General features: G+C 42.6%; 1 long non-coding RNA gene and 3 pseudogenes across 1 annotated transcript; 2 read left to right on the top strand and 2 right to left on the bottom strand.

The window, feature by feature from the left end:
* Positions 1-4,099: 4,099 nt before the first annotated feature.
* On the bottom strand, positions 4,100-5,381 carry LOC139014752 (nicotinamide phosphoribosyltransferase pseudogene; annotated as a pseudogene).
* An 18,785-nt stretch (positions 5,382-24,166) lies between these two features.
* LOC139014637 (5-azacytidine-induced protein 2 pseudogene) lies at positions 24,167-25,330 on the bottom strand (annotated as a pseudogene).
* A 28-nt stretch (positions 25,331-25,358) lies between these two features.
* LOC139005761 (uncharacterized) lies at positions 25,359-68,446 on the top strand. Its single transcript, XR_011470699.1, has 3 exons — positions 25,359-25,462; positions 26,167-26,203; positions 68,372-68,446. It is a non-coding gene; the product is annotated as an uncharacterized lncRNA (long non-coding RNA).
* Positions 51,069-65,376, top strand: LOC138998814 (SWI/SNF complex subunit SMARCC1-like; annotated as a pseudogene).
* Positions 68,447-72,089: the final 3,643 nt, after the last annotated feature.

The following is a 72,089-nucleotide window of genomic DNA, read 5'->3' as shown; positions in this document are numbered from 1 at the left end:
CTCCTGCACACCCCCTACTGGGGATTGAGCCTGCAACCCGGGCATGTGCCCTTGGCCAGAATCAAACCTGGGACCCTTCAGTCTGCAGGCTGATGCTCTATCCATTGAGCCAAACTGGCCAGGGCTAGACTTAAGTAATTTTAAATGCTGATTCCAAAATCTTTCCTCATGGGGGAAATAAAGTTTGCCCAAGGCTTTTCTACCTTTCCACTTACTGATTGATTTTTTTTTAGAAAGAGTCTTAAAATTACAGAAAGGTCCAAGTACAAAGAACTCTGTTGCCCTGAACTATTTGAAAGTAAATTGTTGACACTGTGCCACCAAGCCTTATTCCTTTAGAACATTCCATTTGCCTACCATACCACCTTCACAATCAGAAAATTCACCCTAATATATTCCATAATTTCATCCTCGCATCTTTTTCAATTTTTGCCACTGGTCGGTAGTATCTGTTAGAGCATAAAGACCCTGTTCAGATCCATGGGTTACGGTGAGGGCTGGTGTCTATTCTTCTCCTTCAGTCTGGAACAGGTCCTTAGTCTTTTCTTCACTTTCATGACCTTGAATCTTTTGAAGAGGAAGTTCCACCAAAGTATGTAGAATGTACTTAAATGTGGATTTTTCTGATGTTTCCTTATGATAATATTTAGATCAGACATTTTTAGCAAGAGCATCACAGAGGTAGTCCCATACTCTTCTCATTGCATCCTGTGATGTGACCTACAGTTTTGATTTGCCATTCCTGGGGCTGTTAATGTTGATCAGTGAAGGCAGTATCTACTTGGCTTCTCTGTACTATTTCCTTTTTCACTTCACAAGTATTGCTTTACAGGGAAGGTTTATGGAGCCAGTGTAAATATCTCTTCTTCATTAAACTTTTGATCCATTTATCAATACAAACTCAATGTTTATTTCATTTAATGGGTTATAATTTGTTAAAATAATTTTTAGAATTTTTCTTTTAGAAATATTCTGTATTGCAAGTTTCAGTCTTATAGAAGAGTTACAAGAATAGTACAAAGAATTCCTGGAAACCATTCCCCAAAGGTTAACATTTTACTACGATTACTTTATCCTTTCTCACTTCTTGTCTATTACCTAAATAAATGTAAATGTAGGTTGGTTAGATATAATATATGAACCATTTGTAAGTTACAGACACGACACCTCTTTACTCCTAAATCCTTTAGTGTGAATTTCCTAAGAAAGGGGAATTATCTTACATAATTGTAGTATAATTATCAAAGTCAGGGAATTAAAATTGGGTCAGTATTAATATTTAATCTTGGATCTTACTCAGATACTTGCTATTGTCTCAATAATATCCTTTATATTCCAGGTAAATCCAAGATGATGTGTTATGTCCAATGTCGTGTTTCTTTAGTCTCTTTTAATCTGGGACAGTTCTGTAGGCTTCCTTTGCTTTTCATGACATTTATAGTTTGAAGAGTACAGGCCAGTTATTTGCAGACTGTCTGCTTAGGTTTGTTTGAAGTTTCCTCATGTAGCTTCAAGTTATGCCATGTGGGCAGGAATCTCACAACAGATGCTGACTTCCTCCCATGCAGCAAATCTGCAGGCATGTGCTCAGCTCCATTACTGCCAGTATTGACTATGATCATATGGTTAACAAGTGTCTGCTATGTTTGTCCAGAGTAAAGGTACTATTTACCTTTTGTATGTCACAAACATCTTGTGTGGAGGTACTCTGTCTATAAATAGTTTGTTACGCCTCAAAATTTCACCTACTATTTTTAGCATCCAGTGAAGATCCTTACATGAATCAATAATAATTATGTTGTTTGCCAAATGATATTATGTTGTTTGCCTTGCTACAAAAATAAATGCGATAGAATAATACTAAGAATGCCATAAAAACAATAAGGTTGATTTAGCTGGAGGAAGAACAGATTCCCTCATGAGAAAGGCAAAGAGTTTGAAGGTCAGACTCCACAAAGTGAAGGGGCATTGAGCTCTGTAAGGTCAGGATAGACACATGTGGATGATGCGCCTGCTCCTAAACAGGGTTTCAGGAAATGGGTTGTGTTTTCATTGTTACTAGATCAGAAAGAGTGCCTGGGCCCCATCAAATTGAGTGAGGAAGAGAGGCAGGTTCCCAGCTGCCTGGACTGATCCCTACAGGGTGTGTCTGAAAACTGCAGAAAGACCCCCTAGTGAAAACAAGGAGGGCCTCCAGTCACTTGGTGGGACAAAGATACGAATTGGCTACAGAATCTCAGGCCAGGTTTGAGAGGGGAAATCAGGATAGATCCGTGTAAACACTCAAAAGTGAGTGACTTTTAAGGACACCACTCACTGTATGCTGTAACCTGGGGAAAATGGTCAAGAAATTATGGTGAAGATTGGAGGGAAGGCACAGAAAAGATGAGCAATATGGAAGGAAGGGAAAGGGAAAGACTATCCTATTCATTGAGCTATTGTTTTTGTTATGGATGTTGGTCTGCTGGAATGATCTCTTCTGGAGGGATTATCTACGCCAGGTCTGACCTATTTTTTTTAATATTCAATTTAATTTTTAGAAAACTTAATAAAATATAACAATAAAAAAATTTAAAGTATACTCACTACCCATTCCAGTAAGTCATATCAACTATAGAATAGGAAAAATAAATTCAGAAGTGTAATTACTTTAAAATACACTACCTCCACTTTTGTCAATATTCTACATTTATATATAGATTCTATAGGGGACGCAGAAATTCTTTCTAAAAACATTATCTCCTTAAAATCTTGATTATAGCCACAGGCAATATTTGACATATAAAACTGTTGTACAGGCCTTTCAAATTTGGCATTTCATTGGTACAATACAATGACCAACAGGTATAATCACTGTAGAGTGCCTAGACATTCCAGTAAGAGCCATTATTTTTTTTAATGTAGAATGATTAATATATATTCTACAAGGGGCAGTGAGGTGAGTAATTCTATAGGGTGTGTCCCGACATAATTTTAAAATTGTATAATAATACAAACAACTTTGTTAAGGCCATGTTTTATTTGCTGATTAATGGACAAAAGGCAATGTAATTTATCTTCAAGTATTATCTTGAAAGTCTGTGCTCATAGAAATCCTGAAAAGTTGGAAAGACTATTAAATCACTGAAACTTTAAATATATCATACACAATCTTGTTTGTACAAAAATACAAGTTAAACATAAAGCCATCATGACAATTTTATGCAAATCTGCTTTATTTGATCTTTAGTTATTTATAAAAGTTTCTCAGTTCTGTAGAGAAAATATCAGTACCAGATTAAATTACTATATATTGGAAAAGGGCCCTAAAAAGCTTATTTTAGCATTAAACTTTTATGTGATCAAGTGCATTGCCTAATTGAGATCACCTAAACACGGGGGGGGGGGGGGGGGGGGAGGACAGTATGTCTAAAAACCATCAAATAATTTGGCTGTAATGTATCATAAAGAAACCCCACACATCTGTACAATGAACAGTATGTATCATACACACACACACACACACACCGGTGTATACCAGCGTGCATGTACACGCACACGTAGAGGCAAGGACACACGCCCAGTCATAAAGCCTAATGAGGTGCTCCTCCAGTTCACTATTCAGCTTTGCATTTTTTCTTACTTCATCAAATCAATATCTTTTTGTCACGTTCCTTTCTTGAAGACAGTATGGAGAAGATCATGACCACATTCCTCAAGGTCTCCTTTTCCTTCCTCAAGTGTAACAAAATCTCCCTCTGGTGTTTTATGTAAAGACTAGAGGCCCAAGGCATGAAATCCATGCAAGGGTAGATCTTTGAAGCCCTGGCTGCCACATCAGCTGCCTCAGCCCTCACAGCCCTGGCTTCATCTGGCAGGTTATCTGGAAAGTTGTCTGGACAGATGTTCTGCTGTTTGGCCGTTTGGTCAATTTTCATGTTACACTTTTATTATTATAAAGACTAGAAGCCTGGTGCACAAATTTGTGCATGAGTGGGGTCTGGCAGGCCTGCCCTGATCAGCGGGGTTGGCCAGGGGGAGGGGCCACAGGTGGTTGGCCGGCCAGCCACCCCCTAGTTGAGGAGACAATGTGCATATTAGCCTTTTGCTATAAGGATAATCAACCTTTTTTGGACATTTTGTTGGGATAAGCAACTGGGTCCTTGAAGACATTAACCCCAAGGCCATTGGTTACAACATAACTATGCTTAAAGGAACAATTCAAGAGATCTCTTGTTAATTTTTGTAGCAAAGCTCCCCAGAACCAAAGGCAATATTTTCAATACTCCATTTGTTTTGCTTCATGCCTTCTACAATCTCTTGTAAGGTACTAATATCTACTCCATCCCCTTGAATAACTTGAAGTTACGGTGGCAGCAACTTGTAGCCCTTTGAGTTCTTAGTAATAGGGGATTTCTTGCCTAAAGTATCCAAAACCTTTAATACAGTGTCCAGAGGATTTCCAGAATCAGGTCTGATTATTAGTGGTGCCTCTAAACTTCTTGATACTATTAAATGTGTTGATCTTCACCCCATATTTTCTCACAAGCATTATAAATGTCATAATTATTGCTGACCACAGATGCAGGCACTGAAGAAAAGTGTGTTATTATATGTTCAAAAGCATCTTTTTCATGGTCTTTCCCCAGGCTGTTATGCTACTGTGTTCTCCTGCTGGAAGAGAACAGCCTGGAACTTGATCTTTCATTCACAGCATTTTTTTAAAGCAATTCCTGCTACCGTATCCATTCTTCTGAACTTAACCAAATAAGCAGACGCTCCCATGCCAGCAGTCTCTTGGGAAGAGACTCCTCTATAGCCAAAATACATGCAACTTGTATTCCAGACCAACTAAGTTACCAGATGTTTCTAACAAATACTTGGCCAATATTTTCTTCAGCTCTCTAGAATTTGTGGCCACAGTGATTGGATACCAGGAGTGAACAGGAATCGTCTCAACCCACTGTATAAGCCATTTACACTCTTGATCTGTGTTTTTTCCACTGTGAAGAGCATATTTCCTCTGTGAATGACAGAGCCCTCAGGGACAGCTTTTACTTCTACTGGAAGATGCCCAGGGTATTTCTCCAGAATGTAGTTCCGCCCCTTTTCGTTAAATACATCATCTTGGAAATGCTCTATGTACGCCTCTTTGGCTTCCTGGATCTTCTCCTTGGTCACTACTTTACCTTTTAAGTACTTATTAAGAATGTACTGCAACCCAGAAAATACTGTTTCCTCATAGTTCATCTTCCTTATTTTGGAGTTTTCTGTCTTCTTTCCATGGCATTCCAAGTAGGAATAAACTTTGCTTGTGTTGGGTGGGTATTGCTTATAGTGAGTAGCCTTGTAGGAGTTGGTGTCCAGGACATGTTGAACTCAGCTTCTGCCTCAGCATTCATCTCGGGCCAGAGTGGGAACACGTAAGGGGGACTGCCTGGCACTACTGTGAGAAGGAAGAAAAAATGGGCTTCACCTTGCTCTGTCCCTTATGTCACCGCTGGTCAGAGGAGGAGTTGAGAGGGAAACAGAGTGTAGAGGCGAGGCCTGAGGAGGGCGGGCCAGTAGCTGGAAGTGGCAGGGGTAGCAGGGGCTAGGGCATGTGCACCTGGGAGTAGGATGGCCTCACCTGGGCTCCATCACCTAATTTTTTAGTGACCAAATGCATTGATGACAAACATCTTGCATGACTAAAACATTCAACGTGAAAGAGACCAGTGGATTTTGATGTAAGAGTTGGAGACATTCATAACATTGTTTCAGGTTTCTCATGGCCACTAACCTTTAAAAAACTACTTGTTATGCTTTGGTGTGGTATCGAACAATATCCACAATTATCTGAAAAGGCTATTAAAATACTCTTCTGTTTTTCAACTATGCATATGTGGGATGTGGCCAAATTTTCTTTATCTACTCACCCACAACAGCAAATGACAAAAGATTGAGTATAGAAGCAGATGTGAGAATCCACTATCTTCTATTAAGGCAGACATGACAGAGATTTGTAGGAAAACTTTCACCTTTTTCAATGTGGTACGTGTTAGGGTTTTTGGCAGGTGAAGCAGGCTATGAAGGAATTCACAACTAAAAGAAGAGGTAGTTTTTATTTTCCCCAAAGGGAAAGGGCCCTTGTATTGCTAATCAATACATAAGCAAAGAACAAAAACTTCCCTCCCTCCCTCCACCCCCTTTTAAAGCCTTGGCTGCTGTTGCTAGGTGTCAAGGAAGGGAGGGGTTTTGGGGGGCACTGAAACTGAGCATTCATTAGGGGCATTGTCCATTAGTCCTTCAGGAGACAGTCCACACAGATGTCTTAGGGAGGTGTCTTATCGGTATTTTCCCCAAGCCTGTAAAACATGCTTAGAGTAAAAGTTATAAAGCGTTCAAAAGAGGCTTGTTTGAAGGGGAGGGGAAAGGGAAGTTTTTAGTAATTATCCCTGAGTTGTAAACCAGCAGGGAGGAGGTGTATGCAAGAATGTAGCCTTGAGAGTAACTTGTCTTGTTGTTTGAATCAGAAGAGCTACAATCTTGGGTATTCATGACAAGGTGCTTCTCATAAATTGTGGAAGGTTACAGCAAAATAAAAGAAAGGCCTTTTTTCCTGTCCTTACAGTACCTATTCAATATTATTTCCTGTTCTTACAGTACATATACAATATTATAGCTGAATATTACTGAGCCATAAGAAAAGATGAAATACTGCCATTTTCAACAACATGGATGGATCTTGACAACATCATGCTAAGTGAAATAAGTCAGATGGGAAACGTCAATAACCATGTGATTTCACTTACATGTTGGATATAAACTGAAAACAATAAACAAAGAAGACAAACAAAAACTCATAGACACAGACAACAGTATGGTGGTTACCAGAGGGAAAGGGGAGTTGGGGAAGTAGAAACAGGTAGAGGGGGTCAAATGTGTGGTGACAGAAGGAGATAACTTGGGTGGTGAACACAATGCAGAATAAAGATGACCTACCATAGAATTGTACACTTGAAACATACATTTATTAACCAATGTCAACGCAATAAATGTAATAAAAATCTTTAAGTACCATCATTTTCAATGTTTTTCTTTTTCAAATATAATTATTTTTTCATTAAAATCTTTATCATGTTAACATAATAGTTTTATAATAGATTTAAATGAATTACTGAAATAATTAAAACGTTTTCATTTTAGCTTTTAGTATGCTAATGTCAGTAGAATGATTGATGTAAAAAATGCCTATTAGAGATTCTGAATAATTCTTAAAAGAGTAAAGAGATTGTGATAATGATGGTCTCTAGACTAAGGAATCCAAATACAATTTAGGAAGTGAGCCTAGTTTTATAATCCAAACTGTACAAGTTTTGGCTTAGAGTGGCATTTTGATTTGAAGTGTTTTTCAAATGGTAGTGTTAAAGTAGGTTATGTGGTTATCAGACTTTGTATTATTTTAAGTAATCTTATTTTGGAACATTTCTAAACCTTCATTTTTATGTTATGTCTTTAAAATACAACAGAGGAAGTGTAAAATAAAACAATATTTGCAAAGCTGTAGAGTTGTTTTTTTTGTGTGGAACACTAGTGTGTGTGTGTTGTTTGTTTTGTTTTTGATTAACGATGACTAGTTTCCTGAACTAGCTAAATAAGATATAAGAATGCTGAAAAAGATGTATGAGAAACTGGAATATTCCTGGTATCTTACATATACAGAATGACCTAAATGGAGAAAATTTTACAGTATTTAAAGAATGTACAGGCCATTGCCATTTCAGAATGTACGTGGGTGTTAATTCACCGCAATGAGAGCCCTTGCCTATTAGTGGTCACTGCTATGTAGCATCTGTGGCCACATGGTTACTGAGTTGAGGTTTCTGGTGTCTTTTCTCCCTCCAAGCGGGCGGTCACCATCAAGTCCCTCCCAGCAGCAGGTCTGGTCAGGGCAGGCGCTGCTCAGGTCACCTCTGTGCCTGGTCACCGCCTTGGTTTGGAGCCTCACTCCCTGCGGCTGCGCTCACCCGCCGCCCGCCTTCGCCGCCCCTGCTCCTCCCCAGCGACGCCCAAGGGTCCTCCAGCTGCACGGAGACTGGAGACCGAGGCAGAGGGAGGACGGAGGACACAGCGCCCGCCGCTGCCGCCGGGCTCCGCACCCTCGGGAGGAACGTGAGTGCCCGCCTTCCTCCCGCAGCGCCCACTTTTCTCTTTCCCGGGGCGTGTTGCGGGAGTGGGGGGGGGGGGGGGGGGAGGCTCTTCTCCCCAAGTTGCCGGGTTTCTCCCATCTCCGGTGGGAGAAGCGGCTCTTCCTCCGGGGGCAGCAGGCGCACTCAGAGGACACGCGGGGCCGCGAGGGCGGGTGCTCCCACCGCGGGCCGCCCCCTCGCCTCGCCCCCATCCCCTTCCTCCTGCCCGGCCGGCGCGGACGCCGCGGAAACCGGCCCGGGGCTCCGGCCCCCGGGGCTCCGGCCTCTGCTCCCCGCCGTGCTCCCCGCCGCCCACCGCCTTTCCCCGCGTCTGCGGGGCTGCGAGCGCGGGTGGGACCGGGAGCAAGACCCCTCTGCCTGACTTCCCGGCAGCGCCTTTCCCAGGGGGGCCGCTCCTTCGGGCTGGAGGTGGGAGCCAGTCTGTGCAGGCGGCTCCACCCCCTGCAGGAAATTATTGTCTCTGGGGGAGAGCAGGGCGGCCTTGCAGGTTGAAGGATGGCTTGTCAGAGGCCCAGGAAGGCGAGGGAGGAGGGACAGAGCCTCTAGCTGCCACTTGGTGCTGGGTCGCTGCTCTGTGCCAACAGCCCTGGGCTCAGCGCACTTAAGGGTTTCTTCCCTGTCCACTGTAGCAGGAGGCTGCACCGCGTAGCACAATACCGAACTCACATTATTCATTCCCAGCTTCTCCTGCTAAATCTATGATCTGATTTTAGTTCCGTTGTATTTACAGTTAATCTCAAGAGACTGGTTTTAATGAAATATGTAAATGCAACTATGTTTGGTAAAACTACATATAATTTATCCTAAACACTTTTCCTAATTTGTTGTTTAACTGTTCAGTAATTATAAAATATGTGATGAATTCTGTAATGTAATTAAAAGCTGGAAGCTTTTTTTTGTTTTGTTTTTTAAATAGTAGCAATGTGGAATACCATACTTCTTTCTACATGTTCCCCAGTTTGTTTTCATGCCTGTCTTTTTTTTTTTTTTGGCTTTTTTATTTTTTATTTTAATATTTTTATTCTTTAAAGTATTACAAAGTAGTAAATATGTCTCCTTTTCCCCTCTCTGCTCCCCCTCCCCATGTCTGTGTTTATTGGTTATCATAATTTCCTCTTTTTCAAACGTACTCCATTGGCGGTGTTGGGAAAATTGGACAGATACATGCCCCCCAAAATGAAACTACACCACCAACTTACACCATACACAAAAATAAACTCAATATGGATAAAAAGACTTAATAAGTAGTGAAACCATAAATATCCTAGAAGAAACCATAGGCAGCAAAATCTCAGACATTTCACATAGCAATATGTTTATTGATACATCTCCTATGAAAAGAGGAACTAAGGAGAAAACAAACAAATGGGACACATCAGAAAAAAAAGCTTCTGCACAGCAAAAGAAACCATCAACAAAACAAAAAGAGAGACCACTGTATAGGAGAACATATTTGGCAATCATACATCTGATAAGGGGTTAATATCCAAAATATATAAGGAACTCATACAACTTAAAGGGAAGAAAAAAGATCCAATTAAAAAATGGCCAAAGGACCTAAATAGACACTTATTGAAAGAGGACATACAGTTGACCAAGAGATATGAAAAAATGCTCAAAGTCATGAATTATCTGAGAGATGCAAATCAAAACGACAATGAGGTACCATCTCACACATGTCAAAATGGCTACCATCAACAAGTCAACAAATGACAAGTGTTAGTGAAGCTGTGGAGAGAAAGGAACCCTAGCACACTGCTGGTGGGAATGCAGGCTGGTGCAACCATTACAGAAAACAGTGTGGAGTTTCCTCAAAAAATTAAACATGGATTTGCCATTTGACCCAGTGATCCCACTTCTAGGAATGTATCCTAAGAAATGCGAAGCACCAATCAGAAAGAATGTATGCACCCCTATGTTCATAGCAGCACAATTTACAACAGCTAAGATCTGGAAACAGCCCAAGTGCCCATCAGTTCATGAGTGGATAAAAAAGCTGTGGTACATTTACACCATGGAATACTATGCAGCAGTAAAAAGGAAGAATATCTTACCCCTTGAGACAGCATGTAGGGACCTGGAAAGTATGCTATGTGAAATAAGTCAGTCAGAGAAAAGCAAATATCACATGATCACACTCATATATTGAATCTAAGTAACAAAATAAACTGATTAACAAAATGGACCCAGAGACATGGAAGCATGGAACAGAGTTAAGAATCTCAGAGAGAAGGTGGGAGAGGATGAGTGGGGAGGGAGGTAATCAACCAAAGACCTTGAATAGATAATCCATGGATACAAACAATAGGGTGCTGAAGGCCTGAGGCGGGAAGGGGAGGGACGAGAGCGGGCTGAAGGTGTCAAAGGGGAAGAAAGGGGGACATAAGTAATACTTTCAACAATAAATAATTACTTAAATAAATAAATAAATGTACTCCATTGGCATCTGTCAACTGGGACTTTCCCACCCATTCTATGCAAGTTATTATTATTTATTTATTTATTTTTAATTAAATCTTTATTGTTCAGATTATTACAGTTGTTCCTCTTTCCCCCCCCATAGCTCTCCTCCACTCAGTTCCCACCCCATCCTCTGCCCTTACCCCTCCCACTTTCCTCATCCATATGTGTACAATTTTTGCCCAGTCTCTTCCTGCACCCCCACACCCCTTCCCCCCCAAGAATTGTCAGTCCACTCCTTTTCTATGCCCCTGGTTCTATTATATTCACTAGTTTACTCTGTTCATCAGATTTTTTATTCACTTGATTTTTAGATTCACTTGTTGATTTGTATTTGCTCTTCATAATTTTTACCATTACCTTTTTCTTCTTCCTCTTCTTAAAGAATACCTTTCAGCATTTCATATAATACTGATTTGGTGGTGATGAACTCCTTTAGATTTTTCTTATCTGTGAAGCTCTTTATCTGACCTTCAATTCTGAATGATAGCTTCGCTGGGTAAAGTAATCTTGGTTGTAGGTTCTTGCTATTGATCACTTTGAATATTTCTTGCCACTCCCTTTTGGCCTGCATAGTTTCTGTTGAGAAATAAGCTGACAGTCATATGGGTATTCCCTTGTAGGTGACTGACTGTTTTTCTCTTACTGCTTTTAAGATTCTCTCTTTGTCTTTTGCCCTTGGCATTTTAATTATCATGTGTCTTGATGTGGTCCTCTTTGGATTCCTTTTGTTTGGTATTCTCTGTGCATCCTGGACTTGTAAGTCTATTTCTTTCATCATGTAAGGGAAGTTTTCTGTCATTATTTCTTCAAATAGGTTTTCAATATCTTGCTCTCTCTCTTCTTCTGGCACCCCTATAATTCGGATGTTGGTGCGCTTGAAGTTGTCCCAGAGGCTCCTTACAGTATCTTCATATTTTTGGATTCTTTTTTCTTTTTGCTTTTCTGGTTGGGTATTTTTTGCTTCTTTGTATTTCAAATCTTTGACTTGATTCTTGCGATCCTCTTGTCTGCTGTTGGATCTCTGTATATTATTCTTTATTTCAGTCAGTGTATGCTTAATTTCTAGTTGGTCTTTTTTCATATCCTCCAGGGTCTTACTAAATTTATCTGCGGTTTCTAGAAAATTCTTGAAAAACCTTATAACCGTGGTTTTTACTCTATATCCAGTCATTTGTTTTTCTCCATTTCTGTCATTTATGACCTCTTTTTTTGTCTCCGCATTTTTTATGCTTCCCTGTGTTGGTAGAGTGGCTTTGTGTGGTAGGTGTCCTATAGGGCCCAGTGGCTCAGCCTCTCCAATTACCTTAGGTGGACACTCTTGGTGCACCCCTTTGTGGGCTTTGTGCACAGTCTTAATGTAGTTAAGCCATGATTGCTGTAGGTATCACTGGGAGGAATTGACCTCCAGGCCAATTGGCTGTGAGAATCAGCTGTGTCTATGGTGGGAGAACTTCTGTGCTAAAGACACCCTTCTGTGGCAAGACTTGCTTCAGTGGGGCTTTGGTACTCACTGAGTCTGCTCCCTGAGTGTGTCTCTTATGGATCTCAGGAGTTGTAATCTGGATGGTCCCACTTTGACCACTGGGTACACTGGCTCTTGGATCTCAGGAGGTGCTAATTTAGCCTCTTCCTGAGGCTACCTAGCAGGAGTTACGAAGAGATCTGCAGATTTCCCTTCATTGTTTGGGGTTTTGAGGTGCCCAGATGAGGCCCAGCTGTGAAGCAATGCAAGCTGCTGTGGGGCCTTGGGCTTTCTCTTGGAAGTTCTGAGTCTGTCTGGCCTAGCTGCAATTTGTTAGGTAATTTTCAGATTGCAAAGGGCCACAGCATTCATATGCCAAAGCCTCTGCAGCTTGGGTGGGGCAGGGTCTCAGGAAATCAACAGGGCGAATCAAGCAGCTATGGCTAATCCTCAGCCCTGCCGTAAAAGGCCAGGCGACTCAGCATCTGGTAATCACTGCAAGCCCCGCTGAGAGAAAGCAGCCCTCGGGTTCCAAGTTCGGCCCACTGCCAGACAGTCTAGCCCAGCCGTGGGCAAACTACACCCCACGGGCCAGATCTGGCCCATTTGAAATGAATAAAACTAAAAAAAAAAAAAAAAAGACTGTATCTTTTTATGTAATGATGTTTACTTTGAATTTATATTAGTTCACACAAACACTCCATCCATGCTTTTGTTCCAGCCCTCCGGTCCAGTTTAAGAACCTATGTGGCCCTCGAGTCAAAAAGTTTGCCCACCCCTGGTCTAGCCTCTCCCCGTATGAGTCTGGGTCCCCAGAGACTTTCCCGGAACTTAAGTTCAGAGCAGTCAGGAGCTTGTGACTCCCTCCTGATTCAAAAAGACAGCCTGGTCCTCAGTTGCCAGCCCTTGCTGCGTGCGCCTCCGTACCTCTGCACTTCATTTCCGCACCCACCTCCTCTGAGTCTCAGTGTACTTTTCTCTTTCCTTATAGTTGTAGAATTTCCACTCAGCCAGCCTTCCTATAGTTCTGGATGATGTCTGCTTTGTCTTTTAGTTGTATTTTTGAAGTTGTTGTGAGAGGCAGCAATTTCAGGTGTTTACCTATGCCGCCATCTTGGTTCTCCCTCTATGCAAGTTATTTAAAGCTGAAATGAGTGTGGTCCTTTCATCTGCTCTACGGTTTCAGCATATCCAGCATTAGTTCCCAGCAGCTCAGAATCTTTAAGGAAGTATCTAAATCTAGAAATGGTGTCCATGGAGCTTACTTTGAAAGCAATGTCTGATTCAAACTTTGGCCATATATCTGGAAGAAGCCAGTGCTGCAGGAGGAGGTGGTATGAATGCAAAATGAATCCAGGGCCCTGAATTATATTTTCAGTGCAGTATTTTCCCTTTTGATATACTATAGCTATGCTGAAGTTTCTGTAAAAATATGGGGGCCCATTTACATGTGTCTAGCCTTTCTTTCAGACTATAATTTTAAGAAAATATTAATATAGGTTATTGGGTACATTGTATCCTTTCTCTTAAACATACTAAGCTGATGTGGCTCAGTTGGTTGGCATTGTCCAGTGCACTGAGGAGTTTCCAGTTTGATTCTAGGTCAGGGCACATGCCTGGGTTGCAGGCTTAATCCCAGGTAGGGGCATGCAAGGGGCAGCCTTTCAATGTGTTCTCCCATCAGTGTTTCTCTCTCCCTCTCTAAAAGTCAATGAAAATGTTTAAAAAATAAAATAAAGAACATGGTGGCCACTGTTTGGGGGAAAATATTTAATGGCCTGAACTTGGCTCAGGTAATGCAAATAGAATGTTGTAAGTAAAGAACAGTATTTATTTGGCAACTAATTGAATATGGAATTGAGAAATGAGTCACACATTATCACCTTGGCAGTAATGAGAATGTGTAATCTAATAATATATATTTAATCCATTAGAAGAGGAAACATGAATAGTCCATTTTAGAACTTTGGAGTTGGACGTTCTGGCCTGCCATTTAGATTATCTACTCCTTGATGACAGAGACTTTCATACTAAGTTGTTTTTATTTTTTAATTGAGCTTCATTTTTTTTATTGTTGATACTATTACAGATAATCCTATTCTTCCTCCTATGCCCACCTTCACCAATCACCCCCTCTTCCCTCTGGCCATCATCATACTGCTGCCTGTGTCCTTGGGTTATGCATGTACGTTCTTTGCTATTCCCTTCACCTTCATTCATCTAGTCCACCCTTCCTACTGCCCCTCTGACAGCTGTCAGACTGTTTCATGTATCCATGCCTCTGTTTCTATTTTGCTGGTCAGTTTATTCTGTGCATTAGACTCCACATATAAGTGAGATCATATGGTATTTGTCTTTCTCTGACTGGCTTATTTCACTTAGCATAATAATTTCTAGGTCCATCCATGCTGTCTCAAAAGGTAAGAATTCCTTCTTTTTTTACAGCCACTTAGTGTTCAATTATGTAAAGGTACCACAGCTTTTTTATCCACTCATCTACTGATAGGCTATTTCCAGATATTGGCTATTGTAAATAATGCTGCTACGAACATAAGGGTGCATATATACTTTTGAATTGGTATTTCAGGTTCTTCGGATATACTCCCAGAAGTGGAGTCGCTGACTCAAAAGGCAGTTCCATTTTTATTTTTTTGAGGGAACTCCATACTGATTTTCCATAGTGCCTGCACCAGTCTGCATTCCCATCAACACTGCGTAAAGGTTTCATTTTCTCCACATCCTCACCAGCATTTGTTTGTTGATTTGTTGACAGTAGCCATTCTGACAGGTATGAGGTGATATCTCATTATTTAATTTGAATCTCTCTAATGATTAGTGACATTGAGCATTTTTTCACATGTCTATTGTCCATCTGTATGTCCTTTTCAGAGAAGTGTCTATTCAGGTCCTCTGCCTATTTTTTAAAAATATGTTTTTATTGATTTAGAGAAAGAGAATGGGAGAGGAAAAGAGAGAGAGAAACATCCGTAGAGAGCAACATCGATGTTGAGAGAGAAACATCAATAGGTTATCTCCTACACACACTCCAACTGGGGATCCTGCAACCCGAGTATGTGCCCTGACTGAGCATCAAACAGGAAACCTTTTGGTCCATGGGACAATGCTCAACCTACTGAGCCACACTGGCCAGGGCCCTTTCCCTATTTATACTTGGATTGTTTTTCTTCCTGTTGTTGAATTGTATACTTTATTTATATATTTGGGAAATTATCAGATGTATTTTTGCCCAATATGTCCTCCCATACTGTGGGTTTCCTTTTCATTTTGTTGATGGTTTCTTTTGCTATGTAGAAGCTATTTAATTTGATGTAGTCCCATTTGTTTATTTTTCTTCATTTCCCTTGCCCTAGGAGACATGTAGGCAAAAATATTGCTATGAGAGATGTCTGAAATTTTACTGCCTATGTTTTCTCCTAGGCTTTTTATGGTTTTGTGACATTAATTTAAGTCTTTTATTAATTTTGAGTTTATTCTTGTGTAAGTTAGTGGTCTAGTTTCTTTTTTTCTTTTCTTTTCTTTTTCTTTTTTGCATGTAACTCTCCAATGTTCCCAGCACCATTTACTAAGAGATTGTCTTTATCCCATTGTACATTCTAAAATGTTGAAACACATGGAGGCTAAGTAGCATGTCATTAAACAATGAATGAGTTAACAATGAAATCAATGGAGAGGCAAAAATTACCTGGAAACAAATGAAAATGAACAGACAACAACCCCAAATTGATGGGACACAGCGAAAGCAGTCCTAAGAGGGAAGTTCATAGCATTAAAAGCCTTCCTCAAGAAGAAAGAAAAATCTCAATTAGACAGTCTAACCCAGCCGTGGGCAAACTACAGCCCTCGGGCCGGATCCTGCCTGTTTGAAATGAATAAAACTAAAAAAAAAAAAAGACTGTACCCTTTTATGTAATGATGTTTACTTTGAATTTATATAAGTTCACACAAACACTCCATCCATGCTTTTGTTCCGGCCCTCCGGTCCAGTTTAAGAACCCATTGTGGCGCTCGAGTCAAAAAGTTTGCCCACCCCTGTTCTAGAGACTAGAGCAGTAGTTCTCAACCTTCTGGCCCTTTAAATACAGTTCTTCATGCTGTGACCCAACCACAAAATTATTTTCATTGCTACTTCATAACTGTAATGTTGCTACTGTTATGAATAGTAATGTAAATATCTGATATGCAGGATGGTCTTAGGCGACCCTGTGAAAGGGTCGTTCAACCACCAAAGGGGTCGCAACCCACAGGTTGAGAACCGCTGCACTAGAGCAAAGTGAGCCTAGAGCAAGTTACTGTTGAGGTTGGGGATGGAGGGAAAGCAAAGGTGAGAGACATAAGTAAAATCAGAGTGTCTAGGAAAAATTAAAGGGAAGATATCCTAAAACTTCCTGGAAATCTCCACCAATGAAGCAAAGAAAAAAAAATGCCTCTATTAATCTGTGAGCAACAAACCAAACTGGGTTGGGGTCTCAAACAATTCGCTCATTTGATTGCAAAGACAGACAGAAACTCCCGGATTAGAGAGGGCTCTCCTGAGGTCTCCCCGATTGGAGAGGGTGCAGGTCGAGCTGTGGTTCCCCCCCCGCCCCCGCCACCCCCCCACCCAAAGTATCGCTCCAACCTGTGATTTCAGTTCTCTTCACGTTCATGATATTTAGATTTGTTGCCTTTGTCTTCATTACATGGAGGTGAGCCTTGCCCAATTGATTCCATTGTACTGGTATAGCTTGCTACATATCTGATTTGTTAATTCTTACCATTAGTTTTCACATTCTAGTTTAATTCTGGATGTTTGTCCAATACATCAGAAGTGATTTCACAGTTTTATTTAACTCTGTTATTTAGTTTATTATGATAAATTACAAAAGTTAAAATTAGCTTGAACCGACGTATCACTACATTTTCTTGCACTTGGAATTGTTTTCTTAGAACTGAAAACTTAAAAATTTATTCCCGACAATTTTATAACAGATAGAATTTCTCTGATTTCAAAATGTTTTATATTCAACTGTTTTTCAATATTTGTGTTCCTAACACAATGCATGTCACGTAGTTCCTCATTGTCCTTTCAATCTGTGTTAAATAGGGAGACTCAATTTTACATTGACTGATTTTGGACTTTTGGTTCATTTCTAAGACTTCCAGAAAACATTAGAACTCTAATAATTTATGTAAATAATTTTTTCTATTTCTCAAAAGTGTATTCAGTTAACCACTCTTGCTGTACAAATACATGAAAGCTAAAACAGTTACTATTCCTAAGACTTTAGCTTTGTACATGGCAGACAGAACATTGTGTCTCCACAAAATACTGGTCTCAGTGCTTCCCCACGAAACACAGACCACATGTTTACATCAACAAGGCAGTGCCTTTCTACTCTGAATTTTACCTCTTTTCAAACTCTCACAGTGGTGATGCCTCTCCGAAGGCAGAAACAGAGCTTAACAAACTTGTTTATCACATCAATTATATGCTCTATATAATTCCTCATGTCTTCACTTTATTTTGTCCACTTACACAATTGCCCTGTAGTCATTTTATCTTTTAAAGGCAACCGATAATTGCTCAACTTCTTTTTATGCTTTTTTACCCATTCATTTTTCTCTGTACTTAACTTTTCAGCTCCTTGATTAGCAAATTTTTCCTTGGTTCTATTTTTTCTGCAATAAAATACATGTTTTTGATATTTACAAACTGATAATGTATTTCCTTCTCACATTAACCTTTTTACAATTAGATAATGAATTGCTATAGTTCAAATGTGCAAATGTACTTGATTTTATTATGTTTATATTACATTTATTTTTATAACATTTAAAATAAGGATGATATCAAAATTTAACTTAAAAATATCAATAGTTACTGAACATATATCACACCTGGGAATGTAGATGTGTGTGTCGTTTGTATATGTGTATCAATTGGTCTCAAAAAGAGAAGGCAACATTATTTTTCAACCTGTAATATCAAATATAATAGAATGGTAGCCTATCAATAAATTAGTGTTAAATGAATGAGCATATATTTGCATTTTTTGTGTTTTGCTGTTGTTGTTGGCTTCTCTGCATTTTACTTTCAAAAATATAACTTCCCCTCTTTAAAATGGGGTTGTTTTGAACAATGTACATTAAGTATAAAGTCAAGGAAGGAAAAGACATTTTTGTAAGTGTAGAGTAGTCATCTTTCTTGTTGGAGCTGTGGTGGGGTAGACGGCAAATGACAGCCCTGCTTCCCTTTTGAGATTTAGATCATAGAGTCAGGCAGATGGAGATGGACTTACTAGCTTGGTTACTCACACATAGTAAGGAATTGGAAAATGTGGTTTAGATGTGGGGTCACAGGGCTTCTGAACACTCATCCCAAATCAGGCAGTTTCACACCCAGTTGTGAGTGGAGGGAAGAAACACCTGACACCTGTCCCTGGGCAGGCTGCTCCCTGCAGAGATGAGAGCAGACCCAAGTTCATGTGACTGTGGGCAGCCATGTCTTTTCAAAGAAGTGCTTTGAGCTAAGCAAGCATCTTCAGTTCCTTCTCTCAAGTGCACACATCAGATATCTCTTCTGTTCTCTCGTGAGGAAGGTAGAGAGAGCCTAAGGCCTCCTGTGGAGACTGGAGGGCAGAGAAGTGAAGGTGCTCCTATGATTTCTGATGGGGTTAAGTCATAATGGAAATTAAGTTCATGTCTTATGTACAGACCAACTAAGGATGAAAGAGGTTGGGCAGAAGTATGCCAAACAGTAAAGAGAAATCTGTTTTGTGTTTTAAATTTTGCTATAGATAACCCCCAACACAGATAATTCATTTGTTGGTTGATTTTGGTAAACCAAGTTTTATTTGGAGGGAATCGATAGTTCCTTTAAGGAAGAATTTCCTTAGTTTAACTAAAGATTTTCTCCTTCAAGTTTCTTGTCCTGTGGCTAAATAATCTGTGCTTTATTAATTGAGTGTAATGACTGCTACAAATAGGATTTATGATATTAATTTCTGTTCCTATATTTTTACTCATTGCTTAAAAATTGATAATTGAGTTACAACACTATTATTTTGTGTCTCATGCTATAACGTTATTGAGCTACATGACAGTTTTACATATTCATTTTCTCTGAGTTGCAGTTAAAAATTTGTTTATTTTTCCATGAATATGAGGAAGGAGCTAGCACAGAACCTTAGGCCTTAGAGCCCACTTTGGGCCTGCAGCTAATTGGTTTTCTGACCTCAGGCAACCTGTAATCTCTCTGAGTTTTTGTTGCCTCTTGGGACAAATTAGGAACTTGGACTAAGTCAGTGATTTTCATTGGTTATGCTTATATGCCTGCAACAAGTCCTCCGCTGTCCAAAAGAGAGACGGGAACCAGAAAGTAAATGAAACTCTGAGTAACCAAAAGAGCTGCCACAAAATAAAAACATTAAATATTGTGCAGTTTATTCAGGGGACATTAAAGCCTTCAAGCAGAATTGTGTATTTGGAGCCAAAGTTTCAAAGTTTGCTTATCTGGTTTCTCAATTACTAACATATTACAAATGATAATTAAGGGGAGGTATAAAAGACTGGCTGCTAATGATAGACAAACTGACATTAGCAAGAAATACAAAAAAGAAACAGAGCATGAAGGAAGATATACCAATTCCAAATCCTAGTAGTTTGTTCATATTTTTTTGATGTTTTTGTGACTTTATTTTTCAATTACATTTGACATTCAATATTATATTAGTTTCAGGTGTACAACATAGTGATTAGACATTTATATAACTTACAAAGGGATCACACCATAAGTCTGGCACCCCCTGGCACCATACATAACTATTACAATATTTTTTTAATTAAATCTTTATTGTTCAGATTATTACAGTTGTTCCACTTTTGCCCCCCCATAGCTCTCCTCCACCCAGTTCCCACCCCACTCTCTGCCCTTACCCCCCACCACTGTCCACATCCATAGGTGTACGATTTTTGTCCAGTCTCTTCCCGCACCCCCACACCCCTTTCCCCCCAAGAATTGTCAGTCCACTCCCTTTCTATGCCCCTGATTCTATTATAGTCACCAGTTTATTCTGTTCATCAGATTATTTATTCACTTGATTTTTAGATTCACTTGTTGATAAATGTGTATTTGTTGTTCATAATTTGTATCTTTACCTTTTTCTTCTTCTTCCTCTTCTTAAAGGATACCTTTCAGCATTTCATATAATACTGATTTGGTGGTGATGAACTCCTTTAACTTTTTTTTGTCCGTGAAGCTCTTTATCTGACCTTCAATTCTGAATGATAGCTTTGCTGGGTAAAGTAATCTTGGTTGTAGGTTCTTGCTATTGATCACTTTGAATATTTCTTGCCACTCCCTTCTGGCCTGCATAGTTTCTGTTGAGAAATCAGCTGAGAGTCATATGGGTACTCCCTCTTAGGTAACTGACTGTTTTTCTCTTGCTGCTTTTAAGATTCTTTCTTTGTCTTTTGCTCTTGGCATTTTAATTATGATGTGTCTTGGTGTGGTCCTCTTTGATTCCTTTTGTTTGGGGTTCTCTGTGCTTCCTGGACTTGTAAGTCTATTTCTTTCACCAGGTAGGGGAAATTTTCTGTCATGATTTCTTCAAATAGGATTTCAATATCTTTCTCTCTCTCTTCTTCTGGCAACCCCATAATTCGGATGTTGGTACGCTTGAAGTTGTCCCAAAGGCTCCTTACACTATCTTCATATTTTTGGATTCTTTTTTCTTTTTGTTTTTCTGGTTGGGTGTTTTTTGCTTCTTTGTATTTCTCATCTTTGACTTGATTCTTGCAATCCTCTAGTCTGCTGTTGGAACTCTATATAATATTATTTATTTCAGTCAGTGTATGCTTAATTTCTAGTTGATCCTTTTTCATAACCTCGAGGGTCTCACTAGATTTCTTGAGGGTCTCACTAAATTTATCGGCAGTTTCTAGAAAATTCTTGAAAAACCATATAAGTGTGGTTTTGAACTCTATGTCCAATAGTTTGTTTTCCTCCATTTCTGTCATTTGTGACCCGTTTCTTTGTCTCTGCATTTTGGCTGCTTCCCTGTGTTGATAGGGTGGCTTTCTGTGCTAGGTGTCCTATAGGGCCCAGTGGCTCAGCCTCCCCAGTTACCTGAGGTGGACACTCTTGGTGCACCCCTGTCTGGGTTTTGTGCACTGTCTTATTGTAGTTAAGCCTTGATTGTTGTAGATATCACTTGGAGGAATTGACCTCCAGGCCAGTTGGCTGTGAGAATCAGCTGTGTCTGCAGTGGGAGAACTTCTGTGCTTGAGATACCCCTCTGGGGCAAGACTTGCTTCAGTGGGGCTTTGGTGCTCACTGAGTCTGCCCCCTGAGTGTGTCCCTTATGGATCTGAGGAGTTGTTATCTGGATGGTCCCAATCTGACCACTGGGTATACTGGCTCTTGGATCTCTAAGGAGGTGCTAATTTAGCCTCTGCCTGAGGCTACCCAGCAGGCGCTATGGAGAGATCTGCAGATTCCTCTTCTTTGTTTGGGGTTTGGAGGTGCCCAGATGAGGCCCAGCTGTGAAGCAATGCAAGCTTCAGTGGGGCCTTGGGCCTTCTTTTGGATGTTCTGGGTCTCTCTGACCAAGCTGCAGTTTGTTAGGTAATTTTCAGGTTGCAGAGGGCCAGGCCTTTCATATGCAAAAGCCTCTGCACACAGCTTGGGTGGGGCAGGGTCTCAGGGGATCAACAGGGCGGAGCAAGCAGCTATGGCTACTACTCAGTCCTACCCTAAAAGGCCCCGAATCTCAGTGTCCCGCAGTAATCACTGCCAGTGCCTCTGAGAGAAAGCCGCCCTCAAGTTCCGACCGATGCCAGACAGTCCAGTTTCTCCCTGTATGAGTCTGGGTCCCCAAAGGCTCTTCCAGAAGTGGAGTTCAGAGCATTTGGGAACTTGTGACTCCCTCCCGATTAAAAAGACAACCACATCCTCAGTTGCCTGCCCTTTCCACGCATGCCTCCGTACCTCTGCACTTTACTTCTGCATCTCCTCTGAGTCTCAGTGTGCTTTTCTCTTTCCTTCTAGTTGTAGAATTTCCACTCAGCCAGCCTTCCTGTGGTTCTGAATGATGTCCTTTTTGTCTTTTAGTTATATTTTTGAAGTGGTTGTGCGAGGCAGCAATTTCTGGTGTTTACCTATGCCACCATCTTGGTTTCTCCCAATTTGCTCATATTTACCTTCACTATGCTTTTTGTATGAAAGCAGAAATCTATGGAACTTTCCATGAAATATGACATATATATGCTTGATAAAAAATAAAAATAAATAAATCAGTGATCTTCATACCTTAAATATTTAAGGTATGAACTTTTAAAAGACTGGAACTTTTATTTTTAGAATTTGCATGAAAATGTTTTATATAATACAGACAAATCAAGCTGCCTAACTAAGGGGGGATGGAGACTCTGAAGCTCTGCAATCCTGCAGGTGTCCACAGGGGAAACAGATTCCTATGGGAGAGAGTTTGGGAACTACCAGTTCTGAGAAAAATCCTTCTAATGACAAATCTTTTGAATTGAATGTTGCTGATACATTGTTTTAATGTGTATACTTTTCTCATTGTTTTATATTGTTGAAAATCACACAATAGGAATAACATGGCAGATGTGTTCTCCTTATTAATGTAGGAACTTCAAGCTCCTTCCACCCTCTGGACAAAGTCCTCACCTAGAAATAAGCATAAACATCACAGAAGTAAATATTTAGGAAAGGAGCTTTTGTGGGAACAGAGAATAATGTTCCATGGGTAGTTTCTTAATTCAAGTTGTGTAAAAGTGTGAGTCACATAATACCTATTTTATTAATGGTGACAGAAAATTGATTCAATAAAGGCCTTGGTCTTTATCTAGTATCGAGATATTTACTTTACAAAGTCTGTCTGGTAATGTTGCCACATTATCCATTTAATAAGGCCTGTCTGTCATGATATTGTCATAAGTGTTAATAGAAACAGCCTCCAAAAATACTGGGGAACATGTTAGTCATCAAATTTGTCTTCACACCTGAAATTTGGCATTGGGTATCACATGATAATGATCACCACAGTGTTTAATGCTTAGTATACTATTTTAAACCCTGTTTCAGGCATTGAGTGAAAAGATACCTTTTTTAAGAAAAGTTTTATTAAGAACATTCTAGATCAGGACACTTTTAATATAATTGGAAGTATTCCCACACATTTCATTATTAAGTAGACTATAATTATAATTGTTTGTTTCCAAATTTAGCTCTAATGTCTAGAAAGAAAACAAGGTCATTACAATTACAGGATTATATATTGATTTTTGTTACTGTTATTTATCCTCACCTGAGGATACTTTTTCCATTGCTTTTCAGAGAGAGTGGGAGGGAGGGAGGAGGGGGAGAGAGAAAAGAAACATCTATGTGAGAGAGAAATATCTAATGGTTGCCTCCCTCATGCACCCCTACTGGGGGCGGGGAGCAAACCTGCAACCCTGGTATGTGCCCCAGACCAGGAATCAAACCTGCAACCCTTACGTCAAAGGGCTGAAGCTCTAACCACTGAGAAAAACCGGCCAGGGCCATATATTGATTTTTTTATTCCTCAAATCAAAGATTTTCTGAAACTTTTGTTGTTCATATGAATAAAGAAATGTCTCAGTCGTAATACAGACAGTAGCATAGTTTCAGTTATCTTTTGCCAGTAGAATTTTCATGTGACCTTATGACAGTACCACTTTTGTAATTTTAGATTGAAAAATTAATAGCATAGGATATATCTTAAACTTTTAATTTTCTAAAAGTATAAGAATATAAAGCTAATTTTGTTATTATTTTTTGTCTTTTTGAAACAAGTTTATTAATTTGTTAGTAATATATATCTGATTGTTAGGCAGAATGTGAAGATGAAGGGTTGCTCTCTCCTACTGGCAAATCAACTACATAATACGTTACAGTATGTGCAGACGTGTACATTGAGGAACTTGGCAAAAGTTTAATCAAATCCCGCTTTCAGTTTATTAAAGAATTTCTCAAGAGTGCCCTTGGGGGAGGTGCAGCAACTTCATGACCAAGTCACAGATCTCTTCAGAATTCATTCTTATAAAGGCAGTTTTGATTATGTTGATCCAAGTTATGCGGTGGTGGCAGGATGGGTAAAGGCAACGTTTCATTTTTAGTCTCCCCAAATGCTGTCTCACTTGATTTAGGAGGGCTTGGGAATTCTCTTCCAGGGAATTTCTGCCATGTGAGTAATGTTCCTGAAAGTTTGTGCAGTCATGAGGAATGGGTCTCTCATTATCTGTGCATGATGGGGAACTGCTTTCTCTGATAAAACTTTTCCATCTCCTGGTAAAGGGGAAGCTGTGGTAAGACAAAGAGTTTTGCCATTTGGTGAGAGAGGGGGGTGTCTTTTGTTTGTTGCAGTGAAATTCGTCAAGTGCAGTTGTGTGCTGTCTTTGCCAAGGTCTTACGGGAATCCCACGGGGCACAGGCTTTCTTGATTGCAGTTGGGGTTTTCAGTTCAATCTGTACTTGAGTCACCAGATGCAAATTAGACATTTCTCCCTTCAGCTCCCAGTATACATTTTGCATATCATCACTTGAAATGCTTAGTCTTTGGAGAGCTCTGCTCTGCAGATTGTCTTCCTGAGATGGATGTCTTTGTTTGGCTTTTTGAGGCTCTATTCTGAGAGAGTTACATTCTTTTTTCATGGGTTCTAGTTCTTGTTCCAAGCCATGGATCTTCAGGTCACAACTCAGCTTTTCCACCTCCCAGTTTGATGAAGGTGGATTTAAATTCCTTATCACCTGCAGTGTCTCCACCTCTGTTCTTAGCCTGAGGACTTCTACTTCTTTAGACTGCTGCTGTTCATTCAATACTTTCAAACATTCAGGTTGTCTTTGTTCATTTTATTCAATTTTCCCTTTAAATTATCTCTATCAACACAAACCTCTCAGTATGCATGATAGGCCTTATTTACTTGTTCTCGGCCCACAGAACATGTTTTTTCATCTAATAGAGCGCCTGTAAGCTTTTCTTCCGAAAATCTTACTCTTTTCTTTAGGAAAGGGGTTTTTTTTCTCTGAATCCTTAAAGCGGTTTTTGATGTCTTCATAAAAAAACAGTGACAAAGGCATAATGTGACGCAACAGACTCATCTGAATATCTTGAGTCCGGAGTCACTTATCTCTCCTATGGGCTTTTCCATGATTTAGAATGCAGACACCGTCTTCTGCCAGCATATCCATGACAGCCCGAGTCAGGCTGCCTCTGGATCTCCAGCGTTGGGAACAGGGTCACCAGGGGTCACCACGGGCTCCCTCCGGTTTCCTGGAAGACACCAGACACCGCCTCTTCCCCAACGAAGGCCTCTGCTCCAGGTACACCGTGGAAGGGTCCCCATTGCCTTGTCCTGGGCTGTGCCAGGACCAACCACTGGGCTGGGGCCTGGGGATCAGGAAGGAGTGGCAAGAGGGGCAGGAGAAGCTGAAGCACCCCCGGGAGCAGACCCCTACCCAGCAACATGCCTGCGAGGCACAGAACCACGTGTGGCCCCTCAGCGCCCCCATGGGCAGCCCTCTCCCTCCGCCCCCCAGCAGGGAAAGGCAACTCAGGGGGGCTGTAGGCTAGCAGCACCTGGCCTGAAGGGGGATGTAAAGATCATTTAAAATAAAAATCAATTCAAGTAAAAAAAAAACTCACAAAAACCTAAATTTTTATAAATAACAGTTTTTCTTGGAATCGCAAAGTAATGCATTCAGTGTTAAATATGACTTGACTTGTTTAAACTTCTTTAAACCAATGGTATCAAATATTACTTTTCTGCAGTTATGGTTATTCAATGGGCCAATAATAATTGTATTTTTATCAGATTAATCTAAATAGCATTATATATGCATGCTCTCTATTATCTAAAGTTAAAATGAGTCTGAATTATGTGATTATTTTTCTATTTGTGCAATCCCTAATGCTCCAGCCTCTAAAAGTAGTATTTAAAGGACACATTTCATAAGCTATATATCATTCCTCTAATAATGTCTCTTATTTAACTTAAATACTAAAAATAATATTTGACCTATTTCAGATATGGCAGGAGTATGGAGAAACCCTAACTAGAGAAGGTATGTTGCCAAAACTTATTAGATATCATTGATTTTGTAAATAAACTGAGAATAGGAAATGGCATCTGTTTCCATGTTTGGATAATATATACTGCATTAAATATTTTTTTCCATGTGAATGAAAAATGTGAAATATAAACAGTCATAAGGAAGAATATACTTATCCCACATGTAATCATCATGTTCTATGGCTCTTTAAAGACCTCAGAAGTCTACCAGCGTGCATCTCTCTTCATTTCTGGCTATTCTCTTCCTTCCCTCTGCCGTGGACTGTCGACCTGCACACTGAAACTATGGTCAGAAAACTGGCTTCACCACTTCTCATGTTTTTACTAGTGATATAAGGCCAAATAACCAGACTCATCTAGTAATACTGTCAAGCAGTTACAGTTCATATAACTGTCAACTGAGGGGCAATATTCAAAACTCCAGTCATTGACTTGTCATTCTTTTACCTTCATGAAAACTCCAAATTCCTTTACGTGGAGTAAAAACACTGAAGTCCATTTAGTTGTTGCCAAATAATGCAGCCTTCTATTTGCTGCTCTGCCCCTTTGCTCTAGCAGCTAAACTAGACATTTCTAGTTCCACAAATGTTCTTCCTCATTTCTAGTTCTCGCATCTGCTTCATTTCTCTTTCTGGCATACTTTTTGTTTTGTTTTGTTCCATCAGGTATCAACTTACATATCACCTCTACCAAAAAGCTGACAATATTGACACATGACTGGGATGTCTCCTCTGTGTGTTCCAATAGTGCCCTGTGTTATATTGGTTGGTGGTATCTATGACTCTGAGTGGAAATTGCCTGCTCATTTGTTGTTTTTTCAGTCTACATTAAACTAGAGGCCCGGTGCCCAAAATCTGTGCAAAGGTAGGGTACTTAGGCCTGGCTGGCAATCAGGGTCGATTGGGGCCTTCCAGCTCGGGCCAGGGCCTTGCTTCATTCTGCGCCACCGCCTGGTGGTCAACACACATCATAGCAGCGTTCGAACTTCCGGTCTCCCAAACTCCTGAGGGGACACTTTGCATATTAGCCATTTATATATATAAATGATTGTTCAGGGGTGGGCTGTGTCATCTTCATCTTGTAACTCCAGTGCTTGTCACACTACCTTAGTGCATGGTGTCGAATATGGGGAAAACCAGAAGCTCTGATACTTAGCCATGATACCAATTAATACAGTGTGCAACCACTAAATTAATAATTGCGTTTCATAGTATTCTTGTGTTGTATATTGTACCCAGATATAGAAGTCTTTATTGTTTTTAACACTTATACTTAGTTGTAGTTTAAAGAATACAATTCTTTTTCTTTCCAGATGATGCTAAATTTGAAGCTGAGTCCTATAGAGTTTGTCCTGTAGGATCTGTAGGATCAATCAGTCAGTCAAGTTCATGTCAAGATTTACTTTTGAAAACACAAAAAGAGTATAAAGAGATTTTGCTGAAAAATTACATGATCTGAAACATAAACAGTAAAAAATTATTTACTGTACTGTTTACATAACATTTTGTTTTCCATTAGACACATGACGTGAACTTTTTATTAAAGAAAAAATTTTTTGATCATATGTTTGATGAAAATTTATATAGTATTTTAAACTGGGGTATTTTGGGGGCATCTAAGTAAGTTTTAAGCAGATTTTGTAAATGAAAGCCAGCACTATTGAATTATACATATTCAAATTGCCCAAATACCAACTGTTTTAACAACATCAAAGCAAACAACTTGTCATTCATATTTTAGTGATGCTAGTTGATAGATTTTTTTACATATTCCAATTTTATCACAATATGTGGTCCTAAAGATTTAGACAGAGATTATTTTGATATCTGCTGCTATGGCTTCTGTTTAGCCAAATTAAAATTGTTATCATGGCATTGGACTTATGCAATTTTAAACACAGATTTAAAAATTTTTCCTTGTGGGGGAAATAAAGTTTGCCTAAGGCTTTTCTACTTTTCCATTTATTGAATGAATTTTTAGAAAGAGTCTTAAAATTACAGAAAGTTCCAAGTTTTAGTTCAAAGAACTCTGTTTCCCTGAACTATTTGAGAGTAAATTGTTACACTGTGCCACCATGCTTTATTGCTTTAGTACATTCCACTTGTCTACCATACCACCTCCACAATCAGAAAATTCACACTAATACATTCTATAGTTTCATCCTCACATCCTTTTCAAATTTTTCCACTTGTCTGTATAGCATGAAGACCCTGTTCAGATCCATAGGTTCCATTGAGCTGTAGTGTCTATTCTTTTCCTTCAGGCTGGAACAGGTCCTTAGTCTTTCTTTGACTTTCATGACATTGAATCCTTTGAAGAGGAAGTTCAACTAATGTATGTTGAACATCCTTCAATTTCAGATCATGGATTTTTCTGATGTTTCCTTATGATAATATTAGAGGCCCAGTGCATGAATTTGTGTATCAGTGGGATCCTTCGGCCTGGCCTGCAAGATTGGGCTGAAACCAGCTCTCCAACATCCCCTGAGTGGTCCTAGATTGCGAGGGGGCACACGGGAGGTTGGCCAGCCAGGGAGGGACCGTGGGAGGGCTCCAGGGCATGTCCAGCCCGTCTTCATCAGCCAGACTCAAGCAGCAAGCTAATCTACCAGGTCGAGTGTCTGCCCCCCGGTGGTCAGTGCATGTCATAACAAGTGTTTGAGTGGCCTTAGTATAGCATATTACACTTTGATTGGTTGAACAGATGAGCAGACACTTAGCATATTAGGCTTTTATTATGTAGGATTTAGATCAGACATTTTTAGCAAGAGCATCACAGAAGTAGTCCTATACTCTTCTCATTGCATCCTGTGATGTGACCTACAGTTTTGATTTGTCATTCTTTGTGATGTTAATGTTGATCAGTGAAGACAGTATCTACTGGGTTTCTCCACTGTAATGTTTCTTTTTTCACTTCACAATTATTGCTTTATAGGGAAGTTTTTAGAGTCAGTGTAAATATCTCTTCTTCATTAAACTTTTAATTTATTCATTTATCAAATGAATTCGTGGTTTATTTCATATAATGGGTTATAATGTGTTAAAATTACTTTTAGAATTTTTCTTTTAGAAATTCTGTATTAGAAGTTTCAGTCTTATAGAAAAGTTACAACAACAGTACAAAAAAAATCCTAAAACCATTCCCCAAATGTTAACATTTTACTACATTTACTTTATCCTTTCTCCCTTCTTGTCTATTGCCTAAATAAATGTAAATGTAGGTTTGTTAGATATAATATATGAACCATTTGTAAGTTACAGACATGACACCTCTTTACTCCTAAATACTTTAGTGTGCATTTCCTAAGAAAAGGGAATTATCTTACATAATGGACACTAATAAAAGACAAAGATGCTAATTAAAGCAAAAGAACCACAGAAGCCCAAAAGTGCATTTGGTATCTTATTAGTAGTACTATTAGTAGTGCTGTATAAAAAATTTAAAAACTATTATAGTTTAAAATGAATACTTATCTAATCTAATAAGAGAGAAACACGCAAATTGACTGCACCTCTGCTACGCCCATGCCATGCCCACCAGCCAATCAGAGCGACTGTATGCAAATTAACCCAACCAAGATGGCGGCCGGCAGCCACAAAGCTGGAGCAAGCAGGAGGCTTGGTTGCCCGGGCGATGGAGGAAGCCAAGCTTTCTGCCTGCTCTGGCCGACTGTGGCCTCCGCAAAAGGCAACAAAGTTTCAATTATAGAAGCTAAATAAATCCCAGATACCTGTTTCCAGCCAGCCTCCACTGGGAGTTTGGGTGGCTATGGGCTGTGGCCAGCCTGCAAACAGCCATCAGCCCCTCACCCAGGCTGGCCAGGCACCCCAGCTGGGACCCCCCACCCTGAAGGGGGTGTGGCCAGTCTGAAAACAGTCATCAGCCCCTCACCCAAGCTGGCCAGGCACCACAGCAGGACCCCCACCCTGATCTGGGACACCCTTCAGGGCAAACCAGCCAGCCCCCACCCATGCACCAGGCCTCTATCCTATATAATAAAAGGGTAATATGCAAATTGACCCTAATAGCAGAGCAACTGGGAATCACTGATAACTCTGACACACACTGACCACCAGGGGGCAGATGCTCAATGCAGGAGCTGCCCCCTGGTGGTCAGTGTGCTCCCACAGGGAGAGCTCTGCTCAGCCACAAGCCAGGCTGACGGCTGCCAGTACAGCGGTGGTGGTGGGAGCCTCTCCTGCCTCCTCAGCAGCGCTAAAGATGTCTGACTGCAGCTAGGCCTGCTCCCTGCTGGCAAGTGGACATCCCCTGAGGGCTCCCAGGCTGCCAGAGGGATGTCTGATTACCAGCCTAGGCCCAATCCCCCAGGGAGCAGGCCTAAGCCAGCAGGTGGTCATCCCCCGAGCGGTCCCAGACTGTGAGAGGGCACAGGCCAGGCTAAGGGACCCTCCCGAGGGCACAAATTTTTGTGCACTGGGCCTCTAGTTGTAGTATAATTATCAAAATCAATGAATTAAAATTGTGTCAGTATTAATATTTAATCTTGGATCTTACTCAGATATTTTCTATTGTCTCAATAATATCCTTTATATTCCAAGTAAAGTCAGGATGATGTGTTATGTTCAATGTCCTGTTTCTTTAGTCTCTTTTAATCTGGGACAGTTCTGTAGGCTTCCTTTGCTTTTCATGAATGACATTTATAGTTTGAAGAGTATAGGCCAGTTATTTGTAGACTTTCTGCTTAGGTCTATCTGAAGTTTCTTCATGTAGCTTCATGTTATGCCATGTGGGCAAGAATGTCAGGGATGCTGACTTCTTCCCATGCAGCAAATCTGCAGGCACATGTTCGGCTCCATTGCTGCCAGTGTTGACTGTGGTCATGTGGTTACAAAGTGTTTGCCACGTTAGTCCACAGTAAATGTTGGGGTCCAACCCCAATGGGTCCAGGGATCTCCAAAGGTGTGGACGGAGTCGGCGAAGAAGGAATGACACGGAGACAGGGTTCAGTTGATCAGCATAGCAAGGTTCTCCCTCCAGGATCTCCAGCCAAGTTCAGTCACCAGGTTCTTTAGCCAGGTTCTATCCAGGTTCTTTTGCCATATTCTGTCTAGGTTCTCCAGTGAAGTTCTGTAGCCAGGTTCTGTCCAGGATCTTTTGCCATGTTCTCTCGCTAGGTTCTGTCTAGGATCTGATGAGGATCTGATGAGGATCTGATGAGGATCTGATGTGGATCTGATGTTTATTGTCTTGTTACATCCGTATTTATACCAGCCAATTTTAATCCTGTCAATTTCTATTACAAAGGTTAGGGCGTTTCTTATCTCCATTCCAGGGAGTAAAGACTATGTAGCTTAACTACCCGCCTGGCACTTAATTAAGGGGTTGTATCCCCTCCCTAACCTCAGGGAAAAATCCCCACCTGGGTAAACAACCTTTCTCAGAGAGGTGACCTTGGTTAAAACACATGGCACCAAGAAGGGGAGCAAACATATTAAGAACAGTATGCCATATATGCCAGGTCCCTTGAAACAGCAAGGATGGACCGGCTCCCGGCAAGTAAAGGTACTATTTACCTTTGTATGTCACAAATACCTTATGTGGAGGTACTCTGAGTGTCTGTAAATATTTTTTTACTCATCAAAATTTCACATACTACATTTAGCATCCATTGATTACCCTTGCATGGATCTGTTATTATGTTGTTTGCCAAATGACATTCTTATTATTTCATTCCTTCTACATTGATAAATGCTTAACGCCAAACAAACAAACAAGTGAGGAAGAAGGGAAAGCTCATTATTTTGGTGCTTAATTTCCCCAGATTTGGCCAGTGGTAACATTTCAAGGTGAGTTCATGTGTTTTGACTTGTCCCCATTGTTGTTTGGGCACCTCCTTCTTCTCTGGACAGCAAGATGTTCCAAGCTCATCCTGTATTTTCTTCCCCAGTTCTAGAATCAGCCATTTTCATAAAAGCCCTGATTCCTTTCAGGGGCCAGTGATGTTTAGAAACCAAGATCTGGGCACAAATGGTGATAGGTGTCCATATTGCTATTGGGGTAGTCATTGCTCATAGCCCTCAGTGAGTAGCAGGGAATCGTGTGTGTACATATATACACATGCATACAAGCATACATTAATCTCCAGTTCTGTATCAAAACATATTGAAAAGCAAGAGTTCTTACCAATACTTCCAATCTAATCCAACAATGTTCATTCCAGTTGTTCCCTTTTAATCTTTAGCTTCCTTTCTGACAGTAAGCTGTCTCCCATAATCAGTATCTTTGATTAATAGTCCAATCTTCTTGTTTGTAACCAGTCTCTGTTGTCCCTGCCCCTATGCACATGTCCTCTTTACCCCCACTTGGTTTGTAACACCTCACATTGGGTTGTCTCCACTGCAGTCCCTTCCAATTGTATTCCCTCTACACCCCATCCTTTTCCAGACCCCTGTGACACCTCTTCTGCAGATGATTTCTTCCATCAGGCTCTGAAAACCCAAACAGAGTTGTCCTTTTGCCACTGTATGGATGCCTCCTGAACTTGTTCAGTCTTTGATCTCTCATCCTATGTCATTTACCTTTCAAGGATGCTCTGACTTGAGCTCCAGCACTATGCAGGGGGCCCCTCCCAGGCTTACACCTTCCTCATTCTGTAGGGCATGGCTATAGGGTTAAGCCTCAGACTGGCCTATTTGCAAAGCCACAAACAAGTCCCAGCTTAGAGGGCACAATCCTCTTAGCATAATTAGGCTTGACCTTATGACGCTCCCTAGATCTTATCTGGGTAGCTATTGGGCTGAGGGAAGTGCAGCAAGCCCTGCCAAAACATGTGAAACTCACAAGAACATTGTAACTATGGTGACCACTACCTTTTTACCTCTGGCTATAAAACAGCTAGGCACAGGAAGATCCATCTAGACCCAGCTTATTCTCTTTGTCTGTCATTTCTTCGTCCTTCGCCGCCCTCCCTCAGCCTGAGCTGGCTGGGCACATGTGGCGCCCAACGTGGGGCCTGAGTTCAGGGAACTTCGGTTTTCAGGTGAAAGGACGCTCCAGTGAAGCAGAAAACAAGAAGGAAGGTAAGAAGAGAAGTTCATTGATATAACTAGGTGTAAAACATAGGAAATTCAGGATCTCAGGAAAAGAATGTATATGTATCCATGCTGAAGGCTATGCTCCAACCACGGGGCTGTTCTGTGAGGTATCAACAGCTCTTAGATTTGTTGGATTTTGTAAGTAAAACCTGCCCATGGTTTTCTATGGAAGGAAAGGTAAATATAGAGGCATGGGAGAAGGTAGGAAAACAACTTAGAGATCATTATATATCTGAAGGTCTGGAGGAAATGCCTGCCTCTGCTTTCAGTCTGTGGTCCCTGATTGGGAACTGCTTAGAGCCCACTCCAGAAAGGGAGTGTATGAATGTGGCAGGGGAATCAAGACAGAAGCAGCAAGGCTACCAGAAGCTTCCGACTCCACTTGTACCATTGGTGCCTCTGCTGCCTCCTCCAGTCCATGGGGCTACAGCTCCTGTGGGAGAGAGCCCTTCGGACAATGCACTTCCTCCAAATATGAATGAGGATTGGAGAAAGCAAGAGAACAGCTCCAACAGGTTTGGGATGATGGGGATCTGGTGAAAACATTTGGGGAGCTTACTGTTGCTCATACGCCTCTCCTTTTACCCCCTAACCAAGCAGAAACAAGAATGGTACCTTTGTCTCTACTCGAGCAGACTCTGTATGAGGCCAGGCAGGCTGGAGAAGATATTTCAGGATTCAGTTTATATCATGTATTTGAGCAGCCTGATCCTCAGAACCCAGGTCAGATGCTTTGTGGCCATCAGTCTATACCTTTTAAAACTTTGAAGGAGTTGAAGACTTCTTGTTCTATGTATGGACCAACCTCCCCCTTTGAGCTGGGGTTACTAGATATAGTATCTGAGGAAGCTATGGCTCCTAGTGACTGGAATACTGTAGCGAAGGCTTGTCTCTCACCTGGAGATTACTTATTATGGAAATCTAATTGGGCAGAGCTTAGTGCGGAGCAGGCTAAGAGAAACCAAGCTCATGGGGTACCCATTATAATTAATATGCTCATGGACACCGGACCTCACGGCGCTTTGCAGGCTCAGTTAGTATACCTCATGCAAGCTTATCAGCAAATAAATATATGTGCCACCAAAGCCTCGAGGCAACTACCAACAAAAGGGGAAAAGTCTTTAGACCAGTGGTTCTCAATCTTCCTAATGCCGTGACCCTTTAATACAGTTCCTCATGTTGTGGTGACCCCCAATTTCATTGTTACAAATTGAACATAATTAAAGCATAGTGATTAATCACAAAAACAATATGTAATTATCTATGTGTTTTCCGATGGTCTTAGGCGACCCCTGTGAAAGGGTCGTTCAACCCCCAAAGGGGTCACGACCCACAGGTTGAGAACCGCTGCTTTAGACATAAGCAAAATTAGGCAAGGCCCTGAGGAGCCATATCAGGATTTTGTGGCTCATTTGTTTAAGCCGTAGGCAGGGTTGTGGCTGATCCTGAGGCTGGAATGATACTTGTGAAACAATTAGAGTATGTCAAGAGGATTTACGTCCCTACAGGAAGAATGGTACTGGACATGATTCCATCTGTGTTTGTGCTGACATTGGACCAGCCTACATTCAAGGAGCAGTATTAGCTGCCACATTAAAGGAAATGTTGTTCACTGGTCAGCAGAAAAGGAGAGGGGGATGCTTTAACTGTTACAAACTAGGGCATTTTGCTAAAGACTATAATACTAGAAATAGAAGTCAAAGGACTACAGGGAGTGGAATCAAGCCATCCGGACTATGTCCAAGATGCAGGAGAGGACAGCATTGGGTAAATGAATGCCACTCTAAGACTGATACTGATGCTAATTTAATACCCCCTAGGCAGGGAAACTTCAGGGGCCAGCCCCTGCCTGCCCCACCAAACAGTAGGGATCGTATCCTTAACCCCACTGCAGCCTTTCCAGCCAGCTCGGTCCCAAAACCAACTGTTTGAAACCTCTACTGTGCCACCCCAGGAAGCACAGGATTGGACCTCAATCCCACCTCCCGATATGTACTAACCCCAGAGATGGGGCCTCAGGCCATTGCCACGGGAGTTTATGGTCCCCTTCCCGCAGGCATGATGGGACTAATTTTAGGAAGGAGTAGTTTAACATTGAAAGAGTTTCAAGTTCTGCCCAGGGTGATAGATCAGGGCTATATTGGAGAAATTAAAGTAGTGGCACAAACAATTAATACTATAATTCAGATCTTACCAGAAACACAAATAGTACAAATTCTCCTTCTGCCCTACTATCCAGAAGGGCGGCCCTGGGGGCTTTGGGTCCAGCGAAGCGGTATACTGGGCAAGATTAGTTAAGCAGGGCCGGCCTGAGTTAGAACTAAGGATTAATGGGAAACCTTTTAAAGGCGTTATAGATACTGGAGCTTATGTGTCAGTCGTTGCTTTCAGACATGGCCGCAGGACTGGGCTTTAAATCCCACGGCTTCTGAATTGCAAGGAGTAGAGCATGTTTCTCAACCCTTGCAGAGTGCTCAACTCCTTCGATGGGAAGATCCAGATGGAAATACAGGCTATTTTCAACCTTATGTATTGCAACATTTGCCTGTTAACCTATGGGGTCGAGATATGCTAGAGCAGATGGGAGTTTTAATAACAAGTTCCAGTTCCCTTGTGATGTCTCAAATGCTTACTCGAGGATTTCACCCCCTAAGAGGACTAAGAAAGAATCAGCAAGGGAGGCATTTATCTATCCCAAGGTCCACTCAAAAGGGGAGGCATGGATTAGGTTACCAGAATTTTCAACAGGGGCCTTGATTGTCTCTCGGCCCATCTTACAGCAGCTAAAATTATCTGGCTTGCAGATACCCCCCTCTGGGTTGATCAATGGCCCCTATTAGGAAAGAAGTTAATAGCTGCACAAGAATTGGTTTGAGTACAGCTTGAGGTAGGGCATACTGAACCCACTCACAGTCCATGGAACACGCCCATATTTGTACTAAAGAAAAAGTCTGGTAAATGGAGACTATTGCATGACCTAAGTAAGGGCAATTAATAAAACCATGGAGATTATGGGGCCTCTTCAGTCAGGGTTACCATCCCCAACAGGTATCCCATTGAAATATCATTTATTGGTATTAGATTTTAAGGACTATTTTTTTACTATTCCTCTCCATCCTGAGGATTGCAAAAGGTTCGCATTTAGTGTCTCTGCAACATATTTTAAGGAGCCCATAAAGAGGTATCAATGGAACGTGTTGCCTCAGGGCATGGCCAATAGTCCTACCTTATGTCAGGATTTTGTGGACCGGCCATACTTCCTATAAGGAAAAAAATATCCCGAGGCTTATATTATTCACTATATGGGTGACATTCTCTTAGCTCATGAAAATGAAAAGCATCTAAATAATATCTATATAGGTTTGCAGGATTCCCTGCATTGTGCTGGATCATGCATAGCACCTGAATAAGTTCAAAGGACATTTCCTTTTTCTTATCTTGGCAGCATTATCGAGAGAAAAACAATAAAACCTCAGAAAATTCAAATTCGGACTGACATTTTACTTACATTAAATGACTTCCAAAAATTATTAGGAGATATTAACTGGGTTCGACCTGCTTTAAAATTAGCCACTGCTGACTTCAGCCCTTTATTTCATATACTCAGGGGAGATTCATCTCCGCCATCCCCATGCTGCTTGACAGAGGAAGCCAAGACAGCCTTACATAAAGTTGAGGATGCCTTAACTTCAGCACAACTTCCTAGAACTGATTACTCCCTTCCTTTACAGGCTTTAATTTTTCCTACTACACATACACCCACTGGGGTCATTTGGCAAGCTCCTGGAGTTGTTGAATGGCTATATTTAGCTCATTCTCCAACTAAAGTATTAACTCCTTTCCATGATTCAGTTTCCCAGGTAATAGCTCGAGCCCGCCTTCGAACAGGCCAGTTAGTGGGCCGAGACCCTAACCTTATTATAGTGCCATTTACAGCTATACAGCAAGACTGGCTCTAGCAACAATCAACAAATGGGCAAATTGCTCTTGCTAATTTCTCTGAACAGGTTGGTAACCATTATCCAGCAAATAAGGTTTTACAATTTCTCTCAGTTACTACCTTTACCTTCGCAAAGATAGTGAAGTCACAACCTATACCTCAGGCATTAACCATTTTTACAGATGGATCCAGTTCTGGAAAGGCTGGATACTACTGCAGCAGAGGTGCAAAGGTCCTTCAAACCTCTTATATTTCATCACAAAGGGTAGAAACACAAGCTCTTATTTATGCCTTGACAGATTTTGCTACGGAGCCCATTAACCTATATAGTGATAGTGCCTATGTGGTAAGTATGGCCAAAATTATTGAAATGGCTACTATAGGGCACACTAATTTGGAGGAACTCTTTCATTTATTTTTCAACCTTCAAAAAGTCATTAGAGAACGACAATTTCCCTGCTTTATTGGTCATACACAATCTCATTCAGGTTTTCCTGGTCTGTTAGCTATAGGCAATGATGCTATTGATTACCTCCTTGCTGTAATGCAAGAGGCTACCCCATTTTTCTCTTGCCCAGTCTCCCCATGCTTTGCATCATCAGAATGCTGCTGCCTTGCGCAAACAATTCCGTATTTCTCGGGAGCAAGCTCGTCAAATTGTTAAGCATTGCTCTCAGTGTGTAATTCATTGCCCTGTATAATCACTGAGGGTTAGTTCTAGGGGTCTTAAACCTAATCAAATCTGGCAAATGGATGTCACCCACATACCGGAATTTGGTAAGCACAGATGGGTATATGTTAATATAGATACATGCTCCTGCTTTATCTTTGAGACTCCCCAAACAGGGGAAAGTGCCAAGCATGTAATCATTGCTTAGCCGCCTTTGCAGTACTAGGTCCTCTCTTAGAGCTAAAAACAGACAATGGACCCACATACGCTAGTCCTGCTTTTCAGCATTTTTGGCAGCAATATCGTATCCCTTACAACCCTCAAGGTCAAGCAATAGTGAAAGAGTCCATTGTACTCTTAAAATGCAATTACTAAAATGAAAAGGGGGAGATGGATGTTATGTGTCACCTCAAAACAAATTCAGTCATGTTCTTCATACTTTTAATTTTTTGAATTGTGATGCAGAGGGTCATACAGCAGCCAAAAGGCATCGGGCCTCCTGTACAACAGCTTCTTTGGGTTTAGCCCAGTGGAAGGATGCACAAACTAGACAATGGCTTGGATCAGATCCAGTAATGATGTGGGGCAGAGGTTGTGTTTGTGTCTTTCCAAAAGGAGCAGCGCAGCCAATTTGGGTGCCAGAGCATTATGTGCGTCACCACAATGGACCCAGAGAAGCTCCTTGTCCCTTCGCTCAAAAGACTGAGAGTTGTTCTGATGACAGCAAAGCAGAAAAAAGAAGAAAAAGAAGGCTACGCAAGGGTCTGAGGTGCCAACATGGGGTCAGCTGAAGAAGTTAACAATGGAGGCTCAGCAGATGGTAGAAAAACAAGATGTGGAAGCTACTCCTTCAATCATGTTTCTGGCTACGCTAGCATTGGTTAGCTGCCAGTCTTCTGCAAAGTCTTACCCAGCCAAGTCTGAGGACTCTAAGTAAATCAGCAAAAGAAACTTTCACTTAGAAGAAACTCACTTATTTCTGTTTTGTATTGGCATTGTCTTGTTATTCTTACTAGTTTTAAAAATGTGAACACATTGGCACTGTTTTGTTAATAGCCAGAGCTTTATGTTTAAGTTTTAAAGTGTTAACATGTCTGTAGTTTGGGTTTTGCATTGGCAGTGTTTTTTTGATCGTTTTAATAGACGGAGTTTTGTTCTTAAAGCTTTAGTTTTACTTTCATTATAGTAGATTAAAAATAAAAAAAGGGTGAGATGTAGGGTGCGGTTATAGGGTCAAGCCTCGGACTGGCCTATTGGCAAAGCAACAAACAAGTTCCAGCTTAGAGGGCACAATCCTCTTAGCATAATTAGGCTTGACCTTATGACACTCCCTAGATCTTATCTGGGTAGCTAATGGGCTGAGGGAAGTGCAGCAAACCCTGCCAAAACATGTGAAACTCACAAGAACATTGTAACTATGGTGACCACTACCTTTTTACCTCTGGCTATAAAATAAAGGCTCAGCTTGCCTCTGGATCTCTCTCTGTGGCCCTCAGCCAGGCACAGGAAGATCCACCTAGACCCAGCTTATTCTCTTTGTCTGTCATTTCTTCATCCTTCGCCGCCCCCCCTCAGGCTTTCAAACCCTTGGCTGAGCTGGCTTGGCCCATCATTCCATCCAGGCTCCAGCACCTCACTCTGGGCCACCACACCTCCCTGATTTTGTCCCCATGCCTTAGAACCAAATGTTTGGGAAAAGAAGAAAGCAGAAAGTGCTCCAAAAATCTTTTATAAACACCTTGTCAAGCACTGCAAATACACTGCAAAGATTTTGACTGGAATTGTATTGTATCTATAAATAAATTGTGGAAAAAAGACATTTATAAAACTGAGTTTTCCAAACTATTTAATAGACTGTTTGGTTAACTCTCAATGTTTCAAATATTTCCCATAGAGATGCTGTATTTGTTTTTCAGATTTATTCTCAATCATTTAATACTCTTGATCCTAGTATAAATATCACTTTAAAATTCTATTTTCTTTTTCTTGCCAGATTTAGAAATGAAATTATGTTGCATTTTGAGCTAGAATTCAGTGCCTTGCTAAACTCTTGTTTATTCTTATGTGAATATTTTATCTGCAGATTGTTTTGGATTTTCTATATGAATAGACTTGTCCCAGTAATCTATAAATTATGATAGTTTTGGTTCTTCTTTTCCTGTTCTTAGAATTTTCTTTTTCTTTCTCACTGAAAGAATGGTCTCAAAAAAGGGGGTAATCATGTCTTGCAAAATTCCAAAGGAGAAACCGAATCTCTCTGTGTAATTATGTAGATAACACGGTTTTAAAAGGAGACATCCCTTATTAGTGTGTTCATTTCTCTTGCTGTATAACAAATTATTATCAGTAGAAGTGGAGTTCTTGGGGTGCTGCTGGAAGAAGCATTTCTCAAGACCCCCAGGGGAGGATGAGATATGGTAGAAAGGTTTATTTCTGTGGAATTACACCTCTGGGTTTCCAAAGTCCCAGTTCCCCTAGTCCAGTCATAGGAGAACAGCTGGGGTTGCAGTAGAGCGGCAAGCAAATCCATTGTCCAGAGTTTCCTTTCCATGTTGGAGCTGGGTCCAGTTCAGCATCAGACTAGTCACAGTTCATTAGTCCAGTGTGTGTGGGGGGGAAGGGCGGGGGGGGGGGGGTTCCACATGGAAAAAAAGGGCCCCACAAGCCCAAAGTCTCACAAGTCCCAAGACAGCCAAGAACACAAGTGAGCGAGCTCCTTTGTTTCAGGGGTGGGGAACTTTGTTCTGCCAAGGGCCATTTGGATATTTATAACATCACTAGTGGCCCGGTGCACGGATTCATTGTACATTGAAAGGAAATTAATTAAAAGAAATATTTTAATATTGCTATTCACAATCTTTTGATAATAAATCTAGTACCATTACAAAGACCCCATTTACTATTAAGATTTCTTAGTATCACTGTGATTGCACCTACTTTCAATTGTAATTTATGACACAGCACTCCCAAAGGAGTAATACTTTTTCCCATCAAATTTCTTAAATTTTCTTTTTCAGCATCATCTGTTGAATCTAGTATTATTGTCAATTACACTGTCATCTCTCAGTCTTAATGCAATATCCATTCCCCAGTCTTTTTCACCATGTGGGAAAAGAATAGGATACATCATTACATCTAATGTAGGAAACAGGATACTGATTTGTTTCATTTTAGTGGCATTCGGAGTATTGGGATCTGGTTTACAATGAATGAGCAAGTCCTTTTCAAAAGGAGGTCTTCCATTTTCCTTTTTGAATATGACAGCTACTTCGGTTACACGTGGATAATTATATCTACCCGGATCACTATTACAATCATATTTAATCACCATTGTTACTTCTGTGCACCACCACCACTTTCTTTTAGCTTCAGAATGTCAACAAAAACAACCAAATTCATAATCAACAATGATGGATTGCAAAACACGTGTAGGATTGACAGCACCAGCAAGAGCTGGTCACCGTCTGCGGAGTGATCGGGCCCCCACTCGCACCTGCCTCAGCCTGGCACTGCCCACTCACTGCTCCACCATCCTGCCGTGGTCCCGCTCTCATCAGGGCCCATAGGGGCTGGTAGCACCTCGACTGCTGTCCACTGCCAGCACCGCATCCCAGGCCCTGCAGTGTTCCGTGCCGCCCTCTGGTGTTCAGCACACATCATAGCAAGCGGTGGATCTCCTGGTGGAACTCCTGAGGGGACAATTTGCATATTATGCTTTTATTATATAGGATTGGGCCTGAGGATTTACATGAATTTGGGCAGGGGAAGACACAAGCATTTGGTGTATAGCAAGGTCATTCAAAGTTCTTGGCCATGTGGGCTTAGACACATGCCTGCCTACTTCATGAGGCCGGCAAGGAGAATATCTCACTTTAGGGTGGGCTCCGTCTTCTTTTTCTTTTTTTTTTTATATTTGAACTAGTGGCCCGGTGCACGAAATTCGTGCACTGGGGATGGGGGAAATCCCTCAGCCTGGCCTGTGCCCTCTCATAGTCTGGGACCCCTCGCTCCTTACCGCCCGCCTGCTTGCTGCTCCCTACCACTGGGCTCGCTGCTCCTCAGTGCTGCCACGGAGGTTCCTGCCACCTCCACTGCACTCACCAGCCAAGAGCCCGGCATCTGGATGAGCAGCACCGCCCCCCCCCCCCGAGGGAACTCATTGTAGCTCCAGGCCCTGGTTGGTGTGGATCAGTAGTTAGAGTGTCCTCCCACGCACCAAAGGGTCATGAGTTCGATTCCAGGTGAGGGCACATACACAGGTTGTGGGTTGCTTGGGCAACTGATCAATGTTTCTCTTTCTCTTTCCCTCTCCCTTCCTCTCTCTCTAGAATCAATGAAAAGAACATATCCTTAGAGGAGGACTTAAAAAGAAAAAAAAATGCTGGTTTTGTTCACTGGATAGTGCTTTTGCAGGCAGACTGAAGGGCACCAGGTTGGATTCCAATTGAAGACATATACCTGGGTTGCCGGCTTAATCCAGGGCCCTGGTCGGGGATTCAGCAAGAGACAACCATCTGATGTCTCTCATATTAGTTTCTGTCTTTCTCCCTCCCTCCCACTCTCTGTAAAAAAATAAATAAATAAACAAAAAAAAATCAATGCAAAAATGTCCTCAGGTGAGGATTAACCAAAACAAACAAACACCCATTCCCAGTGTGATTATTGAAGGAGCATATGAAGTATTTGTTGAATGAACGGGAAGGGATGAGACTTTGCTTTCTAACTGTTTTAGCAACTCTGCAAGCCAGAGGGTTTATTTTTATTTTTTTAAAAATATATTTTATTGATTTTTACAGAGAGGAAGGTAGAGGGATGGAGAGTGAGAAACATCGATGAGAGAGAAACATTGATCAACTGCCTCCTGCACACCCCCTACTGGGAATGTGCCCACAACAAAGGTATATGCCCTTGACCAGAATTGAACCCGGGACCCCTCAGTCCACAGGCTGATGCTCTATCCACTGAGCCAAACTGGTTAGGGCCAGAGGGTTTATTTTTTATTTTCATTTTTATTGATTGATTATTTTAGAGAGAGGAAGGGAGCAAGAGAAACATCAGTGTGTTGTTCCACTTACTATGCTCTCTTTGGTTGCTTCTTGTCTGTGCCCTGACCAGGGATCCAACCTGCAACCTTGCTGTATCAGGAGGAGGTTCTAACCCACTGCTCAGGGTGCTGCCTGTCAGGGCCCCTCAACAAAATCCCTCTGGTGTGCCCTGGCCCCTGCTGTGGGTCGGAGCTCCTCTGCCACAGCAAAGGTTTGGGTTCCATTCTGTCAGGTTTTGGGTTTGATTCCTGGTCCAGGCTGACTGCTGCTCAGCAAGTGACCGAGGACCATTGAAGTCCATGTGCTCTAGTCATTTGGCGGGGACCTGGGGTTCCATGGCTGACTTGGCCGACTCTGATCCCTGCCATGCCCAGTCCTCCATCCAGGGCGACTTCAACTATAAAAGTTGCGTGGCCTCCAGGTAGGTCGCCCTCTCCATGGCTCGCCAGGCTTGGTTTATCCACAGTTGCCCTGGGAGGCGGATTTCCAGGTTCCCAGGGAGAGCGCCCTCCACTCCGGACTCCCAGGGAGAGCCGGTTGGGGGCATGAGTGCTGGCTGACCTCTGCGGTTGCCCCACTAGCCCGATCTCTCCTGCTTGTGACCCCGCCCCTCCCTTCATGATCACATGTCCGGGGCCACCGGCAGGGCTGCACCCGATGCCCTGGGTGCCGCCATGCTTGTGGCCCCGCCCCACCCTTCACATAGCAGATCAGAGGGCTGCAGGCAGGCTGCACCCTGGGCCTGCACCTGGTGCTCAGGGTGCTGCCATGCCTGCTAACCTGCCCCTCCCTTCTCCATTGTAGATCCGGGGGCTGCAGGCACGGCTGCACCCGATGCCCTGGGTGCCGCCATGCTTGTGGCCCCGCCCCTCCCTTCAATCGCATACCAGGTGCAGCCGTGCCTGTGGCCCCACCTCTCCCTTCAAGATCACAGATCAGGGGACTGCAGGCTAGTTCACATCCCTGGCCCCTGTGGTCCTGCACCCTGGCTCTCTCTTCCTCCGATTGCCATGGCGATCACCAGCACCCCTGACAAGGGTGTTGCCTGGCCTGCTGGGCTTTCTGATGGCGATCACTGGCTGGGGGGCTGCCTTTGCCTGCCCCCCCAGCTCTGCCCTGCCACCATTCGGCCGGTCTTTCCCCTTTTGCCTCCCATCATTGCGCCTATGTATGCAAATTAGCCGCCATATTTGCTGACAGCTAATTTGCATATACTCACTGATTAGCCAATGAAAAGGGTAGCAGTTGTACGCTAATTACCATGTTTCTCTTTTATTAGTGTAGATTATTCATTTTTTATTTTAAAACCCATATGGTTTTATAAACCAATATCTCCTCAATAAATTCAATGAGAGAGAGAGGGAAAGATTGAAAAAGAACGATAGAAAGAAATGAAAAGAGTAGAGGCCTGGTGCACAAAATTTGTGCACTTGGGGGGCCCTCAGCCTGGCCTGTGTTCTCTTGCAGTCCAGGACCTCTCAGGGGATGTCCGACTGCTGGCTTAGGCCCCCTCCCCAAGCTGGCAGTCAACTTCCCTCTTGCAGTCTGGGACCTCTCACTCCTTACCACTCACCTGTTTGCTGCTTCTTACTGGGGGGGGGGGGGGGGGGGGGGGGGGGGCTGGAGGTGAGAGATGCTCCAGCCACCACAGCTCGGCTGGCCAGACCTGGGTCTGGCTTCTGGCTGAGCAGTGCTCACCCTGTGAGAGCGCAGTGACCACCAGGGGGCAGCTCCTGCATTGAGTGTCTGCCCCCTGGTGGTCACTGTTTGTCATAGGGACCAGTCTTTTTGCAGTTTGGTCAATTTGCATATTTACACTTTTATTGTATGGGATAAGATGATCCATGGGTACTCGCCTCATTTAGGTTTTTGTTATGTCCTCCCTGAAAGGGAGGAAGGCTTGGGAGGACAGGAGGCCCGGGACATCTTGGGCCTGCCAGGAGCAACTCCTGGGAATTTTCACTTGTGAGTGGCCTGGCTGGTCCCCTGTTCTGGCCACGGAGGGAAAAAGATTTTCCTAGCACCCCTTCTGCTGCCTGCTTGGTGGAGCTGTGCTGGCCCCGAGGGGGGACCCCCGCCCACCCTGGACACAATAGGCCCTCCAGGAACCAATGGGATGCCCTTGCTGCCTGGGATCCAAATTGGTCCCTCTGATGTTCTGGCTGGTTGTCCGGAGCCACCTGGCGGTTGCTTTTATTGTGGGGATCCTGCTGGTGGTGCTGGTGTGTGGATGCCTGGCCCTTTCTGGGGAAATTGGACCTGCAGAACCTGCGAGGCTGAAGCGCAGGCTCCTTCCGTTGTCCTCCCCTTGTTTCCCTTCTTGGCGGCCAACAGTGGCGGCTCCCATCCCCTCTTGCAGATCAAGGTGGTGAAGGGCGCTCTCCCGCCGGGCTGGGCCCCCGCCAGAAGGGATGGACATTCCTGGCAAATGGGACCCCTGTTCTTGCGCTGCCCCGGGCCCTCTCCTCTCTGTGGGATGGCGGTGTGTGGAGGGGAAGGGCTGCGGAACCGCCCCACCTGGGTTACAGGCCCCCGGTCTAATGCAGCCGGCACTCTCCGCCCGCCTCGCGGCTGTGCCTCCGGCGCCTCCCTCCCCGCAGAGGGTGAGGGAGTCGCACTTCCCTGTTGGGCGAGCTGGTGCTGCTGCTCGGCCTTGGCCCTTGGTGGTGCCCCTGGAGCGCTCCGGGACGTCCCTCAGGGCCCAGGCCCAGCTGGTGGTGCCGGTTCCCGTTCCCCGCGAGCCCTTGGGGTCCCCGCTGCCGGGTGCCCCGGAGGCGCCTGGGGGGCTCTGGCCGGACAGGGGAGGCGCGGCCTCCCGGTCGCGTGAGAGGGGCCGTGAGCGATCCGATGGGGCGAGTCAGCGACGCCGGCGGCTGCCCTGGGTTCTGCGGGTTCCTCCTCTCCCTCCGTGGATGTGGTCGGTTCTGTCCCGGGTCCTCCCGGCGCTGCCCCCGCAGCAGGCGGCTCTTTAGTTCACTGTGGACGAGGCCCCGGCGAGGCCAGAGGAGGAGCCCAGGCAGCCCGGGCGCTCCCTCCTGCCTGTGCTGCCTCGGTCCCGGTGGAGCTTCCCCGCCCCCCACCCCCCCCACTCCCCCCCACCCCCGCCCCGGGTGCCTTCGCCGGTGGAGGGGGTGTTCTGGTGAGTGGGGAGGATGCGCCCTCGGTGAGAAAGGCTTCTCAGCGATCCCGGAGAGTGCCGTGGGGTGCCGATCCCGGAGGGTGCCTTGGGGTACCGATCCCGGAGGGTGCCTTGGGGTACCGATCCCGGAGGGTGCCTTGGGGTACAGATCCCGGAGGGTGCCGTGGGGTGCCGATCCCGGAGGGTGCCTTGGGGTACCGATCCCGGAGGGTGCCTTGGGGTACAGATCCCGGAGGGTGCCTTGGGGTGCCGATCCCGGAGGGTGCCTTGGGGTGCCGATCCCGGAGGGTGCCTTGGGGTACCGATCCCGGAAAGTGCCTTGGGGTACCGATGCCAGAGGGTGCCTTGGGGTACCGATGCCAGAGGGTGCCTTGGGGTACCTATCCTGGAGGGTGCCTTGGGGTACCTATCCCGGAAGGTGCCTTGGGGTACAGATCCCGGAGGGTGCCTTGGGGTGCCGGGACCCCAGCCGCCGCCCCCTGGAAGCGCGTTGGGGAGTCCCTCTGTTTGGGCACTGGGTGTCTCGCGCACCAGCTCTGAGGGGCACAGGGAAGACGCAGTGGTGTCCTGAGGACCTGGGCCCGCGCCTCCCCTTCCCAGTCGGGGAGGGTCCCGCTGGGCCTGGCGGGACCGCTGCGTGGTTTGCGGTGGGCGTGGCAAGCGCGGCGGGGCCGCCCTGTGTGTCTGTCGGGTGCGATCCCCGCTTGTTTACCCGGTGGCCCATCCAGGTCCATTCCTTACCTCCACGTCCACCCTCCGATGTCGCCCCCGGCCCTTCCTTTGTGGGTCCACTCGCTTGCCTGCGCGACCCTCCCCGGGTCACCGCCAACGCGCCCCCATGGCGTCTGCCCACCGCGCCCCAAGAACCGGCCTTCTGCTGCGGGGTGTCGTCCCTCCCCAGTCCCCAAGGGGCGCGGTGTTGGGGGGACGGTGCCTGGTTGTGGGCGCCTGTGCCCGGGAGAAAGAGGGGATCTAGGTCCTCGGGGCGGGGCGGGCGGGTGGGCAGCGGGGCCAGGCCTAACCAGGGGGTGGAAGGAGGTTTTCCTCCGAGGCTAGTCGGGTTTCCTGGGCTCCGCGGGCCGTCCCTGGGCTGGAGGCCTCTGCGGTGAGACCCCCGCGGGTGCCCCATGGGACGCCCACTCGCGTCCCGGTCTGATTTCTTCCTTCATGGCTTTCTCCCCAGCGAATGTCCTCCCTCACCTGGCGGGGCCCCAGCGCCCCGGCCCCCACGCCGCCGCCGCCATCTCTCCCAGCTCGCCGCCCGCTGCCTGGGGGTGGTCGCCCCATCTCCTCCGTGTCCCTCAGGCCTCTGGCGGGGAGCGGGCGGCCGGGCTGGGGTTGGTGTCCTCAGTCTTCTTTTAAGGGTTTTCATCTGACTAAATCAGCCTCACCAGAATAATCCTCCTTTTGAGTAATTCAAAATTAACCGAATTCATTACATTTGCAAAATCCCTTTACAGTTGCATATTCTAATGGCTAGGGGCAAATCGCAGACCCTGCCCACACTCAAGGGAAAAGAATTATAAAGGGTGAGACACCAAAAGGCAGATATGATGAGGTCATCCTATTCTGAGATCTGTCTGCTACAATTATGTGAAGTTCCCTGAGTCTTACCATGAATGAATGGTGAATTTTACTGGATGCTTATTTTACATCTATTAATTGTTTTCTAACTTTGTTAAATGTGGGCCCTGGCCAGGTAGCTCAGTTGGGTAGAGTGTCATCCCTATACACGAAGGTTGTGGGTTTGATCCTTGGTCAGGGCACATGCAAGAATCAACCAATAGATGTATAAATAAGTGGAACTACTAATCAATGTGGTTTTTTTTTGCTTTCTCTCTCTCTCCCATCCTCTCTCTCTCTAAAATCAATCTTTAAAAATGTGTCCATGTGAATTACATTATTTGCTCTTGTTAAACTAACCTTGTGTTTCTCAGATAAACTGAACTTGGTTATGATATGTTTGTTGTTGGTTTGTGTTACACATTGCTACTTTTTCCTCTCTGTTCATGGATAATGATAATACAAGGAAGTTTAACTACTTTAACTCCATTTATACTTCTCCAAACTTATGTGCATTGCATTACATTTGAATTCTGTCTTTTTCTTTTTAATACATTTTTATTGATTTCAGGGAGGAAGGAAGAGGGAGAGAGAGTTAGAAACATCATGATGAGAGAGAATCATTGATGGGCTGCCTCCTGCATGCCCCCTACTGGGGATTGAGCCCTCATCCCTGGGCATGTGCCCTTGACTGGATTTGAGCCCAGGACCCTTCAGTCCTTAGGCTGATGCTCTATCCACTGAGCAAAAACAGCTAGGGCTTATTTTTTTATTGTATTCATTTAGATCCACTTTAGTCCTCATCCCAGGATACACTTATTGATTTTAGAGAGGGGAGAAGAGAAAGAGGTAGATGATAGATGATAGGTAGGTAGGTAGGTAAGTAGGTAGACAGATATAGACAGTTAGGTAGATAGATACCTTTTGGTATATAGGACAATGCTCCAACCAACCCAGCCACACCAGCCAGGGCTAATTTTGTCTTGTATTTTTTAAAAACACTAGACATGGTCAGCGAGGGGGGGCTCCGCAGCCGCCGCCACCGCTTCTGAGGAGCCCAGGTTCAGGCTGGGAACCTCGAGGTCCCTGGACAGCAGTGGGCGCCCCCGGAGCGGCCCCTGCCCTCCACAGGAACTGGAAAAGGGAGGGCCCAGCGCTTGATGGGGGTTCCAGGTGGGGCTTTGGGCGGCCAACACTACAAGGGCTGGTGCTGCTGGGCCCTTGCTGCTCCTGGCGGTGCTGCAGCTCTGGCTGCAGCAGCCCATCGCCCTCCTCCCCTGCTCCCCGCAGATCCATGGGCCCCATTTCCTCAGGAAAATCTAGTCACTGTGATGTGGTCCTTGAGTGCTGTCAGCCCGCAATAGCCATGAACTTGGGGATGCGATGGGAAGCGCCTGGCGGAGACTTTCAGTACTGCAGCCGCACTAAGGCCTCAGGGCCTGAAGTTCAAAGTCAGCTCCTGGCTGCTAGGTGCCCTTGGAGGACCAGGAACCTACCCTGCAGCTGCTCCACATCTCAGACCCAGTTTGAATCAGGACAGTGAGGCGTCCGTTTCCTGCGGACCCTCCAGCAGGCTTCTCCGAGGACTGAGTCGTCAGCCGGAGCTGTGGGGTCTTTACCCCATCATGAGTGACAGGCCTGGGTGGAAGGTAAAATAGAATGTAAAACAATAAAACAAATAAAACAAAACATTTTTTGTTGTTTTGTTTTATTTGTTTTATTGTTTTACATTCTATTTTATCTTTTACCATCCCCGCCCCACTGTCCCAGGGAAGAGCAGGGGGCGGCCTCTTCCTCGCTGCTTTAGTCCTGAGCTGGGTGCGCAGGTGAACAGGCAGACTCAGCAGGGAGCTCCGAAGGCACCTCTGTTTCTTTGTTATGGGGTGAGGCCACAACATTAGTAACAAAGAAACAGAATTTCTGGAGGATGAAGCCCAGAAATCAGGATTTTAAAAAGATTCCCAGGTGATTCTAATGTGCAGCCAAGGTTGAGAACCACTGGCTTAGGGAGAGGTGAGATCTGGGGTCCAGGCTGAAGGGAGAAACTTGCTCGAAAGGGGCGTGAAAGCACACAGTGGGAACTAGACTCTCAAAGGAAGATTGCTCCCCACAAAATACGCCCTGTTGGGGTAAGTGTAGCCCTCAAATGTGGAAGGGGGTCCACAGGGCTGCAGTAGAAGGAGACAATAGAAATTAACACACAGCAGGGCTGGGCAGAGGAGGACAGTCTGGAGTTCTGACAGTGCGCTGGCTGCGGAGTACCAGGAGGAGATTGGAGTCTGCACGCATCTGTGGCTTTTTTTTTCTTTCTTTTTTTTCTTTTTCTTTTTTAAATCCTTGCTTCTGATTACTAAGCCCAGTACATAGGATCTTCCAATTAAAAAACACTAGCTGAGACTACAGGGGAAAGCTGTTTTTGTGAAACCTGGAGAACAGAATGTGGAGAAAGGAACAGCAAGCCAGCTCTAGGGCAGTCCATCCCTCTAACCCAGCAGTAAGTGCGGCAGGGAAAGTCATCTAAATGCTCAGTAGGGGAGGAGTCTTTTAGCCCCAGCTATCAATACAAAAACACTACCACCCAGGGGTAGTATCAAAAATTGACTCTTGTGTGAATGCAACTAAAAGGAGACTAAGAAACGAAGAGCTCCCAACTTCTTGAAAAAAGGATTGTGGCTTATGATGCCAAGGAGCTGTGGAGGGAACTCCAATAGTGGGCTGTCTACCTGCCAAACTGAACAGTAGAGGAAGTGAACGACCTTCACTACTTCACATTTTTATTTTTTATCTTTTACTTGAGAAACTAATTTTTTTCTTTCTCACCTGATTTTACCTTTTTTTATTATATTTTTAAAATTACTATTATTACTACTATTATTTTACCTTTTTAAAGTTTGATTTTATTTTTTCTTTATTTTATTTTGGGATTATTGTTTTACATTCTATTTTTATTTTTCCAGTAGCATTATTTTACTCTATCTCAACTTTTCCTTTATACCAACACTCTTCCTCACGTTCCCCTTTTGCCCTGTTTCTCTTACCCTGTTCCTGCTTTAGTTTTTCTCTATCCTTTCTTTTTACTCCCTGTTAAAAATTGATCTTACTCATATATCTAATTTCTGCTCCCCTACTCCAAGCCATACACACTTTTCTCTTCCCTTTCTTCACTATCCAGATTTTCTTTTACTTCCCTTTTGTTTGTTTGGTTTTTGTTGTTTTGTTTTATTCTATTCTTTTTTTTCCCTTTTCTCAATGTCATTTTTGCACTCTTTTCTATCCCTTAACTCTTTTTTTTTCTGTTAGTCATCTTTATTTGGGGTTATTATTATTGTGAATACATTTGTGTTTGGTGACCTGTGCACTGTGTATTGTTGTGGTATATTTTGTGCCTTTAAGTCAACGCAGGAGAGAGAGAGCTACATAACCAGACATCTAGAGAGGAGCGATCATGGGGAGACAAAGAAACAGCCCGCATACAAAAGAAAACGAGGCATCAGCAGAAAAAGAAGTAAATGAAGTGGATGCAAGCAAAACATCAGAGAAAGAACTCAGAGAAATGGTCATAAGGTCGCTGAAAAGGATAGAAGACAAATTCAATAATATGTGTAAGAACCAAGAGGAAATAAAGAACCAAGAAGAAATGAAAAATGACATCACTGCAATAAAGAACTCAATAAAAAGCATCAACAATAGACTAGAAGTAGAGGACCGCATCAGTGAACTAAAAGACGAAGTAGGAAAAAATACCCAAGCAGAGCAGCATCTAGAAAAAAAAAAAAGGAGACGAGTCTAAAGCAGCGGTTCTCAACCTGTGGGTCGTGACCCCTTTGGGGTCGAACGACCCTTTCACAGGGGTCGCCTAAGACCATCGGAAAACACATATATAATTACATATTGTTTTTGTGATTAGTCACTATGCTCTAATTATGTTCAATTTGTAACAATGAAAATATATCCTGCATATCAGATATTTACATTACAATTCATAACAGTAGCAAAATTACAGTTATGAAGTAGCAACAAAAATAATTTTATGGTTGGTGGTCACCACAACAGGAGGAACTGTATTAAAGGGTGGCGGCATTAGGAACATTGAGAACCACTGGCCTAAAGGAACTTTGGGACAACACGAAATGAAACAACATCCACATAATAGGGGTGCCAGAAGGAGAGGATACTGAGCAAGGGATAGAAAACCTGTTTGAAGAAATAATGACAGAAAACTTCCCTAATATAAGGAAGAAAAAACTCACACAAGTCCAAGTAGCTCACAGAGTCCCAAACAAGATGAACCCCAAAAGACTGACACCAAGACACATTATAATTAAATTGGCAAACATCAATGATAAAGTAAGAATCTTAAAGGCTGCCAGAGAGAGACAGAAATTTACCTACAGAGGATCACCCATCAGACTAGCAACTGATTTCTCAACAGAAACACATCAGGCCAAAAGGGAATGGAATGAAACATACAAAGTCATGCAAAGGAAGGGTTTGAATCCAAGAATACTGTACCCAGCAAGGCTATCAATCAAAATTGAGGGTGAAATAAGGAGCTTCACAGACAAAAAAGATGAACAAAGGGAGTTTATTACCACCAAACCAGCAATGCAAGAAATGTTAAAGGGTTTGCTGTAAAAAGAAGAAATCGGAAGGGAAGAAGGAACACAGGCCTAAAGAATAAAAATGGCGACAAACAAGTACCTATCAATAATAACTTTACATGTAAATGGATTAAATGCCCCAATCAATGCGTGCCTTTTTCTATCTTTCCATGTGTTTGTGGGATGAGGGACCAAGGCAGTAGGCATCTTTTAGGCACTACAGAGCTGCTTCCACACTGGAACTGTTTTACTCTCCTTCAAAGAAAACTGTGCCTTCTTCCCTCCATCAGTATCCTCCTTTGCTGGTATCTGTTGAACTTTAGTCTCTCCCTTACAATTTTAAGGATGTTGACATATCCTATTTTTTCCTTCCTTTTATACCACACATTCTTGTCATGCTTAAAGCTACCCTTCTTATATTGTCTCTTTTTTTTTTTTAAATTGAGGCCAGTACCATCATATATCCAGACAATGAAACCAGAAATCTGGGAATCATGAAGAAGCTTCACTTTCTGTATTTACCTCATGCTTCATACTTTTAGTCATTTACCAAATCCTATTGATTTGAATTACCTGAGTTAGCAGGTCTTATGTTTCCAGGTTAATGAGGGTTGATCACAGACCTACTCTGAGATCCCAATGAAAGCTGTACACCATTTCCACAGAAAATGCACACTCACGTGCACTTCTGCTATTCTAGGGATCCATTAGTCCTCTTTTTGCTTTAATGGCCACTGCCTTAGTTTCAGCTCACGTTATTTTTTTCTCTAGCCCTCTCTGTTCTTCCTTAATGTTTCTCCACTAAGCCATCTTCCATCTAATACCAGTGTAATTTCATAAGTGAACAGTGTTTCAGTTACATTATTTAAGATATTTCAGTGGTTCCCTTTTATATCAGGGCCTTCCATAGTCTGGCACTGGCTCACTGTTACACACCCTCTTCTCTTTCATTGTATCCCAGGAATACTGTGGCACTTAGTTTCCTAAACTTTTCATGTATGTCATCTCTCTGTGCCTTTGCCTATTCTGTTTCTTCTGTGTAGACTGTGGCTCCTCTTCCCCTTTGCCTGTGGACTCCTATATTTAGTCACTTTCAGAAATTTGTTTAAGTATCAAATCCTCCTCTTTGTTCAACCCTGTCAAGAGTTAATCACTTTGTCCACTGTATGGCTTACTCATGAGTGTACATAGTACACAGCACTGTAATTCTTTTTTATAGATCGATTCCATACTAGGTGAAAAGCTCGTTTGTGGTAGGAACTGGACTGCGTCTTCTAATCTTTTCTAAAACATATACCCTTATAAGGGCAGGAACCTTATCTATCTGCCTGTATCCCCAGCAGACAGTGCAACATTTGGAATGTGGTGGGCACTTGCATTGTTGAACAAATGAATGAATTATTGTTATTCCTATTTTACAGACCAAAGAAACCTGACTCCAAGTATACGAAAATCTGCATTTACACAACAAATAAACTGTGAATTAATTATTTGAAATCCTGCTCTATGCCAGGCACTGTAGTAATCACTGGATATCTACAGGCAAATTAGACAGCTGCTGCACTTGCATTTAGCACACTATCTCCACATCATAGGTACTTATAATTATTTAGGGGTGGGGCCGGAGATGCGCGGAGAGTGCAGACGAAGAGGGAACACCCCGCGGGCCTGGGCGGGTTGGGAGGTGGAGACTGCGGACAGCGACAATGGCAGCTGCAGCAGCGGCAGGCTGATGGGCCTGGCCATGTGCACGGGCGGAAGGACGGGGCCTGGCCGGTAAGTTGTGGGAGAGCCCAGAGACCGTGTTCCAGCTGGACTCGGTGCGCCTGTGGCTGGGTAAGCACTACAAGAAGTACGTCCACGCGGATGCGCCCACCAATAAGACGCTGGCGGGGCTGCTGGTGCAGTTCCTGCAGTTCCAGGAAGATGCCTTTGGAAGCATGTCGCCAACCCGGCCTTCACCAGGCTCCCTGCTGAATGTTTCATGGATTTCACAGATGGAGGTGCCTTGTGTCACATTTTCGGGGCTGCTTACAAGTATAAGAATGGCCAGGGCTGGGGGAGGTTTGATCTACAGAATCCATCCGGAATGGATCGTAATGTTGAGATGTTTATGAATATTGAAAAAACATTGGTGCAGAGCAATTACCTGACCAGACCCAACATCTACGTCATTCCAGACATTGATCTGAAGTTGGCTAACAAATTGATGTCAAACGACATCAGGGCACATTCACTGACGAGAAGTGGAAAGCTTCCCACCACATTTACCAACGTTCTTCCTCACAAGAGGACGAACAGTGATTGAGACCCTTGATGAGGAAGGACAAGTAAGTGCTGGTCCACTGGGGCTTTTACCCTGGCAGCTATTATACTTGGGTCCATAGTAATGACGTTGATGCTGAAATTGAAGATCCACCAATTCCTCAGTGAGCTGTGGAAGGTTCATGCAAAATGGATTTTGGACACTGGTGTGTTCAAGGAATGGATGAATGCGGACTATGAGGTGGATGAGAACAGGAAGCCCATGAGTCTTCAACAGAACAGCAAATTTCCACAAAAAATGAAGAACCTGTCAGAAGTCAAGAGGGAAGAGATAGGAAGGCATCAGCTAATGCTCTAAAGAGGAAACATTCGCCTTCCCCACTACCCCCCACGCCCACAGAATCACGGAAGAAGAGTGGGAAGAACGGCCAAGCTAGCCTCTATGGGAAGGGCAGGAGTCAGAAAGAGGAAGATGAACAGGAAGACCTTACCAAGGACATGGAAGACCCCACACCTGTGCCCAATATAGAGGCAGTGGTGCTTCCCAAAAATGTAAATCCAAAGAAAGTGAGAATACACCTTTAAAGGAGGAACTGAAGCTGATCTAGATGAGCAGGATGAAGAAAGAGTCACAACAGGAGGAAAGGAAGATGACGATCCCAGGAAAGGTGATCAGAGTTGGCTGGTTGACCCTGGTGAGGGTAATGTGATGGAGCAGACCAATCACATCATCATTCCCAGCTACCCATCTGGTTTGATTATAACTGTATTCATGTGATTGAACGTCAGCTCTTCCTGAGTTTTTTCAATGGAAAAAACAAATCCAAGACTCCAGAGATATACTTGGCATATTGAAATTTTATGATTGACACATACCAACTAACCCCCCCCCCCCCCCCCCGCCCCAAGAATATCTAACCAGCACCACCTGCCAAGGAACTTGACTGGAGACGTGTGTGCTCTGATGAGGGTTCACACCTTCCTAGAGCAGTGGGGCCTTGTTAATTACCAGGTGGACCCAGAAAGCCAGCCCATGGCGATGGGACCCCCGCCTACCTCACTTCAATGTGCTGACTGATACCCCCTCCGGGCTTGTGCCTCTACACCTTCCATCACCTCAGGTACCTGCTGCTCATCAGATGTTAAATTTTCCTAAGAAGAACAAGGAAAAATCAATTGATTTGCAGAACTGACATTTACTCCAAAAAAATCTTGGCACAGAGTAAAGGTGCAGCGCTGGAAGGGAGTGGACACAGCAGGAGACCCTGCTGCTACTGCTGGAGGCCTGGAGATGTACAAGGGTGATTGGACAAAGTGTTGGAGCACGTGGGCAGTCTTCCACTTCCTGAGGCTCCCCAACGAGGACCCATACGTGGAGAACTCTGACGCCTACCCAGGGCCCCTGACCTCCCTGCCGGTCCCTTTCAGCCAGTCAGGAAACCCCTTCAGCCAGTCAGGAAACCCGTCATGAGCATGGTAGCCTTTCTGGCGTCTGTGGTGGAGCCTCCAGTGGCATCTGCTGCAGCTAAAGCAGCTTTGGAGGAGTTTCCTCAGTCAGGGAGGAGGTGCCCCTGGAACTGGTTGAAGCTCATGTCAAGAAAGTACAAGAAAGAAACCAAGATGGCGGCATAGGTAAACAGCAGAAATGGCTGCCTCGCACAACCACTTCAAAAATACAAATAAAAGACAAAATGAACATCATCCAGAACCACAGGAAGGCTGGCTGAGTGGAAATTCTACAACTAGAAGGAAAGAGAAAAGCACACTGAGACTCAGAGGAGGTGCAGAAGTAAAGTGCAGAGGTACCGAGGCGTGAGCATGGAAAGGGCTGACAACAGAGGACACAGTTGTCTTTTTTAATCGGGAGGGAGTCACAAGCTCCCAAATGCTCTGAACTCCAGTTCTGGGCGAATCTCTGGGGACCCAGACTCATATGGGGAGAAACTGGACTGTCTGGCATCAGTCGGAACTCGAGGGCGGCTTTCTCTCAGAGGTACCGGCAGTGATTACCGTGGGACACTGAGACGCGGTGCCTCTTAGGGCAGGGCTGAGGATCAGCCATAGCTGTTTGCTCCACCCTGTTGATTCCCTGAGACCATGCCCCACCCAAGCTGTACACAGAGGCTTTTGCATATGAATGGCCTGACCCTTTGAAATCTAAAATTACCTAACAAACTGCAGCTTGGTCAGAGAGACTCAGAACATCCAAAAGAAGGCCCAAGGCCCCACAGAAACTTGCATTGCTTCACAGCTGGGCCTCATCTGGGCACCTCCAAACCCCAAACAAAGAAGAAGAATCTGCAGATCTCTCCATAGCTCCTGCTGGGTAGCCTCAGGTAGAGGCTAAATTGATGCCTCCTTAGAGATCCAAGAGCCAGTGTACCCAGTGGTCAGATTGGGACCATCCAGATTACAACTCCTCAGATCCATAAGGGACACACTCAGGGGGCAGACTCAGTGAGCACCAAAGCCCCACTGAAGCAAGTCTTGCCCCAGAAGGGTGTCTCCAGCACAGAAGTTCTCCCACTGTAGACACAGCTGAATCTCACAGCCAATTGGCATGGAGTTCAAATCCTCCCACTGATACCAAAAACAATCAAGGCTTAACTAAAAGAAGACTATGCACAAAGCCCACAAAGGGGTGCACCAAGAGTGTCCACCTCAGGTAATTGGGGAAGCTAAGCCATTGGGCCCTATAGGACACCTAGCACAGAAAGCCACTCTATCAACACAGGGAAGCAGCCAAAATGTGGAGACAAAGAAACAGGTCACAAATGACAGAAATGGAGGAAAGCAAACTATTGGATATAGAGTTCAAAACCACGGTTATAAGGTTTTTCAAGAATTTTCTAGAAACCGCCGATAAATTTAGTGAGACCCTCAATAAATCTAGTGAGACCCTCGAGGATATGAAAAAGGACCAACTAGAAATTAAGCATACAGACTGAAATAAAGAATATTATACAGAGATCCAACAGCAGACTAGAGGATCACAGGAATCAAGTCAAAGATTAGAAATACAAAGAAACAAAAAACACCCAACCAGAAAAACAAAAAGAAAAAAGAATCCAAAAATATGAAGGTAGTGTAAGGAGCCTCTGGGACAACTTCAAGCATACCAACATTCGAATTATGGGGGTGCCAGAAGAGAGAGAGCAAGATATTGAAAACCTATTTGAAGAAATAATGACAGAAAATTTCCCCTACCTGGTGAAAGAAATAGATTTATAAGTTCAGGAAGCTCAGAGAACCCCAAACAAAAGGAACCCAAAGAGGACCACACCAAGACACATCATAATTAAAATGCCAAGAGCAAAAGACAAAGAGAGTATCCTAAAAGCAGCAAGAGAAAAACAATCAGATACCTACAAGGGAGTACTCATACTATTGTCAGCTGATTTCTCAACAGAAACTATGCAGGCCAGAAGAGAGTGGCAAGAAATATTCAGTGTGATGAATAGCAAGAACCTACAACCAAGATTAGTCTACCCAGTAAAGCTATCATTCAGAATTGAAGGTCAGATAAAGAGCTTCACAGATAAGAAAAAGCTAAAGGAGTTCATCACCACCAAACCAGTATTATACGAAATGCTTAAAGGTATCCTTTAAGAAGAGGAAGAAGAAGAAAAAGGTAAAGATACAAATTATGATCAACAACTACACATCTATCAACAAGTGAATCTAAAAATCAAGTGAATAAATCAGGGGTCCTCAAACTTTTTAAACAGGGTGCCAGTTCACTGTCCCTCAGACCGTTGGAGAGCTGGACTGTAGTTTAAAAAAAAAACTATGATCAAATTCCTATGCACACTGCACATATCTTATTTAGGGAGAAAAAAGTAGAACATGAGGTTTCCGAAGGAAACATAGCCACGGCCGCAGCAGCTGCTCTTGCCTCAGCTGCAACCAAAGCCAAGCACCTGGCTGCCGTGGAAGAGAGAAAGATCAAGTCCCTGATCACGCTCCTGGCTGAGACACAGGTGAAGAAACTGGAGATCAAACGCCAGCATTTCAAGGAGCTGGAGATGAACCTGGACAGAGAGAACGAGGCTTTAGAACAGCAGAGGCAGCAGCTGCTCACTGAATGCCAGAACTTCCACATGGAACAGCTGAACTAGGCAGAATTGCGAGCCCGCCAGCAAATGGAGCAGCAGCACAGGCAGAACCCTGCACAGGGCCACCAGCACACGGCGGGCCCGGGCCTGGCTCCACTGGGAACAGCAGGGCACCCCGGCATGCTGCCTCACCAGCAACCCCCACCCTACCCTCTGATCCAGCACCAGATGCCGCCACCCCACCCCCCCAAGCCAGGTCAGATACCAGGAAGGAAGGAAGGAAGGAAGGAAGGAAGGAAGGAAGGAAGGAAGGGAGGGAGGGAGGGAGGGAGGGAGGGAGGAAGGAAGGAAGGAAGGAAGGAAGGAAGGAAGGAAGGAAGGAAGGAAGGAAGGAAAAAGAAAAGAAAACTTTTTTAAAAAGGAGTAGATAGTGCTGACATTTAGCTCATGGTTAGGCTGGCCAGGGAGCAGGTCCCCACGCTACCTCTTGCAGCACCAGGGTGAGTGGACTTGAGTGAAGCGGTACTTTTGGGTTGGGATGGGGCCCAGCAAGTGGGGCCTGGTCGGCAGCCTCCTGCTTCCCCTCCCTCTCTGAGATCTCACATTCTGGTGTCACGGAGCTCATGGAAACAGCATATGCTGGAGGGTCTGGAGCTTGGCCGGCAGTGGGAGCTATTCCAGAGGAAGAGCCACGGAAATGCCTTAACTGGAGCCCATTCCTACGCTGCTGAGGAGTGACTTGAGATGACTTGAGCCTCTTGGTTTCTCCACTGGCCTCCTTGCGTGGGTGTGGGAATGCTGTGCGCATCCGCTTCCCAGAGCTCCTCCTCTTCCCCTCACAGTCTCTAATGGCAGTTTCAGTTGGAATGCCAGTGGAACATCTTTTGGGGATCTTTTCTACACATTTTATAAGCTTTACATATGAGAGGGTATAGGTGGGCGGCCCTGGTCCCGTGGGCACTGGAGCCAGAACCTTGCTCCTCGTGTTTGTTCTGGGCTCAGAGTGAGAGTGAGCTTGTTGCTACTGGTGTTCAGTTCCCATGGGTTTGCCTCCAGGACAACCCCAGTGCCTTCTGACAATGGCCCGGGTTTTCCCTATTTCCCGCCAGTTTTTCCCAAAGAAAACTCATTCCAAATGCTTACCTTTTCCACTGGGGTCTTAAAGGAAAATGAAATTCTGGTTCATACTGTGGTCCCTTGGAACCTCAGGTTTTTAATGTGATCACTTTCAAATTTAAAAGATCCAGATGGAAATATTTTTTACTACACTGGTAATAATTCTACACAGTACCCGAACTCTTAACCCTGTTACGTTTCAGTATAAGTAGTGACTTTTTCTTTTCATGTCTTTGATCTGGTTTCCTTCCTGTAATACAGCCACTCGATTTTGTGAGGGGGGAATAATACATGATTTTTGTACAAACATGTTTCTCAGTGTGTTATTATTTCAGGAAAATGAAGAGAGGGAGTTTTGGGAGATTGGAGGAAATTGATCAAGAAGGCCTAACTCCCTCTTTTTCAGTGAATAAATGGATCGTCACTTCTGGGGGGAGAAAATAATTGTTTAGTCAAAAAGTGGAAAAGAAATTATTTAACAGATCAGATTTCTTCATTCAGAAATACTTATTAAGCATTTAAATTGATGAAAAAAAAACAGAAAGAAGAGATTGTATAAGAGCAAACTTTCTAGAATGATAGAAATACCCTACATTTTCTTTTAGGGGGTGTTCACAGGTCTATATAGTTGAAAAATTTATCAAATTGAACACTTAACACAAAGTTCAGCAGGCTGAACACTAAGTTAAGCCTCAATATAAAATAAAATAAATTGAGCCAAGCATTATTTACACACCAAGGAGACAGTGGTGATGCAGGCAAATAAGGCCCCTGCCCTTGTAGATCTTCTATTGTGATGCGAGGGGATATGATAGTTGGGTGTAGCCATTAAAGTTCATGTTTCCAAAGGATACTAAGGAATTGGAAAATGTTTCTGATATAATATTAAGTGAAAAAATTATGATATACACTGTATGGTCTATATCATACGGTATCAATTTTGCTTTTTAAGTATTTAAAGCATACATGTATGTACATCAAAAAAATTTAAAAAACACCCCAGAATATAGACATGTAAAAAAAAAATGTTACTTATTCTTGACTGGTGGGATTGAAGTTACTTTTTTATATTTTTCTAAATTTTAAAAAATAAATCTTATTTTTTTATAATCCTAAAATAAAAATATACTGCACAAAATATGCATTATACCTAACAATTAGTAGGTGACAGTTTTTTCATCATAGTATCAAAAATATCTGTAATAGCACAACATATATCAAACAGGTTCACAGGAAATAGCTGGTCTTAAAAGTTTTTTTTTAAGTTTTATGTTTGATTTTTCTGTATTTCATATTTCTTCACTAAAATCAGCATTAATAAAGCAATTTCTAATTGAGCTTTATAGGCTGTATTATTTTCCTTTATAAAGCTTTTCTGTAGTTCAAATGAAGTTTATCATTAATAAGCAGGTTATACTAAAAGTGTTATATAAGTTATTTTGTTGTCAGAGATAGTAGTACCTTTCATTACTTTACCAGTATATCACCGTTTTTCGACCAGTGTATGGTAAGAATTTTTGAAACACGCAATAACTGACTATTTAGTCAGGAATACTGACCTTTTTCCTTAGATTGTAAACCCCCCCTGCCGCAAAACAAAAAACAAAAAAACCCCAGCAGCTAACAACAATAGCTGTCCAGTGTGAATGAATCAAAATGACACCCTTTTGCCCTAGCCAGTTTTGCTCAGTGGATAGAGCATTGGCCTGCAGACTGGAGGGTTCCAGGTTCATTTCCAGTCAAGGGCATATGCCTGGGTTGCAGCTCGATCCCCAGTAAGAGGTGTGCAGAAGGCAGATGATCAGTGATTACCTCTCATTATTGATGTCTTTCTCTCTCTCTCTCTCTCTCTCTCTCTCTCTCTCTCTCTCTCCCTCTCCCTTCCTCTCTGAAATCAATAAAAGTATTTTATATTTTAAAAAAAATCTATGTTAAGGTTTTCATCTTTACATTCTTTTGTCGTTGTTTTTTTCATTCTCATCCTTACTTTATTAATTTATTTACTTCTTTTTCTTGCTTTCCCCCCAATTCATTTACTTTTTGACTTTGAGTCATTAACCTCTTTTAACTTTTTAATTTGTAATATACAGTATGATACTTAATGTCATCCTACATTCAACAAACATCTATTGTATAACTACTCTTTCAAGATACTATGTTGGAAGTGGGATCACTGGGTCAAATGGGAATTCCATTTTTAACTTTTTGAGGAAACTCCATCCTGTCTTCCATAGTGGCTTCACCACTCTGCATTCCCACCAGCAGTGTACGAATGTTCCTTTTTCTCCACATCCTCTCCAGCACTTGTCGTTTGTTGATGATAGCCACTCTGACGGGTGTGAGACGGTACCTCATTGTTGTTTTGATTTACATCGCTTGGATGATTAGTGACTTTGAGCATGTTTTCATATGTCTCTTGACTTTCTGAATGTCCTCTTTTGAAAAGTGTCTACTTAGACCCTTTTTCCATTTTTTGATTGGATTGTTTATCTTCCTTTTGTTAAGTTGTATGAGTTCCCTATAAATGTTGGAGATTAAACCCCTATCGGTGATAACATTGGCAAATATGTTCTCCCATGCAGTGGGCTTTCTTGTTGTTTTGTTGATGGTTTCTTTTGCTATACAAAAGCTTTTTATTTTGATGTAGCCCCATTTGTTTATTTTCTCTTTAGTTTCCAATGCACTAGGAGCTGTATCAGTGACAAGACTGCTTCGGCATATGTCTGAGATTTTGTTGCCTTTGGATTTCTTTAGTATTTTTATGGCTTCCCATCTTCCATTTAAGTCCTTTATCCATTTTGAGTTTATTTTTGTGTATGGTGTAAGTTGGAGGTCTAGTTTCATTTTTTGCATGGATCTATCCAATTTTCCCAATACCATTTATTGAAAAGACTGTCTTGACTTGATCCCACTTCTAGGAATATAACCCAAGAAACCAGAAACACCAATCAGAAAGGATATATGCATCCCTATGTTCATAGCAGCACAATTTACCATAGCTAAGATCTGGAAACATCCTAAGTGCCCATCAGCAGATGAATGGATTGGAAAACTGTGGTACATATACACAATGGAATACTATGCTGCTGTAAAAAAGAAGGAATTCTTACCATTTGCCACAGCATGGATGGAACTGGAGAGCATTATGCTAAGTGAAATAAGCCTATCAATGAAAGAAAAATACCACATGATTGCACTCATTTATGGATAATAAAGACCATTATAAACTGATGAACAAAAAAAGATACAGAGGCAGAGCAGCATTGAACAGACTGTGAAACTATAGTGGGAAGGCTGGGGAGAGGTTGGGGGGGTGGTAAGAGATTAACCAAAGGACTTGTATGCATGCATATAAGCATAACCAATGGACACAAGACACTGCGGGGTAGGGGAGGCTGGGGAAGGTCAAGGAGGGAAAAAAGGAGACATATGTATTACTCTTTGTAATACTTTAAGCAATAAAAAATAAAAAGATACTATACTGGATCTTGGGGCCAATATTCATATAAGGTAATTGCCTGATCTAGAAGATCAGTATAAATAAATACTTGCAATATAATATGATGAGTAAAGAAAGGACTGATATTTATATTCTACATTATTCATTCAGTGAGTCATTCATTAAACATTTCTTAGGAGTCTACTTTGTTCCAGAAGAGTAGTATCACACAGCTCCTTTTCTTACAGGCTTATGGAAGTCAGCTTTATAAATAGATAAAAATCTACTTATATAAAAACCCTGGGTGTAACATTACGTCCCGAACCTCGACCAACCGGAAGGAAGTCAGTCCTGGAGGGGTGTCTTGGAAACAGCTGTGCCCTCCCCGAGCTGTTTCCCAGAGGGTGAGGTTTCAGGCAGGAACCACCCTCGGAGGGGAGCGTGGAAGTACTGAGTGCTGGGTTGCCTTGCCAAGGGCTGCACCTTCCCCGAGCTGTTTCCCACAAGGCCTGAGGGAAGAACCCACCCTCAGAGCACCAGGAGCACCCAGCAGCAGTCAGTCCTGGGTTGCTGAGGCAGAGGCCACAGTGTGGTAGAACTCTGGGTCTGGCCCAACAGGGGGTGTGGCCAGCCTTCAAGCCAGACAGTAGGTAGGAGGCAGCCCCATTCCTCACAGAATCTGCTGTTGGATAGCTTGCTGTCAGTGGCCTGCCAGCCAGGAACCCCATTCACCTGCACCCCGGACCCTGACAGGAGGGAGGAGGGAGCCCCATTCCACACGGAATTGACAGGTGGCCAGCTTGCTGTCAGGGGCCTGCCAGCTAGGAATCCTATTCACCTGCATATCTGTATAAATTTTTGTGTTTTTTTAAAAAAAATTTTATTGATTTTTTACAAAGAGGAAGGGAGAGGGATAGAGAGTTAGAAACATTGATCAGCTGCCTCCTGCACACTCCCTACTGGGGATGTGCCTGCAACCAAGGTACATGCCCTTGACCGGAATCAAACCTGGGACCCTTGAGTTCACAGGCTGATGCTCTATCCACTGAGCCAAACCGGTTAGGGCTGTATAAAGTTTTAATACATTATATTAGAGGTTGTGGTGGTACGGTTTTACCCACAGCATCTACAGGAATTGCTGTAAATTTACTTCTCAGTGGAAGCACTTTTCATTCCCAATATAAATTACCGATTCCATTAAATGAAACTTCAATTTCTAGACTCGATATGAAGAGTGAAGTTGCTAAAACTATTAAAAAGGCCCAACTTCTCATTATTGATGACTACTGCATCTTAGAAACTAGATTTTGAGTTTTACTTCATTTTAATTATTTAAATTTAAATTGTCACACCTGTGTTTTAATTATGTTTTTTACTTTGTATATTTTATGATGCTTTGACATCTTGGGGCCCTTGTTGGCCTTGGAGAACCTGCCTCTCCAGGACCAGCTAATTCCCAAAGATAATAAACAACTTGCTGGTAGAGCTCACCTTTCATATGCAAATCAACCAATCCAAAGCCTACACTTTGCCCTACCACTGCGGTTCTCAACCTGTGGGTCACGACCCCTTTGGCGGTTGAACGACCCTTTCACAGGGGTTTGCCTAAGACCATCCTGCATATCAGATATTTACATTACGATTCGTAACAGTAGCAACATTACAGTTATGAAGTAGCAACGAAAATAATTTTATGGTTGGGTCACAACATGAGGAACTGTATTTAAAGGGCCATAAGGTTGAGAACCACTGCCCTACCACCTATCTAAATCACTTACCAATCAGGCTTTCCCCTGTCCCAAATCACCCTGGGTCAGGTATGAAACAACTAGGGACCACCTCAACAGCTGAGAGCCCACTGAAATTATTCACTCCTAAACTGCTTACCCTGCCCCACCTCGCTGTTTCCTGGAAGCCACAATAAAGGCTTGTGCCCAGGCTATCCTGTCACCTTCCATCTGATCAACCCTGGTACTTTCCCTGTGTCCTGTGTGGCATGGTGTGGCCCCTCCTCTTGGGAACTGTAAGTAATAAACTTTTCTTTCAAGGCAGTTGTCTCTGTGTCTGTCATCTTATATCTGACTAGAGGCTCGGTGCATGAAATTTGTGCATGGGGGAGTGTGGTTCCCCTCAGCCCAGCCTGCACCCTCTTCGATCCAGGACCCCTTGGGGGATGTCCCGGGGATCAGGCCTAAATTGGCAGTCAGACATCCCTCTCACAATCCTGGACCTCTGGTTCCTAATCGTTCACCTGCCTGCCTGCCTGGTTGCCCCTAACTGCACCCCACCGGCCTGATTGCCCCTCACTGCCTCTGTGTGCCAGCCTGATCACCCCTAACTGCCCCCCCCCCCCGGCCTGGTCACCCCTTATTGCCCTCCCTGCTGGCCTGGTCACCCCCAACTGCCCACCTCTGCTGGCCAGGTCGCCCCTAACTGCCCTCCCGGTCAGCCTGGTCACCCCCAACTGCCCCCCCCCACCCCACTGACCTGGTCACCCCACACAGACTGCTGTTCAGTCGTTTTGTCATCCCGCACTAACACCCCTGCCGGCCTGGTCGTAGGCAGCCATCTTGTGATGATGTGAGGGTTAATTTGCATATTACCCGATAGGCCCTGAGGGAAGGATGTCAAATGATAATTCTTTAAGGACAGAAAGGATTCCCTAAAGAGCCCAGCAGAGGTTGAACACTAACCAACATTTGGTAAAAACATGCTAAAATGTTTATCTTATTTCCTGGTGTGTTTATCTCCACAGGCATAGGACCATTTAATTTATGTTACTTATATTTCCTGTGCCCCAGAATGGTGCTGAGAACTAAAGAAGGCACTTGAAGAACACTTAGGAATAAGATGTATCTAACAATGAGAACATTTCATATACAAAAATTTTAATTAGTTTTTTAAAATAGTCGCTCTTACACAACATCTATGTGTTTCTTTAAGAATCACTATGCCTTACCAAAAAAGTTAAAACATATTCTGTCTGAAATTATATATGAATGGTAAAGTACAGATATTCTGTTGTATGCTTTTAAACTTTGTAGAAATATTTTCTAAACCTATGAAATATATCACACATTGAATTTGGTTTATAATTATGGGTTATATTTCCTGAAAAAAAAAACGATAAACACAAATATACTTAGGATAATGATAGGATATTTGATATAGGACCTATCTCTGAAAATTTTGTTTTCCGTTTCACAAGTCTCAAGCTAGCCCACAAATGAAACAAGGTGGTCCTAGGTACAGGCAGCTTCATTTACTGATTCATGGTTTTAAAGATGAATAGTTAAGAAATTAAAGAGAGGCAAGGAATAAAGAGCCTGCTTAAGGATGAAACATGCTGTTTGAGTTCTACTATGACAGCACTGCAGACTAACACATCTGTGCTTGTTTAGTTTCAGAATGGCTTTAGTTATTGTCTTTCCTTGGTGTATTTGCACTACTTGGCTACCTTACAGTTCATCCACTCCTCCCCCCAAAAAAACAACAGAAGGATAGCTTGATTAATCTTAAAATACAAAAGGAAAATTCCAAAGTTGTGAATGAAATAAACATTGAAGACTTGTGTCTTACTAAAGCAGCTTATTGTAGATGCTGGCGTTCCAAGACGGTAAGATGTCCATTTATACATACACTAAAATGTTGTGTAATTAAAATGTTTTCCTTCTCAAATCCTTAATTTTGAGGTTCTGTGAGATGAAAGGTTTTTCCGTAGTGTTCAGTACTAAAAGTCTGTATTCCTAAATCAAATTTTGCATTTTATAATCCATACTACCTACATTAGAAAAGTTAGAGCAGCAAATAAGGATAGAGATCTGATGTTTTTACTATGTTTTAGCAATTAGCTAAAGTAACATAGTTTAAAATACACCTATATTATGAGAGAGGACATAAGGTTTAGTGGAAGAGTTTAATCTTTGGAATCTGAATAAATCGTGGTCAAAGCTGATGTCTGCCACTTACAGTATGACTTTGGGCAACTTACTTGATCTTTAATCTCTGATTTTAATTCTGATAATATATCAACATCACAGACATTTTCAAGGATTTAGTGAGATGATGTGTGTACAGTGCCTTATAGTATGAGCTAGTAAAGTAGAACAAATCTGTTCTACTTTAATCATAGGTTAATTGAGGTTTTAAGTACAATAGAGTTTATCACATCATCCTTTAATAGCAAAGTGTTAGAAACAATCTAGAATCTGATAATAGAGGAATGATTAAACTATGGTGTAATAAAAATGGTAAGGTGCCTGGCCAGTGTGGCTCAGTGGTTGAGTGTTGACCTATGAACCTAGAGGTCATGGTTTGAATCCTAGTCAGGGCACATACCCTGGTTTCAGGCTGGATCCCCAGTAGGGGGTGTGCAGGAGGCAGCCAATTGATGTTGATGCTTCTCTCTCATTAATGTTTCTATCTCTCTATCCTTCTCCCTTCCTCTCTCTCTAAAATCAATAAAAGCATATTTTTAAAAATGATGGGGTATTAGGAAGCCACTGCAAATCATGTTTTAAAGAACATTTAATGGCATGAAAGCATAATATAATACAAGTAATACAAGTATATTACAGTTTTTTAAAAATATGTTTCTATTGATTTTTGAGAGAGAGGAATGGAGAGGGAGAGAAAAGGAGAGAAAGGGAGGGAGAACATCGAAACCTGGGCATGTGCCCTAACCAAGAGTTGAACCTGTGACCTTTCTGTGCATGGGATGAATGATCAACCAACTGAGCCACAGCGGCCAGCCTGTTACAGTTTTTTTTAAATAAAAATGAATACAGATAGTAAATGCAGAGGAAAAATATGCTAAAATGTTAATTGTTACCTATGAGTGAATTTTTAAAACTATATTTTTCAAAAATTTTATAATATGCATGAGTTTTATATAAGAAAATGTTTTTAATATATTTTGAATTTAAATTACATTCTTTTAAAATTTAAATAAGTGAATAGGTGAGTTCAAATTTAGAGCTCCACAGAGAACAAAAGCTTATTGTGATCTCCTTTTAAACATGCTTTATTGCCTCAAATGGAATCATCCAAAACTTTTTACTTAAAATCTACACTAAATACTGAATTGACTATTTAAAATGGTTAGATTTGCAGTGATATGAGAATGGAGTCAGGTCAGGTGTAGAATACATCTATTACTCAGGCAAGCTATCTGATGTGTTATTTTCTTTTTCAAAAGAAATGTGTGCATTTCACAAATATTTCTACTTCTTGAATTATTTAAATAACACGTGAAATTCTTTTTCCTTTCTAGTTTCCTGCCTGTGATGGTTCACATAATAAACACAATGAATTAACAGAAGATAATGTGGGCCCACTAATACTGAAGAAGAAAGAAATATAATAGTAATGGATTAGGATTGAATTGTGTGCTGTAAAATCTTATAATAATATCTTTTCATTTTTTGTGTATAGATCTTTCAAATGGTGGTCTTAATTACTACTACTGGTGGAGTAATTATTTCTGCCAATTTATTTTCTTGCTACACTACTGTTTATATTTGATACTTCATTTATTCAATCATTTAGAAATTAAATTGTGCAACCCTTTCATTCTGACTTCAAAGAATTAATGTACTTTCCTCCAATAAAACCAACACTTCTGATTTTAATTAATTGAGGAAATATCTAAGTCTGGGGCAATAGGTCTCAAACTATTTCTTTGAAAAACAATATTTTCAATAGAATATGTAATTTACAATTTTCTTCCTACTCTATTAAACATATTATCTTTCAGTTTTCTTCTGTCTTGATCATTTGAAGGACTTGTTTCTTTTTCAGCCTTCCACACTCCATTCATTTTAGATCAATAAGAAAAATATTGCTCTTAAGAATTACTTGAGTTTTCAAAGAGATAAACTCTTTGCTTTAGAGAGATTGTTGTCTAGTAAATATAAATATCCCAATTTCAGGGAAAATGTGAACTGGATATAAAATCCAACAAGGAACACTTATGTACATTATAAAGTTTGTTTACTTTACAATGGGCTTGTTTGCCTCTGTTTAGGTATATTGTGTATATTGAGCTGTTGGACTCACTGACAGGGTGGGTGGGGTGGCAAGAACACTTAGACCCAAACTGATGAGCTGCTGACATTTGAAGGTCAATGAGAAATAAACATATTAAAATAACAAGCAGGTCAGTGGCCAAAATTGCATTTATGTGAACATTTTTCTCTTTATAACAGTGTAAGCCAATAAAACAGAATACAAAAAGTTTGCAAAATAAACTTACTGGAGAAGCTTCAAAACTTTTGTAATTTTTTAGCCTAAGAGTCTATTTAGTTTCATCTTCTACTGTATTACAGTTCTTATATTATTAGCTATTCTAAGTCTGTCTATTAAAGGTAGAATCCAGTCCACACACTATGCCATCATTATCAAAGTGGAGAAGGTACAGGAGGCAGATATGTAACTCTTCTTCCAATCATAAAGTTATTGAGCATTTAATGTACCAGACACTGCACTAAGCATGGCACCTGCATTTTTAATTTATTACATGTAATGTAAATAGGTTCTGTTGTGTGATCTTGACTTTCACATGACCAACAGCAGGAATTTTAAAGTTAGGGTTAGTAATGTAGTTGTGGTTATGAGAAGTTTTAGAAGGTATAAATCCAAAATTGTTATTGCTCTTTCCTTGCCTCTCCTGTGAGGAGGGACACATATAAAATTGGTTCTGGGTATTATTTCCCAAAAACTTCTCTTCAACAACCCTACAGGGGCTTCTCTGTCAGGTTAACCAATTATTTCCACACAGTTGATCACAAGCCTGGGAAAAACCCTCCTCACCAAAAGCTTGAATAGCCTGGTCTGCGTCATGAAGTGCTTTTCTTTAAATGTTTCTTTGTAACTCAAAGCAAAATGTTTACACATGTCCTAGTGGTTCCCATACTTAGATTTCATAGGAGATGAGAAAATTTCCTAAAAATGTAGAGACTAAAATGAAATGATCAATTTTAAATTTGTCAAGTAAGAACATTTACAAAATTGAAAACTAATGATCTCGTAAAAGGTAATTTTAACACCCTGAAAGTAAGAGGGTATACTCTCAATAAAGTTTCCTTTCACATTTTCAACTATTTAAATTTGTTGAAGAGTTGTGCCCAAATATTTTTCCCACCTGTGCAAATTTTTCAGAAGCCTGGGGCTGCAGACAAGCTGTTGTTTTAATAACATTATGCATTATGATCAGTTGCTGTCACTTCCTCTTGTAAATGGACAGAATTCCATCACGTCTTCCTTAAAAAATAGATATTTAATAAGCAACTGCATCTAAATTGATACAACACAAGATAACTTTGCTCTTGAAATACATATCTTGGGTTTCTAAAACATTCAAGAAACAGCTGTGTTGTTTATTGAAGTAGTCCACACGTGATTATTTTGAGGACTACTTCTTACCCAGGGAGCCACTCATTGCCTTACTCAGCAAATGATCACTACCTGTACATAAGTAGGTATTCAAAACTGTTGAGCAGGCTTCAGGTATTAATGATTCATTCATTCATATGGATAATTAAGCAAGTTGTGTTATGAAAAGCACATTACAAATCAGCTTTGAATTCAATGCCTCATCTGATGATTCATTAAATTGCTTTTGTGTTTTGTTACCTAATTTGTTAATAAGTTTATGCAAAGCCAATGAAGCCATCTGCTGATCTATATAGTTCTACTTTCCTTACATAGTCCTTTAGAAACGTGCTTTTGAACTCTTCTGGAAAGAGAGCTTTACTCTTTCAAAACTCTGTTGTTCAACAGGGTTCTTAAATTATTAAATTATGGTAGATATTTTATTTAATAGAGGATACTGCACACCAGTCCCACCAAAAAGTAAATTTAATGTGAAAAGCCCATCACCCCAAGACCATTTAATAGAGGATACTGCACACCAGTCCCATAAAAATATACAAGTCATGTTTGATGATGAATTTGAATCAAGAAAAGTACTATATGATGTTTAAAATATGTTTATCTTATTTTAGAGAGAAAGGAAAGGAGAGGGAGGGAAAAAGAGAGGGAGGGGGTGGGAAGAGAAAGAAAACATTGATCTGAGAAACACCAACTTGTTGCCTCCTGTACACACCACAACTGGGGGTTGAACCCACAATCTGGGTATGTGCCCGGACCAGGAATTCAACCGGTGACCTTTTGGTGCACAAGATGATACTCAACCAACAGAGCCACACTGGCCAGGTCAATACTATATGACATTAAGCAGGTAGGATATGTGCTGTATTTGATGATTCCAGTTTCCACTTGAAATAGTTAAAAGCTCAGTGCTTAAAGAGGTACATTCTGGCCCTAGCTGTTTTGACTCAGTGGATAGAGCATCGGCCTGCAGACTTGAAGGGTCCAGAATTCGATTCTGACCAAGGGCATATGTCCAGGTTGCAGGCTCCAGGGCGGGGGCGGGGGGGCAGGGTGTGCAGGACATAGCAATCAATTATCTCTCTCATCATTTATGTTTCTATCTCTCCCTCTCCCTTCCTCCCTGAAATCAATAAAAAATATATTAAAAAAATAAAGTGGTATAACCTGGTTGAAAATTTGTGCAGGAAATAGCTTGACTTGTTCCTGGATGCTTGGAGACTTATCATAGGAAGTTTTTCCATTCAACTGAAACATTTTTATTTTTCATTTCATGACTAATTCATTACAAAATTTAATTTGTTAAAGTATGAGGAGAACTAAATAAAGGAATGGTGATTTAAACCACATGAATTGTGTTAGGTGACCTCCTCCCCCTCAGAGAGAATTACAATCAAGTTTAAAAACCACTCAGCAGCAGTTCACTGACCGTCTCAGGGCCTGGCTGGCCCTTTGCACAGAGGCTGGAATGCAGAGGACTCCATGGCTGTTCTTTGGTTAGTTTGTTATTGTCTGAGCTGTGCTGCATCATCGGAGGTTGGGCTTTCGTTTGTCAGAAAAGTCTTTTACTAGAAGCTCACTTTATTTTATCATGTTCACAT

The sequence above is a fragment of the Myotis yumanensis genome, unplaced genomic scaffold (assembly GCF_028538775.1).
Source record: "Myotis yumanensis isolate MYYU_CA2020_CCGP unplaced genomic scaffold, mMyoYum1.0.hap1 SCAF_1, whole genome shotgun sequence".
Lineage (NCBI taxonomy): Eukaryota > Metazoa > Chordata > Mammalia > Chiroptera > Vespertilionidae > Myotis > Myotis yumanensis.
The sequence above is the reverse complement of the archived record's forward strand: the minus strand, read 5'-3'. Positions and strand labels throughout refer to the sequence as shown.